This window comes from Cornus florida, unplaced genomic scaffold (assembly GCF_030987335.1).
Source record: "Cornus florida cultivar Cherokee Brave unplaced genomic scaffold, ASM3098733v1 CherokeeBrave_3.0.0_Hap2_Chr01, whole genome shotgun sequence".
Classification (NCBI taxonomy): Eukaryota; Viridiplantae; Streptophyta; class Magnoliopsida; order Cornales; family Cornaceae; genus Cornus; species Cornus florida.
In genome coordinates this window covers 43568687-43640775 of record NW_026775571.1, presented here as the reverse complement: position 1 = coordinate 43640775, position 72089 = coordinate 43568687, and the positions used below count along the sequence as shown (strand labels likewise).

General features: G+C 38.8%; 2 protein-coding genes across 6 annotated transcripts; one reads left to right on the top strand and one right to left on the bottom strand.

The window, feature by feature from the left end:
* Positions 1 to 11999: 11999 nt before the first annotated feature.
* LOC132271402 (uncharacterized mitochondrial protein AtMg00810-like) lies at positions 12000 to 12431 on the bottom strand. Its single transcript, XM_059772765.1, has one exon. The coding sequence runs from the start codon at positions 12429 to 12431 to the stop codon at positions 12000 to 12002; it is 432 nt and encodes a 143-aa protein (XP_059628748.1).
* Positions 12432 to 26971: 14540 nt separating this feature from the next.
* On the top strand, positions 26972 to 48988 carry LOC132295510 (amine oxidase [copper-containing] alpha 3, peroxisomal-like). 5 transcript variants are annotated; one of them, XR_009478519.1, is made up of 4 exons: positions 26972 to 27756; positions 28491 to 28660; positions 46435 to 46611; positions 48772 to 48988. XR_009478519.1 is itself a non-coding variant. In XM_059793808.1 (3 exons), exons 1-3 carry the CDS (start codon positions 27681 to 27683, stop codon positions 46465 to 46467), a joined length of 279 nt encoding a protein of 92 aa, XP_059649791.1. In that variant the 5' UTR covers positions 26976 to 27680; the 3' UTR covers positions 46468 to 46765. The 5 variants fall into 5 exon arrangements, 3 of the variants coding, with proteins under 3 accessions (XP_059649791.1, XP_059649803.1, XP_059649796.1); XR_009478520.1 differs by lacking the exon at positions 48772 to 48988 and having other exon boundaries at positions 26975 to 27756; positions 28447 to 28660; positions 46435 to 46765; XM_059793808.1 differs by lacking the exon at positions 48772 to 48988 and having other exon boundaries at positions 26976 to 27756; positions 46435 to 46765.
* Positions 48989 to 72089: the final 23101 nt, after the last annotated feature.

Here is a 72089-nt window from a genome sequence, read left to right as displayed (position 1 = left end):
CCGCCACCAACATGGTGGCACCAGCAAGCACCACCACAACCACCAATATAATTAAAAAATAGTGTATTAGGGATAGTCTATCCGTCCCTAATAATAATAATAAATTTATTAGGGACAGTCTATCCGTTGGGGATAGTCCCCAAAACTGTCCCTAATTCGAACCTTATTAGTGATAATCAATACCGTCCCTAATAAGTTTTTGGGACAGTGTTATTTGGGACAGTAAGTATTGTCCCTACAAGTCTAAAGCATTTGTCACGGTCAACTTTGATCGTCCCTAAAACTCTTTTGTCACGCTACTTTTAGTGACGCACCACTTTGACCTTTAGGGATGGTTTTCGAGCTTTTAGGGACAGTTTCGACTGTCCCTAAAACCCTAATTTCTTGTAGTGGCATGATAGATTGAATGGGTGAGAAAAACAAAAAACAAAAATGAAAGAAACAATATGTTAGTCCTAAGTTACCTTAAGGAATGCTTGTTTTTTAATGTCAAAAAGCATTACAATGCTTTAGCCTCGGACAGTGAAGGTTCAGCGCTTCAGTTTTAGCTACAGGTGCTCACAGGGGTACTATGGTCTCTTCTCAGTTGTATTTCACATATATACGTATGCTCAGGTACCTGCATTGCACTGAAATTGAACCTACATTGTGAGCAATACAGCCTCGGCTCTATCACAGTGCTGAGTAGAGTTAAATCTGTTTTGAGGGCAGTATGGCCTTTTCCAGCTATGCTCAAGAATGTGACACATCTCAGTGGTCCTATAGAAGAATGTGATACGTCTTAATGGTCTTAGAGAGCTGGTATATGCAAGAATATTTCATTCCTTAGAGGTTAAGTTTGGACAGAAATGGAATTTAGTACTCAAACTTGTAACATGCTGTAGCTGGTAGAATAATGACAAAATTAACTGAGGTGGCAGGCCTGTATTGGTCCACTGCTCTGAAAATATCTGAAATATGCACTCTCAATCATTTGCTAGAGGTGACAGGTGTATATCCGTGGTGTGTGAGGCCTTGTGTAATTCAGTGTCTCTATAAATATACTGTTATAAGGCTCCTTAGGGTTTAAGCCTCTTGAATTAACATTACACATTGAGTTGCTGTTGAGAACCCTCGAGTATGCTATGTCAAGTAAGTTTTTCTCTACTTTTTGATGATGATCTATGTAAGAAAAACTCATTGAATCCACTCTGAGGTGTGTACTAATTGCTGAGATGAGGCTGCTGTCAAAGTTGCTGATGCAAGGGCTACATTGAGTAGTGACTTGGTGTTTTAAGTTGCTGTGGTCGATTCTGAAGGTTGACATAGGTATAATTCATCTTTTTACACCTGTTCAGACTATGTTTGTATCGAGAATATGCTAAAAATGAACTTGGGCAGTGTGGTCACTAGTTAAGCTTGTTTTTTTGAAGAAATGTTGGATTCAAGTGCTATTTCATGATGATCTATGCTGTTAGCTAGTATATTTTGATCAATCAAGATTGTTAAAGTTGAGTTTGTGACAAAAATATGGTATGCTTTGATTTTAAGTATTCTGTGCCGTAGTTGTTTTGTACTGAAGCTAATCTGTACTAAGGCTATTCTGTGCCGAAGCTTTTTGTGCGGAAGCTTTCTGTGCGGAAGCTATTTTTGCCGAAGCAATCTTGTGCCGAAGCTTTTTGTGCTGAAGCTGTTATATTCTGAACCAAGAACTTTGACTGAACTTTATGATAAACTTATCCTGTGTTTGATTATGAAAGCTATGAACATGAGTATAACAGTGAAAGAAAACTGTATGCAGCGCTGGTGAATTGATCTCGAAAGGAATTTCCTATTTTACCCCTCAGACTATAGATGCAGCAGATTACAGTTCTGAGGCAGTAACTTAGAATTCTGTGTTGTCCAGCCTATTGTAATTGTTGCAAAGACTTCATTGTATTTAGTGTGATGACACTTATTGTAAATGGTAGTGAGGCTTTACATTCTCACCCCATTGTTGATTGAGCTATGAGAGCTTATTTGGTCAAAGCATGGTTGCTTAGGACAGGGGGAGTGCTCGGATGCACTGTGGTATACTAGTGTGTGTGTATTGGTTGTGAAAACTAGTGTCTATTCTGCTACATGGGTGGGTGCAGAGAGTGAGACAGCTGGGTGTGTAACAAGATACATACAGTTAGTGGATTGCTTATTGGCTGAGGCCAAGAACCAATGTTTTCCCTAGCTTAAAGGGTTTCTTTATAAATCTTGTGTTATCTATTCTTTGAATGCTTGCTTAGTGTGTGAAAAGGTTTTTGAAAGCAAAGTTTTAACTAATTCACCCCCCCTCTTGGTTCAATAATTGGTATCAGAGCTTTGGTCTGCATTGTAAGGTTCTAATAAGCTTACAGTTGATCCCAGCAATGGATGAAGGTCAAGATATCAACAAAGCTCCAGGGTTTGAAGGTTCAAACTATGATTATTGGAAAAGTAAAATGGAAGCCTTCTTAATGTCTCAATCCTATGATGTTTAGCATGCTACTGTACATGGTGTTGTGATGGTAAGGCCAAACATATTCTCTTTTGTGCCTTGAGGCAACAAGAGTTTACTAGAGTTAGAAATTGTAAAACAGCCAAGGAAATGTGGGATTCTCTTCAGGCAGCTCATGAAGGAAATAAGGTTATTAAGGAGAACAAGATACAGCTATTCAAAGTTCAGTATGAGGTTTGTAAAATGGAATAAAGAGAAACTGTTGCTGAGTACATGTTCAGGATCAATGACCTTGTCAACAATATGAGAGCTCTTGGTGAAGATATTAAGGATGTTGATGTTTGTAAGAAGATACTAAGGTTACTCAATTCTAGATTCAATCCTAAAGTGACAATTCTCAAAGACAGAGATCTTTCTGAAGTGAAGATTGTCAAGCTTCAGGCCTCTCTCACTGCCTATGAAATGAGAATTGGTGTTCCAGCTGTTCATAGAAGAGAAACTGCTCTTAAAGCAAAGGAAGTTGTTGAAGAAATTGAAACAAAGCCTGAAGATGATCTTGAAGAGGATGAGGTAGCCTACCTTGCTAAGAAATTCAGGAAGTTCAATTTAAAAAGAAGAATCAGCTGCAAAATTTAACCTGTTATGGTTGTGGTAAACCTGGTCATGTTGTATCTAATTATCCAAACTCAAAAGGGCAAAGTCAGAAGAAGAATGAGGGAGGTAACTACAAAGGAAGGTTTAGTAGAAAAGCACTTATCTTAGACTGGGATGCAGCTCCTGAAGAAGATAAATCTGAGGAGACATAAGAAGATGAAGGTCTCTTTATGGCAATTCTCGAAGCACCACAAACTCCAGTTCAAGTTGAAGAAGATAGTGACACCGAGATTGACGAAATTCTTGAAGAATGTGAAAGGCTTGCAGTGAAGTGTAATCAATAGAAGTTCGAGATAAAAAGGCTCAATTCAGAATTGTTAGAGTCCAAACAAATTCTCACTAAACACTTCAAACTTAAACTTTCAATGCTGTGTTCAGTTTTTCTTATTTTTCAAAGCCTATTGAAATCTCAAGTCAACACTTAGTGATCTACCAAGAAGTGTAAAGAAGAACTATCTCTCATTATTGAAGAAAGATCCCTAAAGATGGCTGAGATCTGGAAGCAATCCACAAAGCAAATTGGGAAGACTAGAATTGGCTATATGTGTGATTCAGCCATGAAGGTCAATCAAACTCACTCTGTATTTGTCAAAGCCACAACTGGTGAAGTGTATGCAAGGTTTCTTATCATAAAACCTCCGAGGTTCAAGGGTGAGTTACTTAATAACACCTGTAGTGCTCTAAGCTTCAACAAGAGATACTTTGTTACCACAGCTATAAGGAACTTTAAGATAAGTAGAATGTTTGTCAAGAAGTCAGACTTATCTTTAGCTCAGAAGATCAAGGACAAAGGATCATCGTTGAAGACTAAAATGATGTGGATTCCTAAGAAGCTAAACTCTATGATTCTTCTTATGTATACAGCCTTTAAAGCTTATAATACCCAGGACAAATGGTATATTGATAGTGGCTGCTCAAGACACATGACAGGTGATGGTTCCAAATTTAACTCTTTAAAGCAGTTTGATGGTGGAAATGTTATATTTGGAGATAATTAAAGAGCTAAGATTGTTGGAATTGGTATTGTGAGTAAGTCTGAAGAATTGCTAGAAATTCAAGATGTTTTATTGGTTGAAGAACTCAAACATTATCTCCTTAGTGTTAATCAATTGTGTGATAGTGGGAAGGAAGTCTATTTCAATAAAGAATGGTGCAATGTGATTGATCTTTAATCAAAACAAGTTTTGTGCTCAACTAATAGATCTTCAGGAAATGTGTACATAGTCACTGAAGAAATTTAGATCACTCAATGTAATTTAACAACCTGTGATGAAGCAAAGTTATGGCACAAGAGGTTAGGTCATCTTTATTCAAGAAATATATCCAAGATTTTAAAGTTAAAAGCTGTTATAGGACTGCCTGGCATTAGTTTTAAAGATGATCACCTTTGTAAAACATGTCAACAAGGAAAGCAAATCAAAGTGTCATTTTTGTCTAAGGAAATCAACACCTCTAAGGTTCTTGACCTGATACATATGGATCTTTGTGACCCTACTAGAACCACAAGTGTTGGTGGTAGTAAATATTTCATGCTGCTCATTGATGATTTCAGTAGAATGGTGTGGGTTTACTTCTTGAAAGAAAAGTTTGAAGCTATTACACACTTCATTAAGTTTATCAATCTTATTGAAAATGAAAGAAGCTGTACTATGAAGAAACTCAGGTCTGATTTTGGTTTAGAGTTCACCATGAAAGAATTTGAACATTACTATGATGACAAAGGGATTAAAAAACTACTGTAGCTACACCTTAACAAAATGGAGTTATGGAGAGAAAGAACAGGACAGTTCAAGAAATGGGGAGAACAATGTTTCTTGAAAAAGGTTTGGCAAAGGGTTTTTAGGCTGAAGCTATGAGTACTACTGTGCACATCATAAAGAGGGTCCTTCTCAGACCTAATTCAACCAAAACACCTTATGAATTGTGGTATGGAAGACCTGCAACTGTTCACTACTTCAAGGTGTTCAACAGCAAGTGTTATATACTGAACCACACTGACAGTTTGGGAAAGTTTGATTCTGAAGGCATATTCTTGGGATATTCTACAAAAAACAAGGCTTATAGATGCTATAATCTCAGGTCTTCAAAGGTGGTTGAGTTAATTATTGTGAAATTTGGTGAGAATCCTAAGTCAACACTTATTAAATACAGTAACAACATATCTAGTTCAAATGAAGCCAGTACCTCAGTTCCTGAACCTGAAAACGCAAGAGAAATCACCTATCAAATGCTGCAGAAGTAGGTTCAGGCTGAGACCATCATTGGTTCACCTTAAGCTAGAGTTCAAATAAGAAAGAAAAAGAAGCTAAATGATTTAGAAGCTGAAGATGGTGAAGAATACAGTCACTTTGTTATGCTGTCATCCATTAAACCAAAGTCCTATTTTGAAGCTCAGAAAAGTAAAGATTGGTTAGTTGTAATGCAAGAGGAACTTGATCAAATTCACAAGAATGATACCTGGACACTCGTTCCCAGATTTGAAGGCAAGAATGTGATAGGTTCAAAGTGGATTTACAGAAACAAGATGAATGAGAAGGGATCAGTAATAAGAAATAAGGCAAGATTGGTGTGTAAAGGTTATGCTCAGCAAGTTGGAATTGATTATGATAAAACTTTTGCTCCAGTTACTAGAATGGAATCCATTAGAATGCTTATGTCTTTTGCTTGTCACAAATAAGTCAAAGTATGTCAAATGGATGGTAAGTTAGCCTTCCTAAATGGACACTAAAATGAAGAAGTTTACCTGGAACAACCTGAAGGTTTTGAAGATTCAACGTATCCCTCTCATGTGTTTAAACTAAGTAAAGCCTTATATGGTCTCAAACAAGCCCCCAGAGTTTAGTATGTGATGAACGCTGAATATTGCATATTCGAGCCCCTAAATATACGTATGTTAAGGCCTAAAGTGATATATCTATCCTGTTTTATATTGATTTATGTTTATTTTGTGTTTGCAGGTGTTGTCCCAAAGAAGCAGTTAAAATCAGGCTTTTATGATAAAAAGAATGATAATGAAGTTTACCGCGTCATTGCTGGTCATTCAAAGCAAGCCGAGAGCTTTAATGGTGAAGTTTGGAGGAGTTTAATATCCAAAGTTCGAGCCTTGTACCTTGATGCTCGAGCATTGTACCTCGATGCTCGAGCCTTAACCAAGGGTGCTCGAGCCTTGACCTTTAAGCTCGAGCATGAGGTGTCGGAATTTGAAGGAATTGATTTCTAAGCTCCCAGACCTCGTTCCAAGCCTCAAGGATCGAGCACTAACACCTAAAGCTCGAGCATACAGCCCCAATGCTTGAGCCCAACACCTTGGGATCGAGCACCATGAAGAGAGGATCCACCATCAATAAAAAGACGTTCTGGACAATTTTTGCTCCCAGAGCTCGAGCATCAACTTTGATGCTCGAGCATGAATCAAAAGATCGAGCACTAACACTTCAGGCTCGAGCATGGTTAAAAACTTTGAACCCGCTTTAGTATTTTGGTCATACCTTTTGACTCGGAACTTTAAATTAAGCGAACGCAATGGCTCTGGAGAAGACTCGATGCTTAACATTTTTGTCTCTAGTAGCCATCTCCAAATTCTCACTCTAAATGGGTCAAAATTGCGTTGCAAAGTCGGATAAAGTTGCTGGCAGGTGATGCTCGAGCCTGAACCTTAATGCTCAAGCATCAGCTCTGATGCTCGAGCATGGATGTCCTGGAAGTTGTAAATACATGCGGGAATGACCAAAAATCATCATTCTTTATTTCCTTATGGGCCCAGATTACCCTAGAAGACCTAAAAGGCCGTCCAACCCTGATTAGAAGTTAATTCTTCTATAAAAGGAGGCACAAGGCCATCAATCTCGGATCCATCCATCAATCCATCCATTATCTCTCTCTCACGGCGGCTTTTAGGGTTTTGAAGAAGAAGATCCAAAAGGAGTTTTGGCGGTCCATGGCGATGAAGACCACAACAACACAGATGAAATTTTGCGTCGTCATGAGTAGTTAATTCCTATCTTAGGGCATTGATGTAGCCCGAATTCGATTACTCTGGTTTGATTATTCTGTACTTTAGGAATTTAATATAATATGTATTTTGATTGCATGATTTTGGGCAATTGCTTAATTTAATTGGTTTTAATGATTAATAGTTTTTGAATGATTAATACCTTGTCTTAGATTTAATTATTCTTAAATTATATTTAACCCATTCTTATGGACGATATCTGGCGAAGCCTTGTCGGACATAAGAATGGAGACCATGTAATGGTGTTTAAACGTTTTTCATGAATGGATGTTTTCATAGTCTATGCCTAGGGAAGACGAGTTATACTGTAAAATTAGTTAGAAGTAGATAGGCAGATAATTCGTGGCAACCGAAGATAGATTATAGTTAATTAAAATTCATGGAACATCTTTCTTTAAATCGAAATTAAATAAATGTTATTGAGTTTAATTCCATATGATACATAATTATTGAAATCCCTAGGTTGAACAGTTAACCATAGTATGAGGATCGTGGTGAAGTCAATCCCTAAGTGTTTCTTCTCTTTATCTTAATCCTTTTATTCCGTTTAGTTTCTTTTACTTTATTAATTTTTTGTTTATATTATTGCACAACACAACAAGTCAAATCTCTTTCTAAATTAAAATAGTACTAATTGAAGACTCAATAAACCACCACAATCGTTGAGGTTCGACACCCTCAATATAGCCCTATCCTATAAGGATTCGTTCTATTGTGAGTGGTTAATTATTATTGACACACATCAGTATGAGAAGTTACATCAGTTCTTAGTTGAATAAGGATTTCATAGGGGCAAGGTTGATAATACTCTCTATGTAAAAACTCATTAAGAACAGTCTAATTCTGCAAATCTATGTCAATGATATCATGTTTTGTGGCTCGGACACCTCATTAGCTTCAGAATTTGCTAATCTCATGAAGACAAGGTTTGAAATGTCATTCTTGGGGACTCCTAGATACTTTCTAGGCCTGCAAATTACATAAAAATCCTCCGGAATCTTCATCTCTCAGCAAAAGTATGCCTTAGAGCTACTTATAAAGTTCAAAATGGATGATTGTAAGGTTGTCTCAACACCACTATGTCCTAATATCAAACTCTCACTGGAGTTCACCACTGAAGCTATTCCTTCAACACTTTACAGGTTAATCATTGGTAGTTTATTGTATCTTACTGCTTTAAGGCCTGATATAATGTACTCAGTGGGTTTAGTGGCCAGATTTCAAAGTAATCTAAAGGTTTCTCATCTTCAAGCTACCAAAAGAATCCTCAGATATGTCAAGGGCACCATCTCATATGGTCTATTTTACATTTACTCACCCTCAATGTCTATTGCAGCCTTTTTAGATACTGATTAGGGTGAATCTTTACCTGATAGAAAAAGTACCTCTGGTTGTTGCTACACTCTGGGCTCAAATGTGGTCTGGTGGCAGAGTAAAAAGCATAACACTGTCTCTCTTTCAACCTCTGAAGCTGAGTATATAACTGCCTCACAAACTGGTTCACAATTACTTTGGATGAAAACTACTCTCGCAGATCTTGGCATTCAATTCTCAGGACCTCCCAAGCTTTTCTGTGATAATCAAAGTGCTATTGCTATCAGTAAGAATCCCATACTGCATTGGAAGAGCAAACACATTGACATCAGGTATCACTTTCTCAGAGATAAAGTTTAAAAAGGTCTTATTGATATTACTTATTTGCCTACTGAAGATCAACTTGCAGACATCATGACCAAACCTCTTCTTCCTTAGAGATTCTCAACCCTTTGAGCTCTTCTCAGGGTTGTTCCTCCTCCCTCCTGAACCTATATTGTTGGTCCTACTCACATTTTTACCTTTAATGTCAAAAAGGGGGAGAAATGGACTGAAATAAAGATAGCTTCAAGCTATTCCTTTTGCATTGGGGTTATTCTACTTACTGAATCTTTATCCTTAAAAGTTATTTTAAGGTTATTTGGTTTTTGTCATTAAAGGCAAAAGGGGGAGATTGTTGGTCTTAAGTTACCTTAAGGAATGTTTGCCTTTTAAAGTTAAAAAGCATTGCAATACTTCAGCATCGAACAATGAAGGTTCAGCACTTCAGTTTTAGCTACAGGTGCTCATAGGGGTACCATAATCTCTTCTCAGTTGTATTTCAGATATATACGTATGCTTAAGTACCTGTGTTGCACAGAAATTGAACCTGCATTGTGAGGAATATAGGCTCGGCTCTGTCACAGTGCTGAGTAAAGTTAAATCTGTTTTGTGGGCAGTATGTCCTTTTCTAGCTATGCTCAAGAATGTGACACGTCTTAGTGGTCCTAGAGAAGAATGCGACACGTCTCAGTGGTCCTAGAGAGCTGGTATATACAAGAATATTTCATTCCTTAGAGGCTAAGTTTGGATAAAAATGGAATTCAGTACACAAACTTATAACCCACTATAGCTGGTAGAATAATGACAAAATTAGCTGAGGTGGCAGGCCTGTATTGGTCTATTACTCTGAAAATATCTAAAATATGCTCTCTCAATCATTGGCTAAAGGTGACAGGTGTATATCCGTTGTTTGTGAGGCCTTGTGTAATTCACTGTCTCTATAAATATGATGTTATAAGGCTCCTTAGGGTTTAAGCTTCTTGAATTAACATTGTACATTGAGCTACTGCTAAGAAGCCTCGAGTATACTATGTCAAACAAGTTTTTCGTTGTTATTTGATGATGATCTATGCAAGAAAAACTCATTGAATCCACTCTGAGGTGTGTACTGATTGCTGAGATGAGGCTGCTGTCAAAGTTATTGATGCAAGGGTTGCAGTGAGTAGTGACTTGGTGTTTCAAGCTGCTATGGTTGATTTTGAAGGTTGACATAGGTATAATTCATCTTTTTTACAATTGTTGAGACTATGCTTGTGTTGAGAATATGCTGAAAATGAACTTGGACAGTGTGGTCACTAGTTAAGCTTGTTTTTCTTAAGAAATCTTGGATTCAAGTACTATTTGATGATACTTAGCTATTTCATGATGATCTATGCTACTAGCTAGTATATTTTGATGAATCAAGATTGTTAAAGTTGAGTTTGTGACAAAAATATGGTATGCTTTAATTTTGAGTATTCTGTGCCGAAATTGTTTTGTATTAAAGCTAATCTATGCTGAGGCTATTCTGTGCCGAAGCTTTCTGTGCTGAAGCTTTCTGTGCCAAAAATTTCTGTGCTAAAGCTTTCTATGCCAAAGCTTTCTGTGCTGAAGCTTTCTGTGTCAAAGCTATCTTGTGCCGAAGCTTTTTGTGCTGAAGCTGTTATATTCTGAACTAAGAACTTTGACTAAACTTTGTGATAAACTCATGCTGTGTTTGATTATGCAAAACTATGAACATGAGTACAACAGTGAAAGAAGACTGTATGAGGCACAGGTGAATTGATCTCGAAAGGAATTTTTTATTTTACTCCTCAAACTGTAAATGCAGCAGATTACAGTTCTGAGGCGGTGACTTGGAATTCTGTGTTATCTAGCCTATTCTAATTGTTGCAAAGACTTCAGTGTGTTGACACTTATTATAAATGGTAGTGAGGCTTTACATCCTCACCCTATTGTTGATTGAGCTATGAGAGCTTATTTGGTCCAAGCATGGTTGCTTAGGACAGGGGGAGTACTTAGATGCACTGTGGTGTACTAGTGTGTGTGTATTGGTTGTGAAAACTAGTGTCTATTTTGGTGCATGGGTGGGTACCAAGTGTGAGATAGCTGATTGTGTAACAAGATACATACAACTAGTGGATTGCTTATTGGCTGAGGCCAAGAACCAAGGTTTTCCCTAGTTTAGAGGGTTTCCTTGTAAATCTTGTGTTATCTGTTCTTTGAATGCTTGCTTAGTGTGTGAGAAAGTTTTTAAAAGCAAAGTTTTAACCAATTCACCCCCCTCTTGGTTCAATACAATAGAACACAGAGATAGACTCAAAGAAAATGATAATCAATATTCTTCAAAATTAAGTTCTCAAATTACAAAGGAGCTTTTAAATAGGCAAATTATTAAGCAAACCCTAAACATTAAAATACCAAAGTAACCCTTAAATTCAAACATTATCAAAATAACAATAAGCATAAATAAAACCCTAAATCACTAAAATCCCCAATTTTATTTCTTTTTCCCTCTTCTCCAAAAGTAATAAGTAATGTTGAAGCTTGTGCAACTCATGTATTCGAATCATATCCTGTTCCCCATCAATTCTCCTTGGCTGAGAAAAACTCTTCTTCGAAGAGTAAAGTGGCTCAAAATAACTCGGATTAAAGTGGCAAGACTCATTTGAAGTTGTAAAAGCACAAGCTAACATAAGAGGCTCAAAGGTACCTCGATATCTAAAGAAAATAAACTATAGACCTTTTAGGATTAAATGATGAACAATGGAGATTTGGCTGAATAACTTTTCGTATATTTTATCAATAATAGAGCACAATATATATATACAATAGAGCATTTTAATTAATCATATTTCTAAGGCTTACAAGCCGTAATCCCACTTTTAGTGAGATTTGATATACTCTAACTAAGGAAAGTAAATATATTACAATAGAGTAAATATATTACAATAATATTTCTTAATACTCTCTCTCAAGTTGGAGAGTGAATATCATGAAGTCCCAACTTATTGCGTAGTGTCACAAATTGATCCTTCCCTAAGGCTTTTGTAAAAACTTTTGCCAACTGGAAGTGCGTAGGAACATATGAAGGACTAATCATTTCGGCTTGCAGTTTTTCTCAAACTATGTGACAATCTATTTCAATGTGTTTTGTACGCTCGTGAAAAACAGGATTTGCTAAAATGTACAAAGCTACCTGATTGTCACATAACAATGGTGTAGGAGCCACCTGTAGGACTTTTAAATCCTGTAATACATAGCGTAGCCAAGTTAGCTCCAAACATATGTTAGCCATAGCTCGATATTCGGCTTCTGCTGATGATCTAGAAACATTTGCTTGTTTCTTGGATTTCCATGAGATGAGAGAATTTCCAAGGAAAACACAATATCTTGTAACTGACCTCCTTGTGGCACGACATCCTCCCCAATCTCAATCACAAAAAGTTTCAAGGTAAGGCTGTTGGTGGACGAAAATAGTAAACCTTGACCAGTAGTACCTTTGATGTATTTGAGAATTCGTATTGCAGCATCCCAATGAGGTTTTCGAGGCTCATGCATGAATTGACTCAACGTTTGAACAGGATAGACTATGTCAGGCCTTGTGATGGTAAGATAAATCAATCTCCTAACCAGTCTTCTATATTTAGTTGGATCATTCAGTAATGCTCCATCTGTGGGAATGAGTTTCAAATTTTGTTCCATTGGAAACTTGTCTAGGCATGTGCCTAGAAGTCCTAAGTTTTGCAAAATATCTAGTGCGTATTTTCTTTGGGACATGAAAATACCTTTCTTGGAACGGGAGAATTCAATGCCCAAAAATATTTCAAATCTCCAAGATCTTTGATATGGAAGCGTTTGAGAAGAAATTTTTTGAGATGTTCCATTTCATGAAGATCATTTCCTATGAGAAGTATGTCATCAACATAGATAAGGACTGTAGTAAATAAAGTACCTTGAGCCTTGGTGAAAAGAGAGTAATTAGCCTTTAATTGTTGATAACCAGCTTTTTGAATGGTATCTGAAAAAGTGGAGAACCAGTTTCTTGATGCTTGTTTGAGTCCATAGAGGGACTTGTTGAGCTGACATACAATGTTCTCCCCTTATCGGCGAAGACCAGGTAGAGGCTCCATGTACACTATTTCATGTAAGTCTCCATAAAGAAAAGCATTTTGGACGTCTAATTGATGGATGAACCAATGTCTGGCAGTAGCAATAGTAAGAAGACAACGGAGTGTAGTGAGTTTGGTTGTAGTAGAAAAAGTTTCCAAATAATCAATTTCTCAACTTGAGTATATCCCTTAGCAACAAGACGAGCCTTATAGCACTTAATGGTGCCATCAGATCTGTATTTGATTTTGTATACCTGTTTGCAGCAGATTGGTTTTTTACCAACAGGCAAAGGAACCAAACTCCAAAGTGTTATTTTACTATAATGCTTCTAATTCTGCATTCATGGCTTGTTACTAATGTGGATCAAGGATAGCTTTAGCATAGGATTGAGGTTCGGTGTGACCTGTAATTGTGGGGGCAAAAATCACCCCTTCTAATTAAGACAAGACACATCAGCACATAAGGAGACCACCATAAATACTGAGACTATTCAACTTTTATATTGGGCTTCTACAAGAAGCCTGGGCTAGGTCAACTAATCATAATGGGCTGAACTCGTTAAGAAGGCCCGAGATGATGGAATCCTGAGCCTAGGTACGAATATATTACTAAATCCATTTTAGTAATAGTTCTATTAGAAGTAGAATTATAATTTATGGAAACCAAATAATGTAAATCCTTGTTATAAGGAAAGTATGATGTAATTTAGATTCTTAAGGGATAAGCAATGCAAATCCTAAAAGGAATCCATTTTCCTATATAAAAAGGGCTCAGGACCCTCAATAGGGGGGACACAGAAAAAAGGCAAAGCCCCCAAAAATAGAGATCCAATTCTCATTGCCAGAACTACGTTCCAACCTAATTCCCACGCTCCATGCGGAATACGTAGGCAATCTAGGTAATCCTAGGTTCGGTCATATCATCAAAATACCCCCTTATTTCTATACAATATCTCTAGTTCGTTATTCTTTCTCTATTATTATTTTGGGTGTAGTAATTGTATAGAATTCGTTGACTTGTCAAATTTTTGCACCTACACTTTGGCACCGTCTGTGGGAATCGTATAAAAATATATTCCTACGAGTGATTAGTTATCTGGCTCAGATGGCTTAGATCACGTTACACCATCAACGTGATATGGGATTTGAACCTATGCTTTTCCAGCCACCAAAAATTACAATTGTCCAGTAACATGACTTTCCAACCACCAAAAATTACAATTATCTAGTAACGTGACTTTCCAATCACCAAAATTACAATCGTCCAGTAACTGGACGTGCGTGATCCACTTTCTATTCCGCATGAATATAGTTGGTTACTTCTGCTCCTAAAATATTTATATATATATAAAATAATAATAAAGAAGGAAAATACAGCGCCTCATGCCTTGCTGGATCGAGTTTGGTCCAACCCGGAGCTCAGATCATCGACTCGCTCCACATGACCATCCAAACAGTTGTCCTCAGTGAAACCCTAACCGCCTTAAGTGTCGAGGTCTGTTCCTGCTCCTGCAACATCCTTAGCAAGCCGCCTCCACCATCACTCGCGACAGCACCGCCGTGTTCGCCTGAAAGGGCGAGACCATCCAGGAGTACTAGTGGTATACCGAGGGTGCTCTCGATTGGGGCTTGATGGTGAACCTGACCTCATTGTCGACAATGGCGGCAAAGCAACACTGTTGATTCACGAGGGAATAAAGCCAAAGGAGGAGTTCCAGAGGTCCAGGAAGGTGTCAGATCCAAAGGGGTTTCAACCCAGCCTTTTCAGAGTACAAAGTGATGATGATTTCTAATCAATCTGTAGCTTGGATGATCTAGCGGCAATAATCCAATGGAGGACAATTTTGCAGCAAATACTCAGAGATTTCTAGAAAATTCTTAAAGGTATTCTAATGATTCAATCTTCAACCAAGGTTTGATTGCAGAATTCCTCTGTTCAATTAATAATTCTTTCTCAATTTCTATTATTGAATTAGAACCTAATTTCTAGTAGAAATCAAGATGAAATAATTGATATCTTTAATGAGGATATACACTACAGAGAATCTGACGGTACACATAGGTATTGCAATCAGGCCAGAGAACATGCGATCAGTGGTCACGATTAAATTAAGAAAAGCAACAAAATGAGTATCATTGTTATTGTGAAAATAAACAGTACCTATAGGAATTCTAATTAACTTAAAAGATGACATTTAAGGGTATGTAAATCAAGAATATCATGTCTAGCTTTAAAAAATATATTTGTCTTCACTCTGGCCACCTATATATATCTCCTTTCTCTAGCTCTGAGAGAGAGAAAGAAGGGTTATCTTACTTCCTGTAACATTGAAGATATTAATCAATATATATATATATATATATATATATATATATATATAAATACTCTCAAGCTTCATTAGTCTCCTAAATTTTTGTTCTTTTCAGGTGATTGAATGATACTTGTATTTCTTTGAACTGTTATTCTAAAAACGTACTATATAAAGAACAAGCCAATACAACAATTACCTTGAAAAAAAATGCATGTATTTGTCTGTGAATGTTAACCATGGCTAATTACGTGAATTGTGTCAATTAATTGCATGAAATTACTATGGTTTAACCATCTTGCAATAAAGGTTGTCTATAGTATGGTATGAATTCTCTGCAAATCAAGTTATAGTAAATTGCAATTCTAGATTCGCGAGCAAATATGCAAGTGCCTTTGGAGCATTTCTTTTTAAATATTTATTTTTAAACTCCAGTTCTTACCGCTTCTTTGCTATTGAGGATTGCTCTGGTTTACACAAAATTCTTTCTTTTCTTTGAATGCTTTGATCCATCAAAGATGCCGCATCGACGCTCAACACTACAAACTTCAGCAAACTTATTGGCCAGGTATTTCAAACATCCTAGGCCTTTTCAGACACGAATCTTCCCAGGGCTTTTCAGACACGAATCTATCTAATCAGATAAGTTTCCTAACTTGATTTTTATAGTTAGGGCTAAGCTTTTTGTGATAGAAATCTTTGTTAAAAATTAAATACATATTATATATATATATATCAATATTATATATATATAAATACACCTGATGCAATTAAACTTCGTATATTGCTAATACAAAGTTATTGGTAAGTAAATGAGATCTAGTTTGGCATGAGCCCTTACAAATCACAACTTCCTTGAGTGCAAGAGGATGTTGGTATAAAAATAAAGCAGTTGCAGGAATTGATTTTTGTCATAGGAAACTAACTATTCATTTATGGGATATTAGTTATTCTGGACAGTGTTTATTAATTTAGCTAGTTTAATTAAGATTTTAATTTAATTGAATGGCATAATTCAATTGGTTCTGCATTCTTTCTCTCCTAATATAGAATGTCATTAGAAAAATTCTAGGGATGAATTCTAATGAAGCTAGCAGGAAGACTATAACCTTGCTCTAGAAGTCCATTATTATGTTGCTCATAAATAATAGTGAAGGAGTACAATTTTTATTATGCCATATATCGGTATTAGCAGCACAAGGAGTTGTCATAGTGTCACTACAACTACTCCCCCTATCGATTTATCTCCAAAAGAATAGATAAATTCTATTTTGCTATAAGCATAAATGATGTAAATTGAAATTATATGCACGGATGCATTCTTTTACACTCATCTCTTCATTTCAGTTATGGAGGTACATGTAAATTTGCAATTGATCAATTAATTGATAATAGCAGAAAAGTGTTTTTGTAAGCACTGCATAACATATATTAGAATGCACACAAAGAGTTAACATGGTACTTAGACACGGTTGTCAATGATATATACGTGTGAGGTGCCAAATATATTTCAACTGATATTCTAAGCTCTAGACAATTATTTATTATATTGTTTGAACAAATATATATACATGCAATCATAAGGTTAATTTATTCTTATAATATAAATTTCCCATGCTTGCCTTTGGTACCACTATCTATGGTCCATAACTCATTTGTCATTGCAGAGTGGCAGAGCTTGTTTAGGCGATGTCATCTATAACTACTTGACTACTGATCAGTTCAACATATAAAGTCTCATTGATTGCCTAGACCTATCACCAAAGCATCATCGAACTCTGGAAGTACCAAGCATAATTGAGGCAGATGCGCATGCGTGGAAGTAAAAGGCACATAGAGCAACTCGGTCTAAAAAGAAAAAAGTGGCAAATAGCCCAACTATGTAGCCATGTGAGGGCAACCCTAACCACACAAAGCCTCGGACCTTAAGAGTCCGATAGCATCAAAAATTCCTCTAAGGCACAATGCTGAGGAACAACAAAGCCTCGGACCTCAAGAGTCTGAGGCATCAAAAATTCCTCTAAGGCACAATGTCAAGGAACAACAAAATCGCAGACCTCAAGAGTCCGACGGCATCAAAATTCCTCTAAAGACACAATTCCGAGGAACAACAAAGCCTCAGACTTCGAGAGTCTGATGGCATAAAAAATTCCTCTAAGGCACAACAAGTTGTCGAGGAAGAAAATTCATCTTCGGACCTCAAGAGTCCGAGGACTACAGGAAGAAAATTCATCTTCGGACCTCAAGAGTCCAAGGACTTCAAATTTCGTCTAAGGCACAAAGAGCTATTGAGGAATAAAATTCATCTTAGGATCTCAAGAGTTCGAGAATCTAAAAATTCCTCTAAAGGCACAAAGAGCTGCCAAGGAATAAAATTACATGAAAATTACCTCGAACTCAAATAAGTTGAAGGTTAAATTTTCATGTAAAATTCTCTAAGGCACAAAATAGTGCCGATAAAAAAACTTTCATGAAAATTACCTCGAACTCAAATAAGTCGAAAGTTAAATTTTCCAAAATCCTCTAAGGCACAACGACCTGCAAAGAGGAATAAAATTCATCTTCGGACCTCAAAAGTCCGAGGAATTCAAATTTCCTCTATGGCACAAAGAGCTACCAAGGAATAAGATTCATCTTCGGATCTCAAGAGTCCGAGAATCTCAAAATTCCTCTAAAGGCACAAAGAGCTGCTGAGGAATAAATTTACATGAAAATTACCTCGAACTCAAATAAGTCGAAGGTTAAATTTTCATGTAAAATTCTCTAAGGCACAAAATAGTGCTGATAAATAAACTTTTATGAAAATTACTTCGAACTCAAATAAGTCGAAGGTTAAATTTTCATGTAAAATTCTCTAAAGTACAAAATAGTGCCGATAAATAAACTTTCATGAAAATTACATCGAACTCAAATAAGTCGAAGGTTAAATTTTCTAAAATCCTCTAAGGCACAACGAGCTGTAAAGAGGAATAAAATTCATCTTCGGACCTCAAGAGTCCGAGAACTTCAAATTTCCTCTAAGGTACAAAGAGCTACCGAGGAATAAAATTCGTTCTCGGATCTCAAGAGTCCGAGAATCTCAAAATTCCTCTAAAGGCACAAAGAGCTGCCGAGGAATAAAATTACATAAAAATTTCCTCGAACTCAAATACGTCGAAGGTTAAACTTTCATGTAAAATTCTCTAAGGCACAAAATAGTGCCGATAAATAAAATCACATGAAAATTATCTCGAACTCAAATACGTCAAAGGTTAAATTTTCATGCTAAATTCTCCAAAGCACAAAATAGTGCCGATAAATAAACTTTCATGAAAATTACCTTGAACTCAAATAAGTCGAAGGTTAAATTTTCATATAAAATCCTCCAAAGCACAAAATAGTGCTGATAAATAAACTTTCATGAAAATTACCTCGAACTCAAATAAGTCGAAGGTTAAATTTTCATGTAAAATTCTCTAAAGCACAAAATAGTGCTGATAAATAAAATTACATGAAAATTACCTTGAACTCAAATAAGTCGTAGGTTAAATTTTCATGTAAAATCCTCCAAGGCACAAAATAGTGCCGGTAAATAAAATTAAATGAAAATTACATCGAACTCAAATACGTTGAAGGTTAAATTTTCATGTAAAATTCTCTAAGGCACAATATAGTGCCGATAAATAAACTTTCATGCAAATTGCCTCGACCTCAGATAAGTCAAAGGTTAAATTTTCATGAAAATTATCTACATTGCCTCCATCAAGGCATATTGTCCCAGCTTTTCAAGTGACATATAACAAAGGGAAAACAAAATTGAGACATAGTTTTCTTTCCTTAATGGGGGCAATACCTTCTGTAATGAGGGCAAAATAAGTAGCCCTAAAGAGCCATTAAGAAAAGAAAATATATTCTTTCACTTTTGAAATCTTTGGACCCACGATTCCGAAGTCCTTTTCTCACTTTTGAATCTTCGGACCCACGGGTCCGAAGAATTCCTCGGACCCACAATTCCGAAGACTTTTTCTCACTTTTGAATCTTCAGACCCATGGGTCCGAAGAATTCCTCAGACCCACGATTCCGAAGACCTTTTTTCACTTTTGAATCTTCAGACCCATGAGTCTGAAGAATAATCTCTTTGGCATGAAGCCAAGGATCCGAAGAAAATATATTTTCTCACTTTTGAATCCTCGGACCCACGAGTCCGAAGAATTCCTCTTTGGCATGAAGCTAAGGATCCGAAGAAAATATATTATCTCACTTTTGAATCCTCGAACTCACGAGTCCGAAGACCTTATCTCACTTTTGAAATCTTCGGACCTACGATTCCGAAGACCTTTTCTCACTTTTGAATCTTCGGACCCACTAGTCCGAAGAGTTCCTCTTTGGCAGGAAGCCAAGGATATCACAAGTCTTGGACCCTAAGAGTCCGAAGGTATCAATAAATTCCTTTAAGGTGCACGGCTTAGGAACCACAAGCTTCGGACCCTAAGAGTCCGAATGTATTAATGTAAATACAAGCCTCGGACCTCAAGAGTTTGAGGGCATCAATAAAATTCCTCTAAGGCAAAGGCAGAAGCTGAGAAAATACAAGCCTCCGACCTCAAGAGTCCGAGGGCATCAATAAAATTCCTCTAAGATAAAGGTAGAAGCCAAGGAAATACAGGCCTCGGACCTTTAGAGTCCGGGGGCATCAATAAAATTCCTCTAAGGCGAATACAGAAGCCGAGGAACTATAAACTTCGGATCCCAAGGGTCCCACATTCGTAAAATCCTTTAAGGCACATGCAGAGGCCGAGGAATTACATGTTCCGAACCTCAATATTCTGAAGATATTAATAAACTACTCCAAGGCATATATCACTGTTAAGGATAAGCATGATTTGGACCACAAAACGTCAAAGGAATCAATAAAATACATGTTTCGAACCCCAAAGGCATCAATCAAATACCTCGAATCTCGAGAGTCCGAAAACATCAAAAATTCCTCAGGCGCATAGCCAAGGAACCTCAAGCCTCAGACATTTTGGTTTACTACAATTACCATTACAATTCATTAGCTATAATTAATTCTCTCTAGTTATGGCTGTCACGTCAAACAAAAGGGAATTTAGGGCAAAGTATGGGGACAATAATCTCCCCTTCCAATTAAGACAAAACACATCAGCACATAAGGGGACCACCATAAATACTGAGACTATTCAACTTTCATATTGGGCTTCTACAAGAAGCTTGGGCTGGGTCAACTAATCATAATGGGCTGAACTCGTTAAGAAGGCCTGAGATGATGGGACCCTGAGCCCAGGTGCGAATATATTACTAAACCTATTTTAGTAATAGTTCTATTAGAAGAAGAATTATAATTTATGGAAACCAAAAAATATAAATCCTTGTTATAAGGAAAGTATGATGTAATTCAGATTCTTAAGGGATAAGCAATGCAAATCCTAAAAGGAATCCATTAAGGCTTTTCTTATATAAAAAGGGCTCAGGACCCTCAATAGGGGGGACATAGAAAAAAGGCAAAGCCCCCCAAAATAGAGATCCAATTCTCATTGCCAGAACTACGTTTTAACCTAATTCCCACGCTCCATGTGGGATACATAGGCAATTTAGGTAATCATAGGTTCGGTCATATCATCAAAATACCTCTTCATCTCTATACAATATCTCTAGTTCGTTATTCTTTCTCTATTATTATTTTGGGTGTAGTAATTGTAGAGAATTCGTTGACTTGTCAAAGTTGAACGAATTTTTACACCTACAGTAATGTTAGCTAAAAATGTATAATGGGCAGAAGAGAGACGAGAGTAGGAAAGAAAATGTGACAGAGGATATCGAGTACCTGATGAAGAGCTTGGTGCTGAGGTAGAGTAATTGACTCGAGCTGACATTATGTAGTCTCTATGCCATGCCGAAGGTTGTTTAGGATGAATGGACTGTCTCATTGGGGGAATGGATGGAACGGGAGAGTCTGAAGTGTTTGGAGAAGGTGCAGTGGGTTCGGCTTGAGGTGAAGGTGCGGAAGATGGGGTGGTATTTTTGAGTGTGGCAGGTGCGTTTATGGGAGATGTTGGCTCATGTGTGTTGGGTGACTCTGTTTGCTGGGGTTGTGGAGATGGGTCGTGTTTCATCTTGAATGATGAGAGAGTAGGCTTGGCGTACATTAGGTAGTGGTGACATCATGAGGATGTTGGTACGAATAATGTTGTAGGTGTCATTGAGGCCCATGAGAAATTGCATCATTCGATCTTCTTCTCTCTGTTCATTATGTGCTTTCATTTGGTTACAGGTGGGAAGTGGTCGATATGACTCTAATTCGTCCCAAAGGCCTTTGAGTTTTGTGAAATAAGTTGAGACTGTCATGGTGCCTTGTGAAAGAGAGGCCAATGATTTTTGGATCTGATAGATTGTTGGTGCATTTTTCTGTGAGAATTGATCTTTGAAATCTTCCCACACTTGATGGGCTGTCTTGGCATGAATAACCCCTTTGGCTAGATCAGGTTCCACTGAGTGAGTGAGCCATGATAAAATCATATTGTTGTATTGATTCCATAATGCATATTCTATTGGTTGTTCTGTTTCTGAAGGTGGCTCAATGGATCCATTGACAAAGCCAATTTTGTTCTTGGCTGTAAGAGCATGGATTTACTCCATGATGGATAGTTGGCACCATTTAATTTTGTCGGAACGAGCATGTGACCGAAGTGATTTGAATGATGAACAAAGTATGGGTACGTTTGATGGATTCATACCAGAATTATTGGTGTTAGAATGTTTTGAAAGGGATTTTTCTGGTGGTGTTTGATCGTGGCTTGCCATGGTGTTTGTAGGTTTGTTGTTTTGAAAAACTCAAGTAATCAGGCCCTATGAACTTGCTCTGATACCATCTAAAGAAAATAAACCATAGACCTGTTAGGATTAAATGATGAACAATGGAGATTTGGCTGAAATTTTTTTCGTATATTTTATCAATAACAGAGCACGATATATATATACAATAGAGCATTTTAATCAATCCTATTTCTAAGGCTTACAAGCCGTAATCCCACTTTTAGTGAGATTTGATATACTCTAACTAAGGAAAGTAAATATATTACAATAATATTTCTTAATACGGTAAGGCATCAAATACTCCATATTATACTATTATCTGTCAACAAGTCAAATAAATATGCGTTAGGTCCAAACTTATTAGAAATGTTGAATTTCAAGTGAGTTGAAGGAGCTATGAGGATAAGGTGGTTGTGGTGAACCAAATTATAAGATAATCACCTTCCAAATTTTTTTGATTCCTATGACGAGTATATGCAATAAATTTATAATTTTTATTACTCAAAACAATTTGTGATCTTATATCGACATGAAGCTCATGGGCATGCTCAACAAAGGAATCAGAGATTTTAAATGAAGGAGGAGGTGGAGGCAGCAAAATAAAGTCAATGGGCTGGCCAAGGAAAATCCCATATATAATTCCATAAGAGCAATTGTCAGCGCACTAATTAGCTAAGCTATTATATGCAAACTCCATGACAGATAACAAAAAGTCCAAAGTGTTTAAGGGCACCCTTACAAGATAATTAACCAACTTTCCTAGATCATGATTAACAACCTCAATTTTTCTGTGATGCAGACGGTTAGCAGCGGGTTTGAGCTCCGGCCAGCCAATTTTTTTGACCACAATCCGGTGTTCAAAGTAAAACCTCCCAGAGATGTTAAGTGGCCTAATTGTTCCAAAATAGAGATGGCTTAATTCAATAGATCTTTGGCGTTGTACACTAGGCTTAACAATAATAGGGCTCTCTCTAGAAATTATTGAATATTTCTGGAGTACTGCCAATATTATACCTAGTTGTGTAACTATTTAAAAAAAGAAAAAAAGAAAAAAAAAAAAAGCAAAGAGAGATTAAAAAAAAAAAATGACTGTTTATTGGCTGAAGTTTGTTTTGGGCACCAAATCGTCAAAAATACACCAGCTCCCCTCAGCTTTATTTCTATTGATGAAGTTTTGAGAGCCAAGGCATACCAAGGTATTGGAATTGTTTTTTTGTGTTTTACATGTTGTTATTGTTGTTATTATTATTATTAGTATTATTATTATTAATTTTCGGATAACTAGAGAGGTGTTCTCACACTTTGGGTGAAGTTAATCCTTTTGGAATACATGACAAGGTCAATGTCTCAATGATAAATGCCAATTTTAATTCTGAAAAATTCCTTGTCAATTTAAGGATCAATTTATTAATTTATAGAATAAGATTCTGATTGGATTGGCTTTTCAAACGTTACTTTTGGCTTTTTAAATTTAAAAGCTGTTTTGATTAGTGTTTGACTATATTTTTTGAAAGAGTTTTGGGACTTGGAAGAGCGTTTTGTAAATTTGTAGAAACTGGTACCCCCTAACTTCTCTAAAACTCTCTTCCAAGATAACACGGGAAGCTAAATTGATCTTTAAATGATACTTTTAAAAACCCCGGCGTACCCTTATTTATTAGTGGGAAGAAAAAAATCCAAACGTATCCCTGTATAACCTAACATCTATTTTCTTCCTAAACCCTAGCATACCACAAACTCTACGAGTGAAGATATCCCATCTGAAAGGTTCAATTGGCCACCAACGTTCTCTCCCTTTGTCCGACGACGGTCACCGGCGACTTCCATTGGACTAACCACCGTCTCACACTCACTTGACTTGCCAATTTTATTTATAAATATGTGTATGTATATATGTGTGTGTGTGTGTATATATATATATATATATATATTGTTTATACGATTATTTTACCCAATGGAAAAGAGACAAGTGGCGAGTTTTGACAAAGCGTATCATATTGATTTAATGTTCTAATTGCCTAAGGAAAAAAGGGTGTGACATGAAATTGTTAATGTGGTTCCTTAAATAGAAAAGAGGTACGTGGTAAGTTCCAATGGTACTTGCCATGTTAGACTACAATATTGATAAATATTACACCTTGGAATATTTAAATTATGGGAAATTAAAGGACAAGTGGCGAGTCCCTTTAGGACTTACCAAATTTAGGATATAATGTCTTAAAAGGAAAAGAAAATGGCGTGGAGTTATTATCATGAGTACAATCTCATAAAAAGGCTAAAGTCAGCCAACCAATAATTTATCGACATATGGCGAGGTTTATTAAACTTACCACGATGGATTAATTTTGCTAAAGTTGAATTTATTTGGAAGATCCTATTTTAGTAGGATACCAATTAGATAGGTATTTTCTATTTAAATAAAAGTTGAGTAAGTCATGGGGACGTGGAGGCAACTTTCTCCTTATTTTTAGGAGATTTCAACAATGGTTCACCCAGTCAACTTCTGTTGCTAAAATTTAGCAAGACGTGGGATTTAATTTATTTCTTTATATATATATATATATATATATATATATTAGGCTTAAACCCACGATGAAGGAATTACCATGAAAAGGGAGTCCATGAAGCTATGAGGTCTAAATCCAGAGGAAGTCAAGGTTGAAGAGAAGTTGCTAAAATTAAGGAAGTGAGCAACAACCATAACCCACGATGTAAACTCGGTGACCATGACTCCATGAAAATAATATGGAAGGTTCAGCCTAAAATCAAGGAAACCGTGGTCTACAGAAGAACGGGAGGTAGGTTGGAGAAATATAGATGTGTACAAATATACTCTGGGAAACTACCCATGATGGAGTAGTTGCTAAAATTAAGGAGGTCATGGCACCATGAACTCCAAACTTCAGAAGGAAAGTCTCAAGATGGAAGTTATGCACGATGAGGAGTTTTATCAGAAGTTAGAAACCACGACGCCATGAAAGGAAGGTTCTAGCATAAGTGAAAGACTATTAGAAGTCATGGGACACTTGGCTAAACAGGAATATATCGGTTGAAAGTGGTGGAAACCTATAAGGAAACTACCACTAACCAAGGGAAGTTATCAAGAGTCATGGGTGACAGGGTAGTACTTGATGAAATCATGTCGGAAGTTAAGGAAAGGAGTTGACGAAGTGAGGAAGAAGAATAAAATCATGGGACAATTCCCAAGTCAGGAAGAGAGCACGTGGGAATTCATTCTGAAACTACCCATGACGCAAATTCGTTGAAGACTAAAGAGGACGTGGTTGAAGTCTATAGCAGAAGATGGATAAGATGGAAGAAGTTATAACCGTTGAGGAATCATGGGACATGTGGCAGTCCGGAACCATTCCACGTAGAAGCTGTTGAAATTGCCACACCTAGTTAATGCATGCATGGAGAGCTCTATAAATAGAACACTTAGGCTTCACTTGCAAACCCTGTTCAAATCACATAGCAAAACAGCAGTTCAATATCTTTACATTCATGTATCTTTACATTCATGTAATGCACCTTCAATATGTTTAATTCAAGTCCTGCGCTTATTATTCCTACTTTCTAGCACTTTACTTTGAAGTTCTGCACTTTTAATAACGCTTTCTTTTCCACTAGCCATAGTTCAGTCCAAAAGTCCTTTTTCAAGGCAAAAAGAACCCTTGAAGGTGGTAATTCCAGTCCTTCATTCAATCGCCTGATCCCTGCAATTTCCTACTGGATAGTTGTTCGGATACTCACTTTGGAACGACAGCAGTTCCTGGCACGCTCGACATCCACTCCTACTTTCCACTCAGCTGGAAAGCGGAACTAGTGCTTTTCTGCGAGCCGAACATATATATAAGGTGATTTTGTAATTGGGCGATCAATTGTTACGATTATTGTTATAATTACTATATCATATAAATAAAGATGGGAGGTAGCATTGATTTTGTAAGGTGAAATAAGGAGTGGAAATAGGACAATATATGAACTAGAAATATGTTATATTGAACCAAATTCCATCATTTATGTGCAAAACTGTGATGTGCCAGAATTTCGTTATAATCCTTTCGAAGTTCTTCATTAAGAGAAAATTACTTTTGGGGATCATTCAGCAGGAATTGTTGTTTAATATTAGTATCTGATAATGTGTTATGGATTAATTTTCTTTCTTCTTTGTTCCTGTAGAGGAGCTTGATTCTGTCAATTTTATGTTCTGTGTTAAGTCAAATTGTTATGATGTGTATTATTTTCTTTAATCTAATGTGCAGGGATGCTAGGGCCCTTCAAGAGAAGGCCGCGAGGAAAGCAACCCAGATAGCATTTGGAGAATTGGAGGGAACAATGATAGTGGTGTTGATAACAAAATTAAGAAAAAATTATTATAATTGTCTTTATTGGGAAGAAAAAAGTGTTATATCATACCTGAGTTTGGAATTTTGAAGTCTTGTGTTTGTGTCATATGGTATGAAGAGTAGAATTCAAGTTTGCTTGGTGCAGGCTTTTGAACCCACCCTTTTTATTTTTATTTTTTATATCTGAATTTGCAATTTCGTGATAGATTTTATAATGAATTGGTGAATATTTTTATTTTAGCACAATGTACTCTCCCTCTCTCCTTTATATATATGGCATGATCTCATAATTTGGTGATGTTAATGATTTATTTGTATGGTTTTAGGGAATAGTAGTATGTTATCAAACATATTAAAAACAAAAGCTATAAAGGCAAAATAATTATTTCATTAATAAAAGAGCTTCAATAAATGCTTTGTCAAATCGATAAAAAAATTCTACTAACATTAAAATCTCTTCCAAAATATCAAACCACATACAAATTTTTTATTTTTATGTTTTTACATGGTAAAACAAAGGTACGCTTTTATTTGCGGGTGTTCAACATGTTGACGATGTGAGATTATGCCATTGAGCCGAAGCCCTCCATTGGTGATATAAACTTATCTTACCCATATACATTTTTGTGGTGTGTGAGTGTTTTTGCATTTTAGGGAAATATAAAAACCTCTCATTTTCCACCCAAAGCCATGTGTATCTATAGCTTCAAATCTCGTGTGTCTCTTCTTCCTCTTCCTCTTCCTCTTCCTCTACTCAATCTTCTCCTTTATCTTGACCCAGCAACACCATCCACTTGACCCACTCACTCCAACAGAGCTCAATCAAGTCCGAACCATAGTACACCGGTCCAGACCCAGTCCACACCACAACCTGACCTTCCACTATGTAGGCTTAGATGAACCACATAAACCCACCATCCTCACATGGCTGTCAAACCAAGCCACCCAAAACCCACCTCGCCGAGCCTTCATTATCGCCCGTATCATCCATAAAACTCATGAAATTGTGGTGCACTTACCGTCTGGTTTGATCGTATCCGATCGAGTCTATCATGGACATGGTCACCCTGTGCTCAACTTTGAAGAACAAGTAGCTGCAGTCCAGTTGCCACTAACATATGCGTCATTTATAGACTCAATTGGCAAGAGAGGGCTTAAGTAAGAGGAAGTTGTGTGTGGGAGTTTCACTATAGGGTGGTATGGAGAAAAGAGAGAAAGTAATAGGGTGATCAAAGTTATGTGTTATTACTTGGATGGGACTGTTAATCTGTACATGAGGCCTATTGAGGGTATAACAGTGATTTTTTATCTTGATGAGATGAAAATCAAGGATTACAGTGACAGATCGATGGTGCCTGTACGGAAGGCAGATGGAACAGACTACAGAGAATCGAAGCAGAAGCCGCCTTCCACGTTTAAAGGGGATAACAGTATTGCAAGCAGAAGGTAAGATGGATAGTCACAAGAACCATGATATTGACTGTCTAATAGAAGTCCCTAATTTTTTTTTTTACGTACATTGGTATTTTCACACTTGTTATGGGACTCTAATTCTATGGAAGTATAGTGGAGGGTAGATGTTAATCATTCTATTTGTTTACTCTTCATCGTGTTGAGATCTTAATGATTCTAAGGGCTGTAATCCTAGTTTTGGGTGAACTAACTTTTATCCCCAACTCTATGGATATATTCCTAATTTTTGGATGAACTAATATCGTGTTGAGATCTTAATGAATTTATGTACCGAATTTTAATTTTGGGAAAACCAACTTTGACATTTTTTTTTTTCGTGAGTAAATGATAGGGAGTCTAAGATTGGACCAATTTTATGTGAGTATAGGCTGAGAGAATATTAAGGATATCATGATGATGTCAGTCCTCACTCACATAAATCAATCAAAGTTGGCCGACTTTCAGACTCTAAATCATTATTCTTTTTTTGGAACACTGTCTACATTCGTGTCATCATCCAACTCGTTAATTGGATGTGGTACAGTGAAACCCACAAAATTCTTCTCGTTCAACAAAAGATATTGGACAACCATGCATTAGTCACAATTTAGAAGTCTAACATCAAATGCAAATTTGATTCACACAGTTAATGAATAACATATCTAAATTTGTCACTACAATTAGGTGGGCTAACTGAGATTTCCATCTATCATTCGACATGCGAGCAGGTCCAGTAATATCCTTGGCATCAATCTATGACCTCGACAAGGATGAATATCATCGAGTTCTCTATAAAGGGTTTGTGTCAGAGCTCTTTGTGCCGTACATGGATCCAACAGAAGAATGGTACTGCCCACTATTTATTCCATTATTTTACCCCATGGAAAAGAGACAAGTGGTGAGTTTTGACAAAGCTTACCATATTGATTTAATGTTCTACTTGTCTAAGGAAAAGAGGGTGTGACATGGAATTGTTAATGTGGTTCCTTAAATAGAAAAGAGGTACTACAATATTGATAAATATTCCACCTTGGAATATTTAAATTATGGGAAATTAAAAGACAAGTGGCGAGTCCCTTTAGGACTTACCAAATTTAGGATATAATGTCCTAAAAGGAAAAGAAAATGGCGTGGAGTTATTATCATGAGTACAATCTCATAAAAAGGCTAAAGTCAGCCAACCAATAATTTATCGACACATGGCGAGCTTTATTAAACTTGCCACGATGGATTAATTTTGTTAAAGTTGAATTTATTTGGAAGATCCTATTTTAGTAGGATACCAATTAGATGGGTATTTTCCATTTAAATAAAAGTTGACTAAGTCATGGGGATGTGGAGGCAACTTTCTCCTTATTTTTAGGAGATTTTAACAATGGTTCAGCCAAGTCAACTTTTGTTGCTAAAATTTAGCAAGACGTGGGATTTAATTTATTTCTTTATATATATATATATATATATATATATATATATTAGACTTAAACCCATGAAGGAATCACCGTGAAAAGGGAGTCATGAAGCCATGAGGTCTAAATCCAGAGGAAGTCAAGGTTGAAGAGAAGTTGCTAAAATTAAGGAAGTGAGCAACAACCATAACCCACGATGTAAACTCGGTGACCATGACGCAATGAAAATAATATGGAAGGTTCAGCCTAAAATCAAGGAAACCGTGGTCTATAGAAGAAATGGAGGTTGGTTAGAGAAATATAGATGTGTACAAATATACTCTGGGAAACTATCCATGATGGAGGAGTTACTAAAATTAAGGAGGTCACGGCACCATGAACTCCAAACTTTAGAAGGAAAGTCTCAAGATGGAAGTTATGCACGATGAGGAGTTTTATCAAAAGTCAAAAACCACGATGCCATGAAAGGAAGGTTCTAGCAGAAGTGAAAGACTGCTAGAAGTCATGGGACACTTGGCTAAACAAGAATATATCGGTTGAAAGTGGTGGAAACCTATAAGGAGACTACCATTAACCAAGGGAAGTTATCAAGGGTCATGGGTGACAGGGCAGCAGTTGATGAAATCGTGTTTGAAGTTAAAGAAAGGAGTTGACGACGTGAGGAAGAAGAATAAAATCATGGGACACTTGCCAAGTCACGAAGAGAGTACGTGGGAATTCATTCTGAAACTACCCATGGCGCAAATTCGTTAAAGACTAGAGAGGATGTGGTTGAAGTCTACAACAGAAGATGGATAAGATGGAAGAAGTTACAACCGTTGAGGAATCGTGGGACATGTGGCTGTCCGGAATCATTCCATGTGGAAGCTGCTGAAGTTGCCACACCTAGTTAATGCATGCATGGAGAGCTCTATAAATAGAACACTTAGGCTTCACTTACAAACCCTGTTCAAATCACACAGCAAAACAGCACTTCAATATCTTTACATTTATGTATCTTTACATTCATGTAATGCACCTTCAATATGTTTAATTCAAGTGCTGCACTTATTATTCCTACTTTCCAGCACTCTACTTTGAAGTCCTGCACTTTCAATACCGCTTTCTTTTCCACTAGCCATAGGTTAGTCCGAAAGTCATTTTTCAAGGCAAAAAGAACCCTTGAAGGTGGTAATTCCAGTCCTTCATTCAATCGCCTGATCCCTGCAAATTCCTACTGGATAGTTGTTCGAATACTCACTTTGGAACGACAGCAGTTCCTGGCACGCCCGACATCTACTCCTACTTTCTACTCACCTGGAAAGCGAAACTAGTGCTTTTTCGTGAGCCAAACATTCTTGGCATGCCAGGTAGGACATCTAGACAGATTGTTCAATGGCCGATGGAAGAAGGCAAGGCAAGTCTATCCAAGTCGCTACCGAACTAGAAGAGATGAAAGTCAGTGAACTTCCAATGGAAAGTTCACGATTTGCACCTGATAAAAATGATATGGTGGAAAATTTTGCTCAAATAATGACAAATGGACCTATCATAGACAACATACACATGATGGCAATGCAACAAGATAGGTTTGCGCAAGACCAAGCTAAAGTCGCTTAAGACTTAGCCAGAATTGCTCAAGACCAATCTAAAGCTGTTATTTCTCAAGAGCGGAATTTAGCAGAAATGGTGGACCAAATCTCTCGTAGGTTTGAGTCCATGTTGGAACGAACCCTTGGAAGCTTAAACCAAGGTTTGGCCCCTCGGCGAAACAACTCTGAAGGGTTTCAACAGTCAGCCTTCCGAGCTAATAGGCCAGCCACGTTTGTTGAAGGGAGTTCCTCTCAGCAATATGCAGGTCCACTCCCTCCAACTCAGTAACAGGTGCAGTCCTTTCCAATGGCACAAATGACTGTTCCACAAGCTGCGCCCATGCCAACCATTCAGCAAGTTCAGAATCCTCCACCTATGGCATTTCCACAGCAGACTTGGCATGATCAGCCTGGCCAACCATGGCCATGCCACATCCCTCAAGCACAACAGAATGTTCCACTTGTGAACATTCAGCCAGCTGCACCTGTTCCTGCAAGGCCACCACCTATGGTTATTCTTATGGCGGTTGGGGGGCAACCTTTTCCAAGGGAGCCACTTCTTGACCAAAGAGGAAGGAATCGTGGTAGGAACAATTATGCAGATGCCAACCCCTTGCTTATGGCGGGTGGGGGGCATCAAGTGGCCAATCAACCTCAAGGTTGGCCAGACAACAACCCTCTACAACCTATTGCGCTTGATAGAGGCCAATTTGTAGAATTCTTTCAACAGGAATTTGGCCTAACTCGAAGGGGTGGAAGGCCAACTTACAAAAAACCCTATCTAGAGTTCATTAATGAAGTTGAATTTTTAAGGAATTTCAGAATTCCAGAGTTTGCAACGTTCAATGGAGAGGGCGAACAGTTTACCTTAGAATATATCAGTAGGTTCATTGTCCAATGTGGAGGAGCAGCAGCCAATCCATGGCTGAAGATACGCTTGTTTCCAAACACACTGATGGGATATGCTTTCCGGTGGTATTCCAACTTGCCAGCCAACTCCATTCAAAGTTGGCAGCAATTTGAGGATTTATTCCATACTCAGTTCTATAGAGCTGAGCTTGAAGTGTCCATGGCAGACCTTTCCAGACTTCATCAACTACCTGGAGAGTCCGTGATGAGCTTCCTTTCCAGATTTAGGCAGGCCAAGTTCAAATGTAATTTGTCTTTGCCACCAGAAGAATATGTGAAGATGGCTGTGAATGGCCTAGAATTTGAACTTTGCAAGAAGTTTGAAGGTGTACAATTTGATGACTTGTTTGACTTGGCCGGCAAAGTGGCTATGTATGAAGAGCTCCTTCGTGAGGAGCAAGATATGAAGAATTCTTCTAAGGGCACCTATTATTGTGATCCTAACTATGAGGTGTATACCACTGAAAATGAAAGGGAGTTTGAAGTCAATGTAGCCGAGCTCAATATAAAGAAGGCTTACACTTGTGAGGCTATGGCAAAACCAAAATCAGCCATGGCCAACTTGCAGGCCGCCTCTGGTTCCAAGTGGAAGGGGGCAGACTCTTCCAGAAGTTACTTTTTTGACATTTCTAAAGCCGAGCAAATCTTTAATTTGCTCATGGCTAACAAGCAACTGATTTTCACAGCGGGCCATAAGATGCCGTCGGCTTTAGAAATGGCCGAGAAGGAGTATTGGAAGTTCCACAATTCGTGGAAGCATTCCACTAATAATTGTGTTATCTTCCATAACATTGTGCAAAAGGCAATCGAAGATGGCCGTTTGAAGTTTCCAGAAAAATCAGAAGTCATGGGTGTTGATGGAAATCCTTTCCCAATGGTTGTTGCAACAAACGTTGCTTCTATGGCTCCGGAGCATTCCAAAAAGAAGGTGCACTTGGTAAATCTAGTGACCAGTGGAAAGTTGGAAATTCCAAAGGAGGCAACATCTATGGAGACGACAGTAGCTGAGTTAGAGAGGCAACTCCGAGAGGCCCAGATTGCTTTAATCCAACAAGGTTGTTGCCCCAAGTGTAAAGTTCAGAATGAAGGTTGCCGTAAAGACTTTCCAAAAGAGAAGTAGAATGAAAAGCCCTCCAATAGTGATTGGGGTCAGAAAAGGAAAGTTCATAACCGGCTAGCTTTCCAAAAAATGGAAAACACAGTTATTGTAACCATTACAGAGAAGGAAAGCTGTGTTCATCCAGAAAGGAAGGTAGCAGAGTGGAAATCTGAAATCCTTCCAAAGAGTGTGGAAAGGAATAGAATTTCCTTTCAGCCAGGTTCTCGTCCTCGCAGAAAGTTTAGAAGTAGTAGATGGCAAGACAGAGGTTCTGAAGTTGACAGGCATTCTAGGCCAAAAATGGCCTCGGAAGTATGGGTTAGAAGGAGGAGTGAGCATCTCCGACTAAGAATAGTTAGACCTCCTACCTATCAAGATAAGGGATGGAAAAGGCTTGATCATCCCAAGTTTCCCATTCATGATGACTCTTATATGACTCGCACACAAAAGCGAAGGCAGCAAAGGAAGAGGGCTGATAGAAGAAGGTTATGGGAGAAAGACCATGGTTGGTCCAGCTGGCCAAAGAAGACTACTAAGTTGTCAGACTTATCAGAGCTTCCAGTTAGAGGAAGAGAGAGAGATCCTGATGATTTGCTTGATCTTGATTTAGAGGCTAGAAATTCCTTAACTATAGACAATCCTCCGACAAAGATTTGGAAATTCCCAACAGTTCCAGTAGCAGCAAGAAAACCTGTTTTGGGAGCCTTCTAGGTGAATTTACTTGCAATATGGTAGTGGTTCTTCCTTTGTTTTTTGAGCCACAACCAGATCAGCCCAATTTAATGAAAGAAGATGTGGTAGATACAAGTCCTCCCATGGAAAGTCTTAGACAATCTAGTTTTGGTCCAACCATTATAGAACCAAATAATGGTATTCATATAGAGGAGGTCTTTGAAGATGAAGCTGAGCATCTCTAGAAATTAAAGGGGGTTGTGATTGAAGAGAACAGCCCCACGAGGCCAAACAAAATTGTGTTAGAAAAGCCACCATATGGCATGACTCAGCAGCTCAAACCTTTGTACATCAAAGTGCTAGTGGAAGGAAAGTCCGTGGCAAGAGTTCTGGTGGACAATGGTTCGGTATTGAATGTTGTTCCAGTCAATGTCATGCGCATGCTTGGAAAGTCTCCTAAAGATATCATTCCAACAGATGTGTCCATTAGTGGATTCACGGGAAGAATAGTGAAGACGCAAGGAATCCTACCGTTGGAACTAACGGTGGGAGATAGAACTTCTATCACAGCCTTCTTTGTTATTGAGTCTACAGCGGCTTATAATTTGCTTTTAGGCCGCGAATGGATTCACCCAAATTTTTGCATTCCATCTTCGCTCCATCAAATGCTAATATTTTGGGATGGAAATGAGGTGAAAGTGGTGGAAGCTGATAACCAGCCATTCATGGCAAGGGTCTACCATGCAGATGCCGAGCTATATAGTGATGAATTCGTTCCAATCAAATTTATTGGAATGGATAGCAAAGGCTGCCCAAAGAAGGCCACCATGAGGAGAAATCTAACTGAAGATGATATAAGAAAACTTTTCCAAGGAACATCAAGGTCAACAATTCTACCCAAGGCCGGTGTTCAGCAATACATCTCAAATAAAAGTTTCTATGGAAGAGAAACCCAAAGGAGATAGAATACTTGGCCAGGCGGTTAATTGCTGCCTTGCCAGGTTGAAAGCATATCTAGCAGAATTACGGTTGGAAAGGGCTGCAGCCGCTGGTACTTCATTTTCGACTAATGTGTTGGAAATTATGGAAGATGCTGAAGACAAGTTAGATGCTATCCAACTGACAGACTTGAAGGCAGCACCAGTGAAGCTGGATGATCTCAAGGCTGAAGTACAAATCCACTTTTGGAAGTTAATTTTGGAATAAAACAGGACCCTCGGCCTACCTACATCAGTAAGCTTTTGGAACTAATCTTTAGAGATGAATTGATTTCTTTACTTGAAAAATACAAAGATTGCTTTGCATGGACATATAAGGAAATGCCAGGACTTTCCAGAGAGCTAGTAGAACATAAGTTGCCAATTAAGGAAGGTTTTAAGCCTTTCAAGCAGCCTCCAAGAAGGATGTCCCAAGAAGTTGTTCTAAAGGTCAAAGAAGAGATAGAAAGGCTACACAAGGCTGGTTTTATAAGAACCGCCAGGTATGTTGACTGGATTTCCAATATAGTTCCAGTTATTAAGAAGAATGGCAAGCTAAGGGTATGTGTGGATTTCCGAAATATCAATCTTGTAACTCCAAAAGATGAGTATCCCATGCTTGTTACTGACCAGTTAGTAGATTCTGCTTCCAAGAATGAAATTCTTTCATTCATGGATGGACATTCTGAGTGCAACTAGATTTATATTGCAGAGGAAGATATTGCCAAGACAACCTTCAGATGTCTAGGTTCCATTGGAACCTTTGAATGGGTTGTCATGCCATTTGGGTTGAAGAATACCGGAGTAACATATCAAAGAGCCATGAATACCATATTCCATGACATGATTCGACATTTCTTGGAAGTCTACATTGATGATGTGGTCATCAAGTCCTCGACTAAAGATCAACATCTCCACAATTTGAAAATGGCTTTTGAAAGGATGAGGCAGCACAAGTTGAAGATGAATCCTTCGAAGTGTGCTTTTGGGGTTTCAGTTGGAAATTTCCTAGGTTTCCTGGTCCACCAAAGGGGTATTGAGATAGATCAAAATAAAGCAAAGGCAATTATTGAAGCAAAGCCACCGGCCACTAAGAAAGAGTTGCAGCGATTCCTCGGCTGGGTTGGATATTTAAGGAGGTTCATTGCCAACTATGTTGGAAAGACTTATGCTTTCTCCCCTTTGCTGAAATTGAAGGGCGCTGAGAAATTCAAGTGGACAAAACAGCACTAGCAAGCCTTTGAAGGTTTGAAAAGCTACCTGGCCAACCCTCCAATGTTGTGCCTTTCTTTATACTATGTAGCTATGAAGTTAAGAACCTATATATTGCTAGTGGCCGTATATATCATTTCTCAAACAGATTTGGTTAAGTACATGCTTTCAAGGCCTTTGATCACTGGACGTATTGGAAAGTGGTCATTGACCTTAATGGAGTTTTCCTTCAAGTATATTCCACAAAAGGTAGTCAAAGGAAGGGCGGTAGCAGAATTTATAGCAGATCATCCATCCACTAAGATAGATTCAGAAATATATGATGAGGTGGATAATCTCTACCTTGACTATACACCTTGGACTCTCATGTTTGATGGATTAAGCACTCATGATGGAGGTGGAGCTGGAATAGTTATCATTTTTCTGAAAGGAAGGAAAACCAAATTTTCTTTCTTCTTGGATTTCAAGTGTACAAACAACCAAGCTGAGTACGAGGCGCTAATTATTGGGCTGGAGATTCTGCTAGAGCTAAAGGTGGAGAACGTCTAGATTATTGGAGATTCCAACTTGATACTTAGCCAACTCTTTGAAGTATATAGATATCTTAACTGGCATTTGAGGCCTTTCCACTTTTTGGCCTTAGAGTTACTTTGCCAATTTGATGATTTCCAACTCAAATATTGGCCTAGACATTTAAATTCAGAGGCTGATGATCTAGCACAATTAGCCTCTCGAGTGAAAGTCCCACCGGGTGTGGAAGAAGCTCTGATCACAGTTAAAAGAAGAACTCTTCCTTCGGTAGAGTTACGGTATGAGATGGCAAGTCATTTCCAATCTGAGGAGCCAGAAAGAGTCAAACCTGTCAATAAGCCATGGGAGGTTTTCAATATTGATATAGATGGATTAGATTTCGATGATTGGAGAACACCAATTATCCAATTCTTGCAGGAGCCTAGCTCCAAAGTGGACAAGAGAATTCAGCTTTTGGTGCCACATTACATTCTGATTGATGGGGACCTCTATAAGAAGAGTAAAGAAGATGGACTTTTGTTAAGATGCCTTGGAAATGATGAATCCATGAGGGTAATAGTGGAAACACACCTTGGAATATGCGGAGCACATCAAGCTAGAATCAAGATGAGGTAGCTCCTTAGAAGGTATGGTTATTATTGGAAAGGCATATTGAAAGATTGGATAGAGTTTGCTAAGACTTGTACTGCATGTCAAGAACATGGCCCGATTTAAAGAGTTCCAGCTATTAATATGTAGTTGATAGTAAAAATATGGCCATTTAGAGGGTGGGCTTTGGACTTTATTGGAAAGCTAAGGCCTCCATCTTTAGATGGCCATACTCACATAGTGGTGGCAATAGATTATTTCACAAAGTGGGTGGAAGCCATTCCACTAAAGACTTGTGAGCAGTTAACGGTGATTGATTTTATCAAGAAGCACATTATACATAGGTTTGGAATTCCAGAGACTATCACCACTGATAGAGGTCTATCCTTTATTGGAAGCAAAGTCTTGGATTATTGTGCTCAGTGTGGTGTACAAGTGATCAGTTCCACTCCATATTTTGCCCAGGCAAATGGACAGGCAGAAGCTTCCAACAAAGTAATTCTCAACATCGTTGAAAAGATGAATGAGGATCATCCAAGGGAGTGGCGTCACTTGCTTTCTGAAGCTCTTTGGGCCTACATAAATTTAGAAAGGTCAAGTACAGGCGTCATACCATATGTGCTTACATATGGACATGATGCTGTCCTTCTAATGGAAATGACTATCAGGTCTGCAAGGGTGGCTTTCCAAAATAGGCTAACTCCAGCATATTACAACCATGCCATGTTAACAGAATTAGAAGACCTTGATGAAGTTCGTCTCAATGCTCTAGATCATATTATTGCTCAAAAGAAGAAAGTCGTGCGGGCATACAACAAGAAGGTCAAAGCAAAGACAGTTGTAGAAGGAGACTTGGTATGGCAGGTCAAATTTCCACTTGGAGTTAAAAGTTTGGAGTATGGAAAATGGACTCCTAATTGGGAAGGTCCTTACTTGGTGGAACGAGTCCTTGGAAAAGGGCCTTATAGATTGATGGATATAGATGGAGGCTCTCATAGGCATCCTGTGAATGGTGTGTACTTGAAAGAGTACCAGCCTTCCATCTATGAAGATTGGAAAGCAACACTCATTCAACCGGCCACATAATGTGGTTGTTACCACTCCTTTCTAAGTTTCCAGAAAGTTAGAAAGGAGGAATGTTGACCAGACTTTGGTCATTCTGGTAGCTAAGTCAAAATGAATGATTCATTCCAGTAAATGGCTAAGTACTTGGAAACGTACATTGGCTAAAGTTATGAAGCTGACTTAGTTAAATTTCTAAGATCAACTGATTGCCTAAGTATGGAAGACTTCATTGAGGAACTGACTACGCTACGTATTCTAGGTTTTGATCATACTGGAAATTGTTTACCTTGCTTGTATATACATGCATTTCCATTGTGGCAATTTCTTTTATTTCTTTGAATTTCCTTTGTTATGGAAAGCCAAGTATATAGCTATGCCTTATTGTAAATATATGTGAAGAAATTTTTCCAGTTTCAGTGACTTAGAAATTTATTTTCCATATAAATTGTGAAAGAGGCACATGCAAAGGGTTTGGAAATAGAACATTATCTCATTAGATACGGGATTTCATTACAAAACTCAAAAATGGCTTCCTAAACCTAGGATTGGCCATGCAAAAGTACCCATTACTTATTTCCTATCCACAAGTTTTCCAAAAACAACCACGCGATAAAACCACAAAGAGAAACACATGAGATCAGATAGAGGCAAGAACACTTCCAAGTTCATTCCAAATTTTCCTTGCTTCTTCAAGAACAACCACTGCTTTAGCCTTTGCATCCTCAAATTTAGGAAAGGCTTCAAATGACTTTTCCTATTCTTTCCTTAAAGGTTCGGATGCATTGACAAGGGCATTAGCTGTTTGGTCCAATTCAAGTTCTTCACATTCCACTTATTCTAATTCCCTTTGAACTTTGGCCAGTTCTTCATTCAGTTCTTCTTTCTTGATCATAAGCTTTTTAGCCCGATCCTTGATTTCTGGGTAGGATTCTAAGGAGAGTTTAAAATCCTCAAGAGCTTTATTTCTGAGCTTGGCTTCCTTTTCATACTCAGAAACTATAGAAGTACTGGAGCTCATATGGGCAACAATGAATTGGAGTTGGTGTTGCAGCTTGGTCAAAGAAGCCTGGATAGACTCAAGAAATTCAGAATATTTCTTGAGGGTCACAATAGTATTGGCTAGACTTGAGTGGAAAGAGACTACATCATCCACATCGTGGGCAAGATAAGACATCAATTTTTCTTTAGCCACCATGATAGCAGCATCTGAAGGTCCTGGAAGTGTGAGAACACTTACACTTGAAGTAGAAGTACTGGAAGATTTGGTGGCCTTGATCACTTTGTAAAGATCAGCTAAGGCTGGAAAGGCTCTCCTCTGCATCATAAAGGAGGTTGAGGTAGATAAGGAAGGAGTTACCTGAAATGGAAACAAGTTTCTATTAGATAGAAAGAAAGAAAGGAGGCGAAGTGTAAAGGAATGAAGACTTGCCTCTGGGATGGAAGGAGTATGACCAGTAGAAGTTCCACCAGTTCCAGAAGGAATGGATATTCCAATAGTGGAAGTTGGAATGGGCAGACTTTTCTCATTCTTGATGGTCAAACTCTTCATAATTGAAGCTTGAAGGGCCAAATCCTCTCCTTGTGCAACTTGTTGATCCGGGTGGATATTCATGAAATTGTGTCCCATAGTAGAGCCCTATTGGTCAAGTTAAAGTTATAAACATTTTAAAGTATAAAGTAATGAGATGGAGAAGGATAGAGATTGAGACTTACCAAAATAATTTCTTTGGATGACTTTGGTTTCTTGTGTTTTGGGGAGTCTCCGGTTTGTTTAACTCTTCTGTTTTTTCCAGTTCAGGCATGATTTTCCTTTTAGCCTTTCCAATAACTTTTCTGGAAGGGCTACACATTTTTAAGGCTTTGCTGGAATGTTGAGTAGTGGTTCACCCTTTGGAAATGCCAACTTCACCATCAGAAGAATCTTCATCAGAAGAGGATAGTTGGGCTTGAAATTCCTTTTTGACAATGGCCAGTCCCTGCAAGAGGAAGTATAAGTAAGGTCTAGAATATGGAACGATTAAGTTCGGCCACATTGAAATACCTGAGAGGTTTTTTCTTTTCCCTTTGCCTTGTATAAAGCATCCTGCTCTTCTTCTTCCACTTCTTTTTCCTCCTCTTCATCATCACTCGAGGAAAGACTTTCAATACTTACATCACCACTTTCAGCTATACCCTCAATTTTACTAGCCATTGTGGTGGTTTTCTCTCTACTTTCTTCCTCTTCACTTTCTTCAAGTATTTCCTCTTCTTCATCTGAAATTAACCAAGTCTCAGTATATGGAAGGTTGATGGATTTCAAAATGGAATGAAATTTATAGTAAATACATTAATACCTGGAGATAGAGGCTTGAAAGATGCCAGTATGGAATCACAGACAGCCTTATGATTCTTGGTTCGGGTGGAGGAGATATAAGTTGACCACCATACATTGAATTCATTGGTTGATTGAGGCTTGCTAGTATGGCCTTTGAAATTTAAAAGCTGCACTTTCTGCAGTGTAGGCTTAGTCAATCGCTGCAAATTGTTCAGTATCTGTAAGATGAACACGTTGGTCAAAGAATCTGTTGTAAGATTTGCAAAGTGGCAAAGGAATCATTTGGGTAAAGCCCATTTGCCTTGCTAGTTGGGCTGGGTTGTAGAACTCAATGCCATAGAAACTATTCTTCAAAGTAGGTTGAGCAGTGTTGTAATGGAGGTCACGAGCAATAAGGAAGTTGGCCCAAATATTTTTCCAATCTACAGAATGTTTCTTGGTGGACACTCCAGGAGATGGAACCAACCATGATGGCATGCGACCAATGGCAGTGAATGGATCAAAGAACTCGTCAATTCCAGTCTCACATTGATTGTAGAAATATTCAAAGTTTTTAGCAAAGCTGAAAGGAGAGGGATCTGCGGTTGCCAAAGAATGGCACAGAAAGGATTTTCCAGTTGGAGTGACTAGGGGTGAAGTTCTATTTTGGAAGTACACTTTAAGCTATATTTGGAACAACCAGAAGGGGCCTTGGAACCTTGAAAACTTGGAACTAAGGAGATCGTGAAGACCTCTGTATAAATGAGAAAGTACAAGGGGAGCTAATGCTAAGTCTTCATTTCTGGCTAGGGAAACCGCCACTTGAACAAAGTCTTTTGTAACCTGGCTAGATGGAACGCATAGCAAGTGGCCAGGAAGCCAACAAATCAGGAAAGCAATGTGCTTATCTTCTAGAACTGGGCCAGTTTACTTACAGTATTAAATAAAAGAGAGATGGGAGGAGATAAACTTCTTACTTCCAGTGGTCTTGGTTGGAAAGAGGAATTGTTCAACAAAGAGGGTGGCACTTACGTCATCTCCATGAGGCTTAAGACCTGTGATGCAACAAATATCTCTCAAAGTGGGGGACATCATTCCACATTTAAGATGCAGAGAATTGGTGGTTGAAGACCAAAAGAAAAGGGCTAGAAAGAGGAGGGTCGGATCAAGTGTTATGAAGGACTTACTGATTTGGATAATGTCATAGATGCCCTATTTCTTCCACTGTGAAGAAATTTTTTCGTCCTTGGAAAGATGACTCACCCATAAAGACCAGGATGAACGATATATTGGCCAGTTTCTTATGCTGAATGAGGGTTTTACTTTTTTCCCTTTCTTTGAAATAGGAGGGAACTCTGAATCGAAAGGAAGTGGAGACTTACTAGAAGGGTAGAATTTGGCTAATTCAGAAGGGGCCACATTGGCAAAGGCTGGACCCAATCTAACTGAGTCGTCTTTGAAGTGAATCTGAGTTTTAAGATGAAGCCTAGCAGGGTTTAGAGACTTCAAGAGTACTTGAACTTGGTGACTATGGCTTCGAATTTTGGTTTTGGTTTGAATAGAAGGAGCTGGCAGGGATGAGCTAGTAGTTGGTTTGGAAGGTTTCTTGGGAGCCATGGTTTATAATTTTTTTTCGTGGATAGAGATGTCCTTTAGGGTTTCAGAAGGAGGAAAGATGATAGAAGGAGAGTTGGTGGCAAATGATAAGGATGGAGGGAATATATATATAGAAACGATAGGGAAAGAAGTAAAGGCTGAGGACGTTTTCCTAGGATAGGTGGTTGGGTTTTCAAAATTCAAAAGGAAGTCTTAAAAGGTTTTGGAAGCCGGATGGTGTAATGCCATAAATGGATGAGAGGTTTATTGGGAGATGGAATGTGTTTGGTGGCTGGAAAGATTAACATGGGTAGAATTAAAAGACCAGCCAAATAACACGTGGAAGATTTTATTCGTTTACGGTGAAATCTTTCAAAGTCCAAGGACGCCTTTTAAGGAGGGGTAGTTAGAGGAGGACTTTCAAAAGAAAAGGAAATAATGAGGATTGAGAAGGTTGAAGGCTCTATGCCATAAATGGTTAGGATCTCCTTGAAGAGACGAAAATCAGTGATTGGAGAGGATATTCTCAGAAAATACAGGGGGAGCAGCCACGTGTTTCCTTTTAATGATTATCTTGAGTGTCTAAAAACCTAAGGGTACTATTGGAAGGGTTTCAGTTGGAACTTTGAAATTCAAAGAAGGAAAGTAAAGAGATTTTCATGGGAAGCAGCGAATAGGTCTTTTAGGGGCACACGGCATCTAGGAGATTGGTGATTAAAGGAAATTAATATGATGGAAGTCGAGAAATTAGTTGGGGTTAGGGTTGGAAAATCAAGCGACCATGATGGTATTCAGATGGTGGAAATCAAATCCAACGCCTTATTTTCAAGTTGTTCTATAAGGCATAGAATTTGGGGGGCATATGTTTATTCCATTATTTTACCCAATGGAAAAGAGACAAGTGGCGAGTTTTGACAAAGCTTACCATATTGATTTAATGTTCTAATTGTCTAAGGAAAAGAGGGTGTGACATGGAATTGTTAATGTGGTTCCTTAAAAATAGAAAAGAGGTACGTGGCAAGTTCCAATGGAACTTGCCATGTTAGACTACAATATTAATAAATATTCCACCTTGGAATATTTAAATTATGGGAAATTAAAAGACAAGTGGCGAGTCCCTTTAGGACTTACCAAATTTAGGATATAATGTCCTAAAAGGAAAAGAAAATGGCGTGGAGTTATTATCATGAGTACAATCTTATAAAAAGGCTAAAGTTAGCCAACCAATAATTTATCGACACATGGCGAGCTTTATTAAACTTGTCACGATGGATTAATTTTGTTAAAGTTGAATTTATTTGGAAGATCCTATTTTAGTAGGATACCAATTAGATGGGTATTTTCTATTTAAATAAAAGTTGACTAAGTCATGGGGACGTGGAGGCAACTTTCTCCTTATTTTTAGGAGATTTCAACAATGGTTCAGCCAAGTCAACTTTTGTTGCTAAAATTTAGCAAGACGTGGGATTTAATTTATTTCTTTATATATATATATATATTAGGCTTAAACCCACGATGAAGGAATCACCGTGAAAAGGGAGTCCATGAAGCCATGAGGTCTAAATCCATAGGAAGTCAAGGTTGAAGAGAAGTTGCTAAAATTAAGGAAGTGAGCAATAACCATAACCCACGATGTAAACTCGGTGACCATGATGCCATGAAAATAATATAGAAGGTTCAGCCTAAAATCAACGAAACCGTGGTCTACAGAAGAAAGGGAGGTAAGTTGGAGAAATATAGATGTGTATAAATATACTCTGGGAAACTACCCATGATGGAGGCATTGCTAAAATTAAAGAGGTCATGGCACCATGAACTCCAAACTTCAGAAGGAAAGTCTCAAGATGGAAGTTATGCACAATGAGGAGTTTTATCAGAAGTCAGAAACCACGACGCGATGAAAGGAAGGTTCTAGCAGAAGTGAAAGACTACTAGGAGTCATGGGACACTTGGCTAAATAGGAATATATCGGTTGAAAGTGGTGGAAACCTATAAGGAAACTACCACTAACTAAGGGAAGTTATCAAGGGTCATGGGTGACAGGGTAGTAGTTGATGAAATCGTGTCTGAAGTTAAGGAAAGGAGTTGTTGACGTGAGGAAGAAGAATAAAATCATGGGACACTTGCCAAGTCATGAAGAGAGCACGTGGGAATTCATTCTGAAACTACCCATGACACAAATTCGTTGAAGACTAGAGAGGACGTGGTTGAAGTCTACAACAGAAGATGGATAAGATGGAAGAAGTTACAACCGTTGAGGAATCATTGGACATGTGGCAGTCCGGAACCATTCCACGTGGAAGCTGTTGAAGTTGCCACACCTAGTTAATGCATGCATGGAAAGCTCTATAAATAGAACACTTAGGCTTCACTTGCAAACCCCGTTCAAATCACACAGCAAAACAGCACTTCAATATCTTTACATTCATGTATCTTTACATTCAATTTGTTTAATTCAAGTCCTGCACTTATTATTCCTACTTTCCAGCACTTTACTTTTAAGTCCTGCACTTTCAATACCGCTTTCTTTTCCACTAGCCATTGTTCAGTCCGAAAGTCCTTTTTCAAGGCAAAAAGAACCCTTGAAGGTGGTAATTCCAATCCTTCATTCGATCGCCTGATCCCGACAATTTCCTACTGGATAATTGTTCAGATACTCACTTTGGAACGACAGCAGTTCCTGGCACGCTCGACATCCACTCCTACTTTCCACTCACCTGGAAAGCGGAACTAGCGCTTTTCTGCTAGCCGAACACCCACAATTTAGAAGACATTGTTTGATGTTGGTGAATTTGGATTCGGTCTCTGTGCAGTGTCACTCTAGCCATTGAGGAGGGACTGCTAGAAAATGTAGTTTTCATGGATGGGTACTTCACTGGGCAGGATGGCACACCAGGAAAGATTTTGAATGCATTATGTTTATTCGAGCGATATTCCGGAGATGTCATATGGCGCCATACTGAAGGTGGAATTAAGGGGTGGCTCAATATATTTGAGGCCTTAGGCAAAAATTATAAAAGTGATATCTTAATATATTAATAATATTATTTAAATGAAACTATTTGAGAGTAGGGCAACACAAATCTAAGTGCATAAGATTTTTTTTTTTTTTTGCACTATTGTATTATTTTTAAATTATTTAAAAATTAATTTTCACAATTATTTTTAAAAATTAATTTTCACAATTATTAGTTAATTATTTTAGCTTAACTATTAGTTAAATATATATTCAATAGAAACGTGGAAGAAGGAAAGGAGGAAAAAAAATTAGATTTGGATAGAATTACGAATTTTGATAGAAAGTGAAATGAAACACTACAAGAAAAGTAGGCTTTTACGACATAGTATTTACGGGGTTTCTTTATTTTGCCTCATGATTACCACCATTTACGAAGTTTTTAAAAGAATCCTCGTAATTGTTACGTTATAGGACATGCTTTCACGAGAATTTTATAGAATCGTCATAGAAAAATATTTTTACGGCGTATTAAAGAGCCCGTGAATATTTAGATATATTTACGGCATATTTGTACATCCTTAACGGGATAAATGTTCCTCGTTGATAAAAGCACTAAAATTTCACATTTAAGGTTTTTTTTTTTTCCCCCATAAATAAGCAATAAAACTTGCCCGCCCAATTGAATAGGCAGAATTAATAAAATTACATAAAAAATATGCATAGGAAATAATGAAAAAATGAATTTAAGTTCTTTTACTGTATATTAAAGAGCTCATGGATAAGTTTCACATCTAAGGCGCCTTTTTTGCCCCGTAAATAAACAATAAAAGTTTACCACCAAGTAATTTTCACTCCCCCGCCAGGAAATAATGAAAAAATTGAACTTAAGTTCCTTTACGGTGTATTAAAGAGCTTATGGATAAATTTCACATCTAAGGCACCTTTTTTGCCCAGTAAATAAGCAATAAAAGTTTATTTTCACTCCCCCGCCAAATTGATAACATTACGTAAAAAATATATAGAGTAAAGAATGAATTTTACATCCAAGGTGCATTTTTTGTCCCGTAAATAAGTAATAAAAGTTTCCCACCAAGACATTTTCATTCGCCCACCAAAAGAACACAAACATAGATGTCAAAAGCCGACCACCCCTTTCTCGATCTGGTTCACGATTCGGAGGCAGCAATGCAGGAGGAAGCTCCATCGCCGCCTGCTGCCGAGGAGAAGTTGCCGGAGAAGGAAGAAGATAAGAAAGTAGAGTAAGGAGATGAAAATAAAGCTGGCCACCCCCTTTCTCTCAGGCCGTCTAAGCCGTTATTCCTCTTTCTTTCCAAGCCCAACCATTCTACCGAAGCCACTGAGGGTTGAATCGACGGTCAGTGCAGCGTTAGAACAGAGAAGATACGCCCCTTTCTCCAAGCCCTAACCCTAGCTCCCTCTCTTATTCGATGCCCTACATTCGAAGGACACGAATTGAGGTTTGTACTTTCATCCACTATTATATTTATCAAGTTGATACTCAAATAGGTATGGTATGGGATTCACCCTATACTTCTAATAGAGACAGTGGTTAATTTGGTACTTAGGATTTGTTGGTTGATGGTCCCAACTTGTTTTTATGATTTTTTTCCCTTCTTTTAATGAGAGTTTTAATTTTTACTCGTTGTATTTTCATTTAATTTCTCTTGTGTTTGTTAATCTTTTTTTTTTTTTTTTTTTTTTCATGAAAAATTGTTATATATAGATTGATTTATTAGTGTTTTTGTGTGACTAAATGTGTTTTATGTTTTGTAGCTGCGGTGGCATGGGAAGTTGGGAAGCCACTAGTGATTGAAGAAGTGGAGGTTGCACCCCCCCAGAAAATGGAAGTTAGTTTGAGGATCCTCTTCACTTCCCTCTATCACACTGATGTCTACTTCTGGGAAGCCAATGTTTTTTCTTCACTAGTCTGATTTTCACAAGTAAAATATAGTATGTAATTTGCATGTTATACTTGACCTTATTTTCTCTCTAACTGAACCTTTAAATTTTCTCAGTAGCTGTCGCGTATCTGAAAACCCAAGCTTGGATCCACAGTTTAATGTATAAATCAGTTTTTCCTGTGAATATACATACTTTCCTTGTACATATCATGCATCATATATATATATATATATATATATATATATATATATATATATATATATATATATATCCATAGCCATATATCTCTTATTGTTCATCTATCTTTGATAAGGATATCTGTAATGACCCGGTCATTTTCCTTCATTTCTTTTTTTTTTTTTTTTTTTTTTGGTAATTTCCCTTTTTCGCCTTTTTCTCGTTTATCATTTTACTTTGCATAACCTCACTTTTTGTGCTCGGATTTGATTATGGCTTTTCATACATCCATTATATTTAATTTCTATGATATCTACATTTTTACTTTTGTAGAAAAGCATGCTAGATGTTTACTTTTCTTGTAAAGGGCATGGATGCATAACTTTTTGGTAATATTCTTGACTTTTAGGGTTTTAGTGTTATTATGTAAAGTAATTATTTTTTGTCTTAGGAATCATTTTACAATTTTATTTGGAATATATTTTCAAAAAGGACCTTTTTACAATTTTTGAAAAATGTGACAAGTGTCATACACTCATTGAGCCACTTGTTGACATTGTGGTGGAACCACTTGGAGGTTTAATCTCTTGACACATGGAGGGTGGAGATTCACCCATTTGTTAGCCTAGGATAGGAGCACTTGTTGGCATGGATGGTTGACAAGTGTAGACTTAATATTAAGTCTTGGAAGTTTACTTAGGATGGTGACAAGTGTAGGCACTATACTTAGTCTGACAAGTGTATGTGTGAGGGATAGCGCAAGAGAACATAGTAAGTGGAGAATCCCACCACATTTAGTTTAGGGTTTGTGTTTTTATTTCATTTTATCTCTTTCCTCTTAAACCCTAACCTAGCCACCATTGAAGCAAAGCTTAGTTTAGAGCTTTAAACTTCATTTTGGCCTCCTTCCACTCACCTTAGAACCTGAAGCTTGGAGTACTTTAGCTTCTTCTCACTCTCCGCTACAAAACCCTAGATTGGTTTACCATTTTAAGCTTGGTTACTTTGGATTATAGAGATTCAATTCTCTATTGAGGTAGGGGTGGTTGTATGTTTATCCTCTTTGAGTTTTATATATATTGGAGCTTAATATATATTGATTACATACCTTTTAAATTCTTGTACTTGCATGTAAATAGAGATTTTATATGCTTGACTTATGATTTGTGAATTAAAGCATGTATATGACTATTAAATTGTATAGGTAGGTTATTGTTTAATGATTTGTCTAATACTTGTGATTTAATTAAGGGTTTATTATGAATATCTTGGAATTGCACTTATGTGTTAAGTAATGGAAATTTCATTAAAAGTCTAGTATGAAAATCTTATATGTAGCACTCTTAATTACTTGTAGGAACATTACTATATTGCATGGTTAGTAATTGTGGCCTACATTAATATTAAATTCATATAGCATAATGTGTAGTGTCATTAGCTTGCCACTTTAGACATGCAACCTTAGGGCATGGTTTGTGTAGTTTCTCCCTACTTGTGCTTGGTAGGTAGTTTCATGCATTGAGATTATATAAATGTCATGAATTTGTTGATTTTTGGAAGCCTGTAAGGATATGAAATGTTTGATGGCTAGGGTTTGGCTCTAGTACGGAGGGTAAGAATTCTCCTAAGTCATAGTGCGCACTAGGTTGTACCTTGTGGGTCATAGTTACCCAAAATAACTTGTATGGTCTCGTGGCTACATATCCTAGTCTTTCCATTATTTGATTTCGCATTACCTTCCAAGTTGTAAATCATGGATTTCTTATAGCTTGTGATTTAGTAATCTTAGTTTAAATGCGGTTAGTGTACTTGTTTATGTATACTTGGATGCTATGTGTTTATCATTTCAAACATTTGTATAGCTTGAGATGATCCCTTAGAGTACTATGGAAACATAGACGTTAGGTGGAATGCACCCTTGTGATGGTCTATGTTTGGTCCACATTATACTTAAAACTATAGAGTATGCGTATGCACCACATCCTACGAGTAACTTGATTACTTACCCTAGTTGTTTGGGCTATTTTGCAGGTAAAAAAGCTTTGTTTTGGGATGCATCACATTCTTAAGTTACCTTGATACCTTGAAGTATTTTGATATATTTTGGAAAACATGCAAGTGTTAGCATGTAGCATCTTTTAGTTATAAAATGTTATTTTTGCCTAGAAATATGTAATGTGTATCTAAGTACACTTTTTGGATGCTTATTTGGTATATATGACATGAGGCCAATGCCATTAATTCTAAAGTTTACAAATATGTTTTAAAACTTGAAATTTTAGTACTTGGTACTATTCATCGACATTTTTTAAAAAAACGTGTCGACCGATCCAAAACTTTCGGGGGTCTTGTGGGTGTATTTTAAGATTGCATTTTCAATTTAGACAATTTAAAAACCTCCTAAAGCCCCATTTCCTTTCCTTTGGCAACAGCTCGGAAGGATTTTTACCCTCTTGACCTGATTTTCTTGGGGGCATTCTGGGTATTTCATAATGTATTCTTTTGTTTCCGTTCATGTTTCCGGGTAGAAAACTTAATTTTAGGGGGGGTTTCTTCTTTGAGTTTTTCAACAAAAGTCCGTTTAGAAGCCCGTTTTTCCTTTTAGTTGCAGTAGCAGTTGGTCGGCAGCACTCTAGTTGTCATGACCCTCGTCAGGCCGTCGCAACATTGTTTTTGTTTTTGACCTTTCTCCTTCGTCCGAACTTCGAATCATGCGATTCTTGAGTCCATCATGATTAGTTTTTCATTGTTTTTGTAGCGGTGTGCTCGGTAGCACCCGAATCCATATTTTTGTAAAATGACTATTTTGCCCCATGGGGCTTATTTTTCATATTTCTGATCTTTTGCTTCCGTGTTAGTTCTCATTGAGTTCCACGACCGCATGGAAGGTCATTAAAGTGTCTTAGAGGTGTGTTGTGCCTTGGGAGACCGTTGTTTTATTTCTTACTTCCGCATCTGGATCCGTTATCAGGTCAATCTTCAGTTCATCACAGGATGTACTGGCTTGAAAAACTAGGGCCTCCACAGGTTATATCAGAGCTACTAGGTTTGAAAACCTTAGGACGATGGGTTTTAGGTGCATATCATGTTTTTGTTGACTTGCTTTGATATGTTTATGTGTTCCTTGATAACATGTTTCGATTTAATAACATGTTTATATGCTTACGTGGCAGTATGTTTAGGAATTTACCTTAATTGTTGTAACATGTTGTATATGCTTGTAGGCCTTAGCATGTGTTTGTGCTTGTCTGGCATTAACATGTTATATATGCTTGTATATTTTAGCATGACTGTATGTTGCATGCATTTTGTGCTTTTATTAAGTGCTACTTGTTTCGTGCATTCACGACGTGAGTTACCTTAGGTCTTAACGACTTGCATTGTTATTGACCTTGTTCCTTATATGTGTAGTGTCATGGTTTTGACTTGCGGAGAGTCTTCTTGTCACGTCGAGTGGATGAGCAGGTTGTAGACACCAAGCTCGCACGAGGTCCAGGGAGGCCCAGGGCTCGACCTCGTGGCGTTGATCCTAATCCACAATGAGCGCCGAATTATGAGGAGAAGATTACACAGAGAGTGGCTCTAGGGATGTCAGAGTCCATTCAGCAAATGTTTCATCAGTATATGGCAGGGATGCAGATTCTTATACCAGTACCAGCACCGACACCAGTTGCTAATGAGGCATTGGACTACTTCATGAAGTTACAGAGGGTTAAGATCAACCAATTTGCAGGGAGTATAGATCTGCTTGCTTCTGAGGCATGGCTTGATCTCATGGTACGCAAGCTTAATAGCATGGCAGTACCTACGGATTGATTGAGGATCTCTTTGACTCCTCTATGTTTATGGGGGATGCAGATATCTGGTGGAGGTCCATAACCAATATCCACAATGTGGAGGTGATGACATGGGATGAGTTCAGGACATTGTTCTTCAACCATTTTTTCTGAGGGCTATGAGGCAGGACATGAGATTGCAGTTCACAGGTCTCTATTAGGGTAGGATGAGTGTCACTGAGTATGAGACACGCTTCACTTCTCTTTCCCGCTATGCACCGGAAATGGTTGCTACCGATGAGCTCAAGGCGAGGAAGTTTCAGGATGGGTTACATGTTGATATTAGGCCAAAGATTTCAGTATTGGATTTAAGGATCTATGGGGAGGTAGTGCTTTGTTGGTTGAGGCAGAGGACCGAGATCAGCTCAGGATCAAGGGTTCATATAAGCAGTCTCGTGGAGAGACTTCATCAGTATCTGTTAGGAGTCAATGGAAGAAGACTAAGACCGAGGACAGTTCACGTACTCAAGGATAGTCACAACAGGCTCGGTCTGTACCTACAGTTCTAGTATCTTCGGGGTTAGCCCGGGGCATGTCAAGCCTCGCTGTCCATAGCTTTAGCCATACGCCAGTCAGTCTCAGGCTAGCAAGCTTACAGCTTTGATGAAGGGGGTTCGCAGAGCTTGTCATTATTGCAAGCAACCAGGTCACTTCAGGAGAGTGTCCGAAATTGTAAGGCGGGACACAAAGTGGCATAAGTTCACAGGCCACACTAGCACAATCAGCAGTTGTGCAGTCAGGTTTCAGGGTGCCTCAGGCATCGCAGTTAGTGGTGCCACCAGTTGGTTCATATCCGGTTGAGGCTCTACGCCTACTGCTTCCGAACATCAGTCAGGTCACCAGGGCATTTCTCAGCAGTCAGGGGCTCAGGGACGAGTCTACGCATTGCCATAGGCCGATACCTCTGCAGGGATTTCTACGGTTTGAGGTATCTTTCCAGTTTTTAGTTCGTGGGCTAGAGTTCTTGTTGACACGGGTGTGTCGCATTCATTCATATCTGCATTATTTGTACATTCCTTGGGGCTGGAAGTCACACTGCAGGATGGTTTCCTTTATGTTGACACACCAGTAGGGGTCTAGTGTTTTTAGACCGTGTTTGTCGGGGTTGTGCTATCGAGATAGCTGGGCGGACCTTAGAGTTAGATTTTGTTATTTTTGACATGACGGGCTTTGACGTCATTCTCGGGATGGATTGGTTATCCTTCTTTCATGTTACGATCGATTACTTCCATGTGAGGGTGACTGTTTGTACTCCCGAAGGAAATTGTTTTCATTTCGTGGGAGATCAGAGCAATTCCTACCCGGTGATTGTTTTTAGTATTGGTGACTGGAGTCGCCACAGGTCGTACTTGGCTAGCCTACTGGTTGAGGAGGACAGTAGCTTGGGCCGTATTTTTTCGATAGTTGTAGACGATTTTCAGGATGTCTTTCTAGAGGAGTTAACAGAGCTTCCTCCTCTTCGGGAAGTTATTTTTGCCATTGATGTCATTCCCGGCACTGCACATATCTCTATGGCACCGTATCGTATGGCACCGGCAGAGCTTGATGAGTTGAAAGCTGAATTGGATGATTTGAAAACTAAGGGCTTTATTCGTCATAGTGCTTCGCCCTGGGAAGCACCGGTTTTTTTTGTGAAGAAGAAGGATGGGTCTTTAAGACTTTGCATCGATTATTACAAGCTGAACCACGCTACGATCAAGAACAGGTATCCTTTGCCTAGGATTGATGACTTGTTTGATCAGTTGAAGGGAGCCACTTGTTTTTTGAAGATTGATTTGAGATCGGGTTACTATCAGTTAATGGTTAAGGGTGAGGATATATCCAAGACCATTTTCCGTATACGGTATGGCCATTACAAGTTTCTAGTGATGCCATGACCAATGCTCCAGCAGCTTTCATGGACTTGATGAACCGTATATTCAGTGACCATCTTGATCAGTTTGTTGTGGTTTTTGTTGATAACATTCTCGTATACTCAGCTTTGATGAAATAACATGAGTATCATTTGAGGATAGTATTATAAATCTTTAGGGATAATCAGTTGTACGATAAGTTCGAGAAATATGAATTTTGGCTACTAGAAGTGAAGTTCCTTGGATATGTTGTGTCAAGGGGGGGTGTTACAATGGATCCGTTGAAGATTGAGTCAGTGATGGATTGGGAGTGTCCGAAGACAGTGTTTGAGATTCGGAGTTTCCTTGGCCTAGTCAACTACTACCGGAGATTTGTTTAGGATTTCTCTCGTCTAGCAGCACCAATGACTTGACTTACTCGCAAGGGGGTCAAGTTTGTATGGAACAAGGCATATGAGTTTGCTTTTCAGGAGTTGAAGGTCAGGTTAACATTGGCTCTAGTTTTGATCATTCCTGAACGTGGTTTAGGTTATGTGATCTTTTGTGATGCTTCGCAGGAAGGTATGGGTTGCGTCTTGATGTAGACAGAGCAGGTGGTTGCTTATGGGTCTCGATAATTAAAGACTCATGAGTTGAAATATCTAACGCATGATTTAGAGTTAGCAGCAGTTATCTTTGCCCTGAAGGGGTGGAGACACTATTTGTACAGGGAGAAGTTTGAGGTTTTCTCCGATCATAAGAGTCTCAAGTATCTCTTCTCTCAGAAGGATTTGAACTTGAGATAGTATAAATGGGTCGAGTTCATGGAGGACTGTGACTTTGAGTTACAGTACCATCCGGGTAAGGCCAACATAGAGGCTGATGCATTGAGTAGGAAGTCACGGGGAACTCTTACTAGCGTTTTCGTTCATATATGGAAGATGCTAGGAGAGCTTGCAGATCTTGGTTTATAGTCTTATGAGGATGTTTCACCAACTATTTTATTTATCCTTGTGGCTCAATCGGCTCTTGTTAGTAGAGTTATTGAGGCACAGTTGGAAGATAGGGAGATGAAGGCCATCCATGTTTGAATTTTAAGTGGCGAGAGTGTAGAGGGCTGGACCTTACATTTAGACGGTGGTCTTAGGTAAAAGGGGATGATGTTTGTTCCTTTATCTTGTCGTGAAAACATTCTTCGGGACTTTCACCACTCTCGGCTCGCAATTCATTATGGTGGTACGAAGATGTATTACAATCTGCGGCAATAGTTTTGGTGGCGGGGCATGAAACGGGATGTTTCACAGTTTGTGGCTTGATGTCATACTTGTTAACAAGTGAAGGCAGAGCATCAACGACTAGTAGGATTGTTGCAACCATTACCAGTAGCTGAGTGGAAATAGGAGCATATCACTATGGATTTCGTAACGGGACTTCCGAGGTCTCGGTAGGGAATGACGCCATTTGGGTCATAGTTGACAGGTTGACTAAAACGGCTCACTTTTTGCCTATAGTAGTGATAGACAGTGCAGAGAGATTGAGTGGACTGTATGTGAGACAAATTGTCAAGATTCATGGGTTCCTGTATCCATTGTTTCGGATAAGGATCCATAGTTCACATCTCACTTTTAGCAGAGTTTTCAGGAGGCTCTTGACACGGGGCTTCATTTTAGCACGACATTCCATCCTCAAACTGATGGTCAGTCAGAAGTACCATTCAGATATTGAAAAATATGTTACGAGCTTGTATCTTAGATTTCGGAGGTAGTTGGGAGGACTACTTGCCTTTGGTTGAGTTTGCCTATAATAATAGTTACCAGACCAGTATTGGCATGGCACCTTTTGAGGCATTGTATGGCAGGCCTTGTAGATACCTAGTTTGTTGGACCGAGGTCGGTGATACTGTTGCCTTAGGTCCCGACATTGTCATTGAAACTATAGAGAAAATCAAGTTGATTCGGCAGCGGTTAGCTACTGCATAGAGCAGACAGAAGAGTTACACTGACAAAAGGAGGCGATCCTTATCTTTTGAGGTAGGGGACTATGTCTTTCTTAAGATTTCTCCATGCAAGGGGCTTTTCAGATTTTGACAGACAGGCAAGCTGTCTCCTAGGTTCATTAGACCATTTAAGATTTTGGAGTACGTCGGTGAGGTTGCTTATCGTTTGGCTTTGCCACCAGACCTGGATAGAGTTCACGACGTCTTTCATGTCTTTATGTTGAGGAAGTACGAGCTAGATCCATCGCATGTTTTACAGTGGACAGAGGTTGTTGTTGATGAGGATGTGACCTACGAGGAAGGTCTGGTCCAGATTCTTGATTCACGGGAATAGGTCTTACGGACAAAGACCATCCTATTGGTCAAAGTCTTGTGGAGACACCACGGCATTGAGGAGGCTACCTGGGAACTTGAACAGGAGGTTCGTTCTCAATATCCCCATTTGTTCTCTCTTTTAGGTATGACTTGATTTCAGGGATGAAATCCTTTAAAGGAGGGTCGGTTGTAATGATCTGGTCATTTTCCTTCATTTTTTTTTTTTTTTTTTGGTAATTCCCTTTTTTTGTCTTTTTCCCTATTTCATCTTTTTCTCGTTTATCATTTTTCCTTGTATAACCTCACTTTTTGTGCTCGGATTTGATTCTGACTTTGCATACATCCATGATATTTAATTTCTATGATATTTACATTTTTACTTTTGTAGAAAAACAAGCTAGATGTTTACTTTTCTTATAAAGGGCATGGATGCATAACTTTTTGATAATATTATTAACTTTTGGGGTTTTAGTATAATTATGTAAAGTAATTATTTTTCGTCTTAGGGACCATTTTGTAATTTAATTTGAAAGATATTTTCAAAAAGGACCTTTTTACAATTTCTAAAAAATATGAAAAGTGTCATACACTCATGGAGCCACTTGTTGACATTGTGGTGGAACCACTTGGAGGCTTAATCTCTTGACACATGGAGGGTTGAGATTCACCCATTAGTTGGCCTAGGATAGGAGCACTTGTTGGCATAGAAGGTTGACAAGTGTTGGCTTAATATTAAGTCTTGGAAGTTTACTTAGGATGGTGACAAGTGTAGGCACCATACTTAGTCTTACAAGTCTGTGTGTGAGAGGTATTGCAAGAGTACATAGTGAGTGGAGAATCCTACCACATTTAGTTTAGGGTTTAGGTTTTTATTTCATTTTATCTCTTTCTTCTCAAACCCTAACCTAGCCACCATTGAAGCAAAGCTTAGTTTAGAGCTTTAAGCTTCATTTTGGCCTTCTTCCACTCACCTTAGAACCTAAAGCTTGGAGTACTTTAGCTTCCTCTCTCTCTCCTCAACAAAACCCTAGATTGGTTTACCATTTTAAGCTTGGTTGCTTTGGATTATAGAGATTCAATTCTCTATTGAGGTAGGGGTGGTTATATGTTTATCCTCTTTGGGTTTTATATATATTGGAGCTTAATATATATTGATGACATGCTTTCTAAATTCTTATACTTGCATGTAAATAGAGATTTTATATTCTTGACTTAGGATTTATGGATTAAAGCATGTATATGACTATTAAATTGTATAGGTAGGTTATTGTTTCATGATTTGCCTAATACTTGTGATTTCATTGAGAGATTATTATGAATTTCTTGAAATTGCACTTATGTGTTAAGTAATGGAAATTTCATTGAAAGTCTAGTATGAAAATATTGTATGTAGCACTTGTAATTACTTGTAGGTAAATTACTATATTGCATGGTTAGTAATTGTGGCCTACATTAATATTAAATTTATATAGCATAATATGTAGTATCATTAGCTTGCCACTTTGGACATGCAACCTTAGGGCATGGTTTGTGTGGTTTCACCCTACTTGTGCTTGGTAGATAGTTTCATGCATTAAGATTATATAAATGTCATGAACTTGTTGATTTTTGGAAGCTTGTAAGGATATGAAATGTTTGATGGCTAGGGTTTGGCTCTAGTACGGAGGGTAAGAATTCTCCTAAGTCATAGTGCGCACTAGGTTATACCTTGTGGGTCGTAATTACTCGAAATAACTTGTATGGTCGAGTGGCTACATATCCTAGTCTTTCCATTATTCTATTTTGCATTACTTTCCAAGTTATAAATCATGGATTTCTTATAGCTTGTGATTTGGTAATCTTAGTTTAAATGCGGTTTGTGTATTTGTTTATGTATACTTGAATGCTATGTGTTTATCATTTCAAACATTTGTATAGCTTTAGATGATCCCTTAGAGTACCATGGAAACATAGACGTTAGGTGGAATGCACCCTTGTGATGGTCTATGTTTGGTTCACATTATACTTGAAACTATAGGGTATGCGAATGCACCACATCCTACGAGTAACTTGATTACTCACCCTAGTTGTTTGGGTTATTTTGCAGGTAAAGAAACTTTGTTTTGGGATGCATCGCATCCCAAAGTTACCTTGATACCTTGAAGTATTTTGATGTATTTTGGAATACATGCAAGTGTTAGCATGTAGCATCTTTCAGTTGTAAAATGTTATTTTTGCCTAGAAATATGTAATGTGTACCTAAGTACCCTTTTTGGATACTTATTTGGTATGTATGACATGAGGCCAAAGGCCATTAATTCTAAAGTTTACAAATATGTTTTAAACCTTGAAATTTTAGTACTTGGTACTATTCATCGACTTTTTTTAAAAAAAATGTGTCGACCGATCCGAAACTTCCGGGGGTCTTGTGGGTGTATTTTAAGATTGCATTTTTAATTTAGACAATTTAAAAACCTCCCGAAGCCGCATTTCCTTTCCTTTGGCAGCAGCTCGGAAATTTTTACCCTCTTGACCTAATTTTTTTGGGGGTATTCTGGGCATTTCAGTATGCATTTGTTTTGTTTCTGTCCTCGTTGCCGAGTAGAAAACTTGATTTTACGGGGGGTTTCTTCTTTGAGTTTTTCCAAAAAAATCCATTTAGATGCCCGTTTTTACTCTCAGTTGCAGCAGCAGTGGGTCGGTAGCACTCTAGCTGTCATGACCCTGGTTGGGCCGCCGCGACATTGTTGTTGTTTTTGACCTTTCTCCTTCGTCCGAACTCTGAATCATGCGATTCTTGAGTCCATCATGATTAGTTTTTCATTAGTTTTTGTAAAATAACTATTTTACCCTTGGGGGCTTATTTATCATATTTCTGATCTTTTGCTTCCGTGTCAATTGTCATTGAGTTTCACGACCTCATGGAAGGTCATCAAAGTATCTTAGAGGCGTATTGTGCCTTGGGAGACCGTTGTTTTATTTCTTACTTCCATATCTAGATCCATTATCCAGTCAATCTTCGGTACATCACAGGACGCACTGGCTTGAAAAACCAGGGCTGCCACAATATCAAGTTTAATAAAGTGTTGGATGATTATATAATGCATTTCTCTTGTAGTTATCACATTTTTTAATGGTACTAATCTATGATATGTTAGTGTTCTTCATTTCAATAAATTCAGGAAGAATATATCGATCCCACCATATTAATTATATGTATGTTTAATATATATATATATGTGTGGTTGTTACCAAATTATATATATCACTCGATCAATGTATGGAATATAATTGTTTCCACCAAACATTCTGATCGGTTGGTCAATTAACATCAACCTTCGCAATAGCACGAATCATTGTAAAATAGGGCTATTGGTCGGGTAAGTCGAACCACTGGGACTGCACTAGTCTAAGGCAATCTAAGTGTTTAGAGTCATTCTTAGGATGATGAAGGGGTGTTCATAGAGGTTTTGTTTGTTATCATTTAAATTAGGAATTCAAAGTGCATAAAACACTAATTTGCAAGGAATTTAGGATGAAAAGATTAAGAAGAGGAGACTAGGGAAGTGAATCCGCCTCCATCCCTATACATATGCTAGATTAGACCTAAATTGGGGAAAAAACAACATATGATGGTCAAGACTTACATAGCAACACATGGTTGCCATATAAGTAATCAAGAGGTACATTAGGTCTCAAACAAGTATAATCCATCAAAAGATAAACATGCTTAGACTACCTAACTAAGGTGTAGCTTATACACATTTACTTAAATGAGAGACTATCAAGTTCTTGACAAAATGATAAAGCACATGGAGTTAGAGATTTAGCATACACCATCAAAGGATTTCCTAAGCAATGGTCTATCAAAGTCACCTATCAACATGCCATTAAATCATTTCATAACCTTGTTTCCATTCTCACCATGTAAACTCAAGCAAAAAGATTAATACAAGACATCACCTAACATAAGATAATGAGCTTGAAGAAATCATCCATACTTATATAAACATTCATTACACCAAATGAAGTGCTCTTAGCTATGAAAAAGACCATAAATATACATTGCAATCCCCCAATATAGACTACCCTAGGACATGCTTACATGGGAGGGACTTCATCACCTCCCTAGAGAAAGAGTTAGTTACCCATTGCTAAGCTAGAAGAAGGAAGAAGCTCCATCTTCATGGCCATTTTCGTGCAACCTTCTTGGAGCTTGAAGAACACACCTCTTTTGCTCTCTTCTCTCTCCTCTAATCTTGTAGAAAAATGTAGGATAGGAAGTGCGTGGCCTTTGGTAGCTTTTTATTCTCTAACAAAACCCTCTCTCTCCTCCAAGGAACACCTCCAACCACTTCATAAAGAAGGAAGATGGCATTGAGGAAACCAATGTGCAAGTGGCTGAAATTGAGCCATTTCCGAGTGCAATCTGCCTGATTTTCGAGCACTCGAAAAGTGGTCTCGAGCACTCTAAATTAGTGCAATGTGCAACATGCTCTTCTTGCTCAATGCTGACCTACTTTGGTAAAACTGCTATAACTTTGTGTCCCAAACTCCGAATGATGATCTGTTTGAAGATTTGGAGAGCCGATTCAGTGCTTTAAAAACTTCATGTTTTGATGAAGACCCAATTCTCAAGTCTGGTTGGTCGAAAATGGGGAGAAAGGCAGTACTTCAGTGCTGCCAGGCAGTTCTGCGCACCTCTGTTACGAAGATCATAACTCTCTGCTCCGAACTCCGAATGATGAACCGCTTGAAGATTTGGAAAGCTAATTCAGAGATCTAAATATTTTATGTTATGATGGAAGTCCAGTTCTTGAGTTTCCTAGGTCGAAAATGGCGACAAAAGTCAGGATCACTGCTGCCAAAATTCAGAAATGGCATCCTTTTTGTTCAAAATTCCACAAGGCATCATTTTTGCTTCCTTTTTGCACTTTAACCTGAAAATGCATAAAAACATGCAAATGGAGTTAATCTACATAAAATAATTAATAACTGGACTTTGTTAATGTAATTTAGGGCGCTTGAATATACAGTATTCAGCGCTTATCACACCCCCAAACTTACATTTTGCTAGTCCCTTAGCAAAACCAAAATGCAAAGCTCAATGGAATGAAAACATGGGAATACAATTACAAAAATATTCACCATGGCAATGATAAACATAAACATAGCTCAAATACAACTTGAAACAGATAAGGAGCTGGAGACGGGATCATTGGGAAGACTACCTTGCATATATGAAGCATTGATACAAAAATTGGGAAAAACATTTCAACATGCATGCATCAACATCATAGTCCATATAAATAATTCAATTGTCATCTCTTAAATGGAAATAACTCAAACTCCAGTGAAAGTGAATTGGATTCTCAATATGCGGCTTTTACTTTCTTTTCCAATTCCAAAGCACAAGTTTTCAAATCATTGAATTCCCCTTTAAATGAGGTCCCTAAGGCATGATTTTATTTACAAGACAACTTTTGTTGCTTGTTGACAATTTATTGTAACTCAGAAGTGAAACATAAGATGGTTGTGCAATGCTGAAGTCCCTTAAGCTTTCTAACCAACCGTTGTAGCAAGCGTTAGGCCAACAGCTCCCAAACCAGATGGCTTTAGGGTGTTAAGTGTAGAGACACTCCTAGGGCTTAATAGCTCAAGTTGGAAAGGCTATGAACTCCAACGAACCATGTTTATTACAATTTTTTTTTTGAATGACCGTGCAATGTTTAAGTCCCTTAAGCTTTCTAACCAACCCTTGTAGCAAGCGTTAGGCCAACAACTCCCAAACCAGATGGCTTTAGGGTGCTAAGTGTAGAGACACTCCTAGGGCTTAATAGCTCGAGTTGGAAAGGCTACGAACGTCAACTAGTCATCATTTTTTTTTTTTTTTTTTTTTTTAGATACATGCCAAAGGTATTCATCTATCAGGTTCATCAAATCAGATTAACTAGGCCAAGGTCAAGGTCAATCAAGTTGCATGCCTCACAGTTAAGTTTCCAATGTGTATCTGTGCATTGTGAAGCTTATAAGAGTGTAAATCCAGCAAGAATCTAATTGAGACATTTATACAGACTACATTGTATTTGCATGATCACATCAAATTCAAATTTCTTTATTTTCAAAAATTTCTCAATTGCTTCTATACACAAGGTATTAAACATATGCTTTGTCTCTGACAAGTTCCAAGTTACACTATCATTGCTTTACAAAAATATGATACCGAAACTATGCCAAGAATGCTTTGATGCACCCCCAAACTTAAACTACACAGTGTCCTCAATGTGGGACATGGATGTAAGTTAGAGACAAAAAAAAGACAACGAGTATAAAAGGGAACGACAATACCCAGGGGGAAGAAACGGCATCTTGAGACAAAAACCCCCAAACTTGAATTGGACTGCGCAACCTGGAGAGCAACATGAAGAACAAAAAGAAACAACCACAAACAGCATTAATAGCACAAGCATAAATACAGAAAAAAAATGTACCGAAAGTTAACAGAACAGAAAGAATTTGCATTGCAAAAAGAGTTTACATGATTACAAAAAAGAGCTGTACAGGGATCATGTCTACTAGAGCAACCTATACATAGTAAATTCTTACAGGTCAAAAGGAAAACAAAAGATACAAGAGAAATAGGTACATATGAAACAAAAAGATAAGGTCCAACACTCGCAACAAGCTACGGTCCAGAGGGTAAACGGGCGAGGATGGAATGGAGGAGAGATTGAGTCTTACGCCATTCAGCGGAGGCCAAACGACGTTCCTCAGTGGCGACACGGCGGTCTTCAGCAGCAAGACGACGATCTTCTTCAGCACGTGAAGAAGTCTCATACAGAGTCCGAGTGTACGCGGACAAAGAATTCTCAAAACGATCCAGTCGCTCATGAATACCGGCAAAGCTAGCCCGGATGAAAGCCTGGTCCTGGTGAGAGTCGACCGGAGGCTCTACCCTTGCAGCGGCTGCGGCGGTGGAAGCATCCTCAGAAGGAGGAGGAGGTGGAGCGTGGATGAACAGGGGGGCAGCAGGCTGAGGGGTACTAGAATGGCTAAGAACATTGATCCACCGGCGCTGGGTAAAAATTTTAATCTTTTCGCCTTTTGGTTCATGGGGAGGAACAATGAAACCCTTGTGCTGAAGGAGCCGAGTGATGAAAAACGGCAAAGGCAATTTCCGATTTTCAACTCGCAGAACCCGTGCATTATGAGCATCATGCCAAAACTTCATAAATGTGGTCCAAATGAGCTCTGGGATGGAGAACCATTGGCCTTGGTCCATGGCATATAAGGCTTGCAAAAGGAGGCCCCGACGCTCGGTGCTATGCACCAAAGGGCAGACATTGTGCTTGAAGACAGTGTCAATGAACCACAGGCGTTCCGGAAGATTGGTTTTGTGGATAAAAGACCGGGGCCTGGTAGGATCGTCAACAGGGCAAAGGGCAGCGGCAATCTGCTCCACAGTTAATGTATCCGGCTCCTCATATAAAGGGAGATTTTCACGATTGACAATGTCATCGGGCACTTAATGGGGCAACCAGAAACCTGAATGATGTCAGTCATAGTGAAAGCATAGGTGGTGCCATCAATGGATGTAGTGAGAGAAATGGGTGGCTCTTCAGGGCATTGGAGATTCTGGTAGAAGAGGCGCACTACACGGGGGTAGGCAACCCTGGCAAGGGGTGCGTAAATGTGCTGCAGACGCCGGTTAGTCAATTCGGCTACAGCCCACGAAGTTGTGGGTAGAATGTCAAAGGCATTCGTGAGCGGAAATGAGAGTTCGTAGTTGAGTTGTTTGCGATCCCAAGGATCACGTGGTCGCTCACGAGTGACAACACGGGCACCCGAAGAGGGTCTAGGAGGGCGAGAAGGACCGGCACGAGACATTTAGAGAGGTGGACTTGGTTGAGGACTTTCAGCGAGCACCTGGCGTGCACCACGAAAAGGAGAAGGTGAAAGTGAGTGGGATAGAGGAGCAAACCCAAAAATTTTTTACAAGCAACGAAGCTCTAGCATAGAGCTAGTATCAACAAACCATCAACACAATAAAACACCAACATTGCAAGCCCATCCTCTTTGTAAAATCATAATGAATGAACAAAGGCATGAAAAACAAAGGAAGAAGAGACTGGCCTGAATTACACTCTATCCTAGAGTAAGAAGGATGGTACGAAGAGGGAGGGGAGATGATGGGTTGGTGGTTGTGGATGAGGGATAGGTGGGTGAGTAGGGTGAATTGCATGGGTGAGAGAAAGGTGGTGGTTGTGGGGGGAGGTGAGGAGAGGTGGGGGTGAGGGGGTTTGGAGAGAGTATGGATGAGAGAGGAAATGTGGTGATGGTTGATGGAGGTGGTAAGGGTTTAGAGAGAGAAATGTGAGGTTTGGGTGAGTTGGTGTGGGTGAAATAGAGGAGGGCTGGGGGTTAAAAGGAGAGGAGGGAGCTTGGGCAAGGAGGCATGCATGAGGTGGTGGGTTGTGGAAGTTGGTCTGCAGAGATGCCGAGAGGGGGTTGTTGTGAGCATGGTGGTGATGCTGTTGGAGAGAGAGGATTTCGGGATGGGGAGGTGGGGTTGAGGTGGAGTTGGTGAGGTGATTGGAGGGTAGCTGGTTGAGGGGCATGCATGCATGGGCTTGCATGCATGCATGTAGGGTTGTGGGTTGATTTATTCGAGTGCTCGAATTGAGCCTGCGAGCACTCGAATTGAAGGCAGCCGAGAGAGGTTGTAAGATGGATGCAGGTTGGTGGTTTGTGGAAGTTGGTCTGCATGGGTTGGGGGGTGGTTTGTTGATGGAGGTCGAGCACTCGAAGCTTGGCTTCGAGTGCTTGAAATTTGGGCAGTGAGTTGGGTTAAGAAACTTGGGCACTCAGAAGGGGGTTGGGATTGCTCGAAAGTAAGGCAGAGAGTTGGGGTCTGTGGGTGAGAGAATTTCGAGCACTCGAAGCTCAACTTCGAGGGCTCGAAGCCTGGACAGTGAGCTCCACTGATGAGTGCATGTGAGTGCAAAGTTTATGAGGGCATTTGAAGAGCAATCAAGCTGTTGCATGCAGTGGCTTGAGTGTTGGGGAGGAGGAGTTCAGATGAATGAAGCTTGGGAGGAAAACTGGAGCACTCAAAGCTTGCATGAGGATTAAAAAAAATGCATGAATGCAATGCAATGGTGCTTTAATGCAACATGTGAACCTGAACTCTAACATTTCTTGACCATGTCATGCAATGCAAGTTCTGGAACCTGAACTTAATACAATGCGAGTTCCTTTGCATGCATGAATAAACTGTGCATCATGTTGGCATCAAAGCTGCATGCATTATGATTATGAGTATGATAAAAATATGGATATATATAAAGAGGTGATTAATGATTATTTATTTATTTATTGATTTATATATATATATATATATATATATTTAATTTTTTTTTTTTTTTTTTTATATATATATATATATAGATCAATGGAAAACTTTCCAAGCCTTGATACATTGCAACATGATGCAAAATGGATGGAATTCTCAAAAATGAATATTTCAAGCGTAGAGAATTTTTGAAAATTTTGCATGTCAGTCCTAAATTCAAGCCATGCATGGAAAATTTGAAACTTGGCACATTATTCCAATCCAATGCATGGATGATTTTGAGAAAAAGTTGGAAAACTTTTCGACTTCTCTCGAATGCATGGATGATTTTGAGAAACCATGGTCCAACAATGCATTGAAGATAAGAGGCTATGCATATGAGAGCCATGTCGAAAGTCCGAGAAAATTGCCTGATAGAGCCAAAAACTTCCGGGAATGAAAACAAGAATGAAGAAGGTCTAAGAAGCCAGTATAAAAATGTGGAACACAACTTAAGAGAGTTCCAGAGAAAGTTAAATTTTGGCATTTCTACACCGTTTCCCAGAAAATTTGCAAGGCACGAGCAATTGCAAAGAGAAGGAAGCTTGGAAATTGAAAGAATTTCTTCCTTTGAGTTGCTAAATTTAATGTCGATAGCTAGACAAAGCTAGAGCAGGCACTAATCCTCATAAATTGGATCTGTCAAGAGGACTTCCTCAACTTTTCGGGTTAGGATTGTGCCGTCAATGCAAGGCTTAAGCCGTTGGCCATTTACCTTGAAGAGTGATCCACTTGCAGGATCATGAAGTTCGATTGCTCCATGAGGAAAGACGGTAGTGACAATGTATGGACCATCCCATCTTGACCGGAGTTTACCGGGAAAGAGTTTCAAGCGGGAATTGAAAAGCCAAACCTTTTGTCCCGGGGCGAAAGACTTCTTGACGATGTGTTTGTCATGAAAAGCTTTAGTCTTTGCTTATAAATTTTTGCGCTTTCATACGCGTCATTACACAATTCCTCAAGTTCATTTAATTGCAACGCACGATTAGAGCCGGCTTGTTTGAGATCAAAATTGAACCTTTTTATGGCCCAATAAGCACGGTGCTCTAATTCTACCGGGAGATGACATGCTTTGCCAAAGACAAGTCGATATGGTGACATGCCAATGGGTGTCTTATAAGCTGTCCGGTAAGCCCAAAGCGCATCGTTTAGCCTTACTGACCAATCTTTGCGGTCCGGTCTAACCGTTTTTTCCAAAATGTGCTTAATCTCCCGGTTAGAAATCTCTACTTGACCACTCGTTTGAGGGTGGTAAGGTGTAGCAACCTTATGAATGACGGAATACTTAGCAAGGACGGATTTTAGATAACGATTTCGGAAATGAGATCCGCCATCACTAATGATTGCTCGGGGCGTACCAAAACGACTAAAGATGTGAGACTGAATGAAATGGATCATGACTTTATGATCATCGATTTTGGTAGCCTCGGCTTCAACCCATTTAGACACATAATCCACCGTTACAAGGATGTACTCATAGCCATAAGAAGATGGAAATGGTCCCATGAAGTCAATCCCCCACACATCAAAAATTTCAACAATTAAAATGTTGGTGAGGGGCATCATGTCTCTTCAGGACATGGATTCAAGTTTTTGACATCGTTCACACGATTTGCAAAAATTGTATGCATCCCGGAACAAGGTAGGCCAAAAGAATCCGCTTTGAAGGACTTTGTTAGCGGTCTTTTTGGCACTGAAATGGCCTCCACAAGCAAGAGTATGGCAAAAATTTAAAATGCTTGTGGCCTCGGTTTTAGGAATACATCGCCGGATGATTTGGTCCGGGCAATACTTGAATAGTTCCGGATCTTCCCAAAAGAAATGCTTGACTTAGGAGAAAAACCCGTCCCTCTCTTGTGTGGACCAATGGGCTCGAATTTTGCCAACCGCAAGATAATTGACAATATCCACAAACCATGGAAGAGTAGAATGTGAAACTTGAAGAAGTTGCTCATCCGGAAAGGAATCACGGATGGCTGCGAATTCTGAAGATTTCTCAATAAGTAAGCGAGAGAGATGATCGGCGACAACATTGTCGGTCCCTTTTTTGTCCCGGATGTCAATGTCAAACTCTTGAAGTAAGAGGATCCATCGAATAAGACGGGGTTTTGTCTCTTTTTTCGCTAACAAATGCCTAAGAGCGGCATGATATGAAAAGACGATGATCTTGGAGCCAAGAAGATAAGAGCGAAATTTATCTAAGGCGTACACCACAGCTAGCAATTCTTTTTCAGTGGTGGTGTAGTTCAATTGGGCATCGCAGAGAGTTTTGCTAGCATAATAAATGACATGCGGAAGTTTATCCACACGTTGGCCCAAAACTGCTCCTAATGCATAGTCGGATGCATCACACATGATCTCAAAGGGAAGAGACCAATTAGGGGGTTTCATGATTGGGGCGGAGGAGAGGAGAATGCGAAGTTTGATGAAAGCTTCCATGCAAGCGTCATCAAAATTGAACGGAACATCCTTGGTTAAGAGATTACATAAGGGCCGTGAGATTTTGCTAAAATCTTTGATGAAGCGACGATAGAATCCGGCATGGCCAAGAAAAGAAAGGATTTGATGGACGGAATGCGGAGGAGGAAGATTAGAGATTAACTCAACTTTTGCCTTGTCTACCTCGATTCCCCGCTTAGAAATGACATGTCCTAAAACAATGCCTTCTTGGACCATGAAGTGGCTTTTCTCCTAACTTAGAATGAGATTCGTCTCTTTGCATCTTTGGAGCACAAGAGATAAATTTTTGAGACACGAGTCAAAGGAGGAGCCAAATACGGAAAAATCGTCCATGAAAACTTCCAAGAACCTTTCAACCATATCGGAGAATATAGACATCATGCACCTTTGGAACGTTGCCGATGCATTGCATAGACCAAAAGGCATGCGTCGATAGGCAAAAGTACCAAAGGGACATGTGAATGTTGTTTTCTCTTGATCTTGGGGGGCGATTGCCACTTGGTTATAGCCGGAATAACCATCAAGAAAATAATAGAAGCTTTGGCCGGCTAACCTTTCTAGGATTTGATCAATAAATGGGAGTGGGAAATGATCCTTCCTAGTTGATGAATTGAGTTTCCGATAGTCAATGCACACACGCCACTCGGTGGTGGTTCGTTGTGGCACGAGCTCACCCGCTGAATTTTCAACAATGGTGAGCCCGGATTTCTTGGGGATAACTTATATGGGGCTCACCCATTTGCTATCAGAGATAGGATAGATGATTCCCGCATCTAGCAATTTGATCACCTCTTTCATGACCACTTCCTTCATATTTGGATTTAACCGGCGCTGGACCTCTCTAGTAGGCTTTGCGTCATCCTCCATATGAATGTGGTGCATACAAATGGAGGGGTCAATTCCTTTCAAATCTGCCACTGTCCAACCAATAGCTTCTTTATGCTCTTAGAGCATCGCTAAAAGGTTGGTCTCTTGGTCTTTTTGAAGGTCCGAGGCAATAATGACCGGAAGGGTTTGCTTTGGACCAAGGAACACATACTTGAGATGGGCCGGGAGCGGCTTAAGCTCAAGTTGTGGCGGAGATAACAATGATGGGACCGGAGGAGTGGTGGAAAGTTGGGGAAGTGGTTATTTTGGAATTTTCCAAGGAGGTACATCCATGATAGCACTAATATCAAGCAAGGAATTGACTTCTTGAATGGCTTGATCAACATCAAAGTTTGAGAAGTCAAAATGGGACATGCAAGTTTCAAGAGGATCTTTGCTTAGGATGAAGGGGAGAGATTCTTCGACCACTTCATCGATGACATCCACAAGAAAACAATCATCCTCATTGGAGGGATGTTGAGTTGCATGAAAGATGTGGAGTTTGACTTGCATGTTTCCAAAAGCAATGTCCATCACCCCAGTTCGGCAATTAATTGATGCATTAGCCGTGGCTAAAAATGGCCTACCAAGGATCACGGGAATGTGCTTTTTTGGGTCATGGACCGGTTCCGTATCAAGAACCACAAAATCTACCAGGAAGTAGAATTTGTCCACTTTGATGATAACGTCCTCGAGAATACCTCGTGGATGCTTGACCGATCTATCGGCAAGTTGCAAAACCACGGAAGTCGGCTTAAGATCTCCCAAACCAAGTTGTAGGTAGACTGAGTATGGAATTAAATTCACACTAGCTCCTAAGTCAAGGAGGGCCCTCTCGATTTTGCTGTCACCAATGACGCAAGAGATTGTGGGGGCACCCGGATCCTTATACTTCGGGGGAGTGCTGTGCTGAATGATAGCACTAACATTTTCAGTCAACCTCACTTTTTTTGGCAAATGATTTTTAGAAGTGCGCTTTTGAGTGCACAAATCTTTGAGAAATTTTGCATAGGGAGGGATTTGCTTGATAGCATCCAAGAGGGGCAAGTTAATCTTCACTTGCTTGAAAACTTCCCACATGTCTTGAATTTTACAATTCTTGTTCCCAAAATGTGTCGACTCTTGAAGACGTTGAGGAAACGGAGCTTTTGGCTCATAAGTAGTTTCCACATTTGGGGTGACATGTGTGGGATTTTCGTGAATGGTATTTGGACAAGAATTTGGATTAGAAGAGCTTGAATTTGGATTTTTCAAAGGAGAAACTTCCTCACTTTTGTCTCCATCGACCTTGTTGTCAACCACTCTACCACTCTGAAGGGTGGTGATAGCTTGAACTTGTTCATGAGTCGGCCCACTCGGATGAGGGGTTTCGTCAATCACATGCATTCCTCTAGGATTTTCAAAAGGTTGAGAGGGAAGCTTGCCCTTGTCCTTTTGAAGCAATTGATTCACCGAGTTAGCTATTTGGCCCACTTGATTTTCGAGATTAGCTATGGATTGAGTATGAGAGTGAACCATTTGGAGAGTAGGCTGGAAGGATGTCAAGAGTTGCTTGTTGGCATCCATTATTTGCTTATTTAATGATTCCATCATTTGCTTGTTTGCAACTACTATCTCGTCAGTTGGACACACAGGAGGTTGATTGGAGACATTTAGATTGTAAGGAGGATGGTAGCTTGAAGAGGCTTGGAAAGGTCTACCTTGATATTGAGAAGAGGGCTGATTTTGCCGCCCTTGGTTTTGGAATTGGGAATTTTGTGGGGCTTGTTGCCGCCACAAGAAATTCGGATGATCTCGCCAACCCGGATTGTAGGTGTTGGAATATGGATTGTTCCCGGGCTGCGAGAACATGGCATTAGCTTGCTCTTGGTTGGGGTTGGGAAATTGCTCCGGTGTGGGGCAATCTTCCGAGAGATGGAATGGACTAGTACATGAAGCACAAACTGAACTTGCCGAATTTTGAGACAATGAAGGAGGAAGATGTGGTGCCATCAATTGGTAGAATTTATGAGCGATGGCATCCACTTGAGATGATTCCTCCCTTATTGACTTTGGTTGACAAGGGCTGGTGTTGTTTGGAGTGGTTGCGGTCGGAGCCCTACGAGAATTGTGTTGAAGTGAATTTTCACTCAAATTCTCAAGTAAGGTCCAAGCCTCATCCGCATTCTTGGACATGAACATCCCACCACAAGAAGAATCAACCATGAATCTATGGGTTTCGGTCAAGCCAGCATAGAAAGCTTGCACTAATTGCCATTTTGGGATCAAATGATGAGGACATTTTCGAAGAAGATCTTGTAGCCTTTCCCAAGTCTCGTGGAGTTGTTCTCCATCAACTTGAGAAAAGCTTAGAATGGAACGCCTCATTTGGTTGGTTTTACTCACCGGATAATACTTCTTAAGAAATTCTTGTTGCAATTGAGCCCAAGAAGTAATAGAGTTGGGAGCGAGGGAGTTCAACCAATATTTTGCCCTATCCTTTAGGGAGAATGGGAAAAGATGGAGATGAAGAGCATTGTCCGGAAAACCTCTCAACCGGATGGTTGAGCAGATTTCAAGGAACTCATCAAGATGCTTATATGGATCTTCATTATCAAAGCCATGAAATGATGGAAGCATTTGAATGGTACTAGACTTGATCTCATATTGAGCTGTATCGATGTTTGGCATCACTATACAAGAAGGAGAAACATAGGTGGTAGGAATGAAATGATCTCTAAGAGTCATTGGTTCTATATTAGGAATTTCAGCCTTTTCATTCCCCGGATTTCCTACGTTATCCCCCATTATATTGAATTCAGTTTCAAGGTCCCTTATAAGAGTGGGTTCCCTAAGGTTCCGTCTAAGAGTTCTTTCAAGTGAATTTATATCAATAGGCGAGTCAAGTGTGGGTAGAGAGAGTGACCTCCGGCCAAACATCAACAATTCACAACAACATCATCACAACAAATCTTTATCATCAACTCCACATACGATGTTCCCTTTCTCCTCAATTATCAAGACAGAAAATAAATGGCCACGACAAGGACCGATGCTTGGAATTGAAAATACACAATTAAAATAGCCTCGACAAGGGCTTGCAATTTATCTACTTCTAAGCTTAACACATGCACGATATTCACAATTTGAAACTAGAAGTCACAAGACTTACCTGGGGTCCTCTAGACTTACAATTTGCTATCAATCCCACAGCGAGCTTCGAGTCCCTAGAATCTTGCAACACGAAGATGATCAAAACACACAAGGAATATTCACAAGACACAATATGCACAATCAAACTAAATTTAACCCTAAACTTTGGTTGCTAAACCGTTTGCAAGTCCCCGGCAACGGCGCCAAAAATTGATCGGTTGGTCAATTAACATCAACCTTCGCAATAGCACGAATCATTGTAAAATAGGGCTATTGGTCGGGTAAGTCGAACCACTGAGACTGTGCTAGTCTAAGGCAATCTAAGTATTTAGAGTCATTCTTAGGATGATGAAGGGGTGTTCATAGAGGTTTTGTTTGTTGTCACTTAAATTAGGAATTCAAAGTGCATAAAACACTAATTTACAAGGAATTTAGGATGAAAAGATTAAGAAGAGGAGACTAGGGAAGTGAATCCGCCTCCATCCCTATACATATGCTAGATTAGACCTAAATTGGGGGAAAAACAACATATGATGGTCAAGACTTACATAGCAACACATGGTTGCCATATAAGTAATCAAGAGGTACATTAGGTCTCAAACAAGTATAATCCATCAAAAGATAAACATGCTTAGACTACCTAACTAAGGTGTAGCTTATACACATTTACTTAAATGAGAGACTATCAAGTTCTTGACAAAATGATAAAGCACATGGAGTTAGAGATTAAGCATACACCATCAAAGGATTTCCTAAGCAATGGTCTATCAAAGTCACCTATCAACATGCCATTAAATCATTTCATAACCTTGTTTCCATTCTCACCATGTAAACTCAAGCAAAAAGATTAATACAAGACATCACCTAACATAAGATAATGAGCTTGAAGAAATCATCCATACTTATATAAACATTCATTACACCAAATGAAGTGCTCTTAGCTATGAAAAAGACCATAAATATACATTGCAATCCCCCAATATAGACTACCCTAGGACATGCTTACAAGGGAGGGACTTCATCACCTCCCTAGAGAAAGAGTTAGTTACCCATTGCTAAGCTAGAAGAAGGAAGAAGCTCCATCTTCATGGCCATTTTCGTGCAACCTTCTTGGAGCTTGAAGAACACACCTCTTTTGCTCTCTTCTCTCTCCTCTAATCTTGTAGAAAAATGTAGGATAGGAAGTGTGTGGCCTTTGGTAGCTTTTTATTCTCCAACAAAACCCTCTCTCTCCTCCAAGGAACACCTCCAACCACTTCATAAAGAAGGAAGATGGCATTGAGGAAACCAATGTGCAAGTGGCTGAAATTGAGCCATTTCCGAGTGCAATCTGCTGATTTTTGAGCACTCGAAAAGTGGTCTCGAGCACTCTAAATTAGTGCAATGTGCAACATGCTCTTCTTGCTCAGCGCTGACCTACTTTGGTAAAACTGCTATAACTTTGTGCCCCGAACTCTGAATGATGATCTGTTTGAAGATTTGGAGAGCTGATTCAGTGCTTTAAAAACTTCATGTTTTGATGAAGACCCAATTCTCAAGTC

Bases quoted from the DNA above. Each gene is read 5' to 3' on its own strand.
- LOC132271402 (XM_059772765.1), bottom strand. From the start codon at position 12,431: ATGGAACAAAATTTGAAACTCATTCCCACAGATGGAGCATTACTGAAT.
- LOC132295510 (XM_059793808.1), top strand. From the start codon at position 27,681: ATGGAACAGACTACAGAGAATCGAAGCAGAAGCCGCCTTCCACGTTTA. The intron at 27,757-28,490 runs GTAAGATGGATA...ACATGCGAGCAG, and splicing joins AACAGTATTGCAAGCAGAAG to GTCCAGTAATATCCTTGGCA. The intron at 28,661-46,434 runs GTGAGTTTTGAC...TATGTTTTGTAG, and splicing joins CCATGGAAAAGAGACAAGTG to CTGCGGTGGCATGGGAAGTT.